Consider the following 72,089-nt stretch of genomic DNA (forward strand, 5'->3'; position numbering starts at 1 on the left):
CAATATATCAAGCCATACACAAAAGCTGAAAATATAAAAAGTTGTGCAATAGGTATTGTAATTGTTTAAAGCCAATGTAAACAAAAGAGACAATACTTCACAAAAAGTGGCATCTTTAACTTAGTGCCTTGCCACAAGCTTTACATTTTAGATTCTGGCACTTAGATTCCTGTGCCTCTTTCATTTTGTAAAGGATTGAATTGAGAGATTATAATAGAATATGGCCACACCATTTATTGTCAAGTGGTACCGAGAATGAAAAGAAATGAACACGTCATTCTTGTCCATGTTTTTTTTTTTTTTTTTTTTCTCTTGCCCCCTGTTTTCGCTTTTTTTCGTTTGATCTGTTGGGTTTTTTGTGTCATGGAATGGGCAACTGATTTCAAGTTCTAACTGACATTGTAGCAATTGATTACAATCAAACGAGGCAGACTTCTTCCCTGCAAGCCGTTGCCCAATGTTCAGAGACCATACTGTATCCCCCCCCCCCCTCCTAACCACCGAGGACAATCTTAACAATGTACCGTAGTGTTAGGCATTTCAACAAAGGAAGGAGACACATGAGAAACACAAATCTACTTCCTCTCTGTTCTCTCTGAACATCTGGCAAGGGAACAGCTGCTTGGGTATTTAGCAGATAATAAACTGAATATTTGTGGAGGGAAAAATAAGCTAACCCTCATACTGTAGCTGAATTGCACGTTCCTCAAACTCAAAATTGTATGAAATTGCCAATGGATCTTTTTTTTTTTTTACACTTGAGTTTTCTTGTATTTGTATCATCGATTGTGCACTTACAGTTTTATGTTAGTAAATACCAATTCCATCCGTGAAGTCCTGTCTATCTCTGTAGTTACCCTTAAGGGACTCCGCTAAAACGGCCTGAATCACTTTGGTAGGGACCTTTCCCACTTAAATGGTGCTTTTAGACTAGTCAGATTCTTTCTTTTCTTTTTTTTATTCATCAATCGAGTCCATGTAATCATCATAGGTGAATGGAGGGGAAATTGTTTAAATGCTTTTCCATAACTAATAATAGTTACTTAACGTGATACACACTTACAGAACCAACTGAACTTTGACACACACGAACACACTCGAATCGACTCTTCGTCAACTCTTAGTTCCACACACCTCTGAGAGGAACAGGAGATTGTGGGCCACAAGTAATCAAAAGGAAGTGTTTACAGGGAAGGCTGTCGGACTACTTTTTGAAATTGCAGCTCGTCCTATTCTTTTTATAATAAAACTCACTTCAGGTAGTTTACAAACACTGATACAGGCTTAGAAAAAAAAAGAAAATCTTAAGTCTTCCATAGCTTTTCTGTCAGTTTCTGTCCACTGTGTAATATAAGAAAAAAAAAAGCAATAACCTTTTTAAAAGTGTATTGGGATCATCAAGCCTATTGAAATATTGGCCTGTCATATCAAACAAACTGAATGTCAGGGAGCTGTTGAATTGAAGTAGGACCAGGACAATTTGATATTGATTTATTTTTTATATATTTTCTGAAACTTTGGACAGATTGACTCCTCTTCAGAAAGGAGATCTCTCTCTCTCTCTCTCTCTCTCTCTCTCTCTCTCTTCTCTCTCTCTCTCCAAAAGTAGTGTTGCTTGCTGGTGTTCTAAATGTTCATCAAACTCCAGTGGTAGTCAGTAAACTGCAACACAAGAACTGATTGCGTGGTCCAGTCATCAAACTCAGTGGCACTGTTCAGAGTTGCGCCTCCAGCTGTGTCAAATAATGAAAGGGATTTTGGGCTGTATAGCCACTTGTTTGGGAGCGGGCTGTCTGCTGTCATGTTGAGGTTCAGTGGTCTCCTTTTGGCTCCTCAGGCACTGAGACTGTAGTTGTATTTGTTCAGGACAAGGGGGGGACGTTTTCAGTCAAGCTAATTGTTTCTTCTCCTTTTACAACTCCCCTAACTCTGCACTACAATGTCTCTGGCTCATATGTAGTTGGTGACAAGGCAAAAAAAAAAAATTATCTTAGAACTCAGGGTATATAGTGTTTAAGATGGTCTCATTGGACATACTGCTTAAGTCCATAGTATAATTGTGCACTTCTTTTCAGGTGGGGAAACAAGTCCTCAGTCAGTGGTTCCCAAAACATTTTGTCTCAATGAGCCCATATTTTCCACCGAGCTGAAGCTCGAGGAGCACTGGAGACCGCAAACTCGAGCACGACAGCACAAAATGCCCCAACTCCTGTTTTGTCCACTCTACACACAACCTCACAACCCAACTGTGAACCTCAGAACTCTACTGTTTTGTACAACTATGAAGTAAATGAAGCTAGCTAGAGCTGATGTTGTATCTATTGCCATTTATGAATTTATTTTATAGCATGAAATTAAAAAAAATATATTTATTCAAATTATATATTTTACCCATAATCATTCTGTGCTGCTTTGTTTTGGTTCTTAAGCTTGTAAATTGCTTTTTTATTATATGAAAAATTGCCAATAGAATAATTTGCGTTTGTAAAATAAAGACGCTCGTTTGGCTCTGATTTGTCTTTTGTGTCTCAAATGAATTCATGTTTTTATACTGTATGTGCATACCAACTCAAATGACCCAGATCTCACACACCCACACAAAAAAAACGTACCGTAATCAAGGGGGTAAGCTTCGCTTCGGAACTTGAACCTCCTATGGCGCCATTTTGATGCTACCAAACGATCACCTCCGTTAGCATCCCGTTGATCCCATTGCCATTCATTTTGACGTCACTTTGACAGCGAATAACTTTACACACGACAATGTGTAAAAGGGAATGATTGAGATTTCTCTCGGCACAGCTACCAGAAGACTTACAACTTTCAGACAGGTTGCTCACGTCACATCTACATCGTCTCTCTCAGTTGTCATAGTAGGAAAAGCACAGCTGAAGTTGATAACCTTAACGATGGCTCAAGTCCATCAAGTGTCCCAGTAGCGATATTACGAATCCCACTATGGCCACGCCAAGACCCGCCCTTCAATAGCGTTTATTGGTCTGGCGTCCATGAGAACGCAAGGTAACGTAACCCCATTTGTTCAGGTCCTATCCCTTGACCAATCGGATATCCTAACTTTAACCACTCAAGGTGAAATGCCTAACCCCAACCAATCGAGCTGCTTCATAGGGCGGGTCTTGACGTGGCCATAGTGGGATTTGTAATTTTGCATCCCAGTGAGCTATTTCAGTGAGTCAGCATGCACAATACCAGGGCCTCTCCTAAGTGGAATGCAGCCATCATTACGACACTATGGCATGTCAACATGTCTGCCGTGAAAAAGGTCTATTGCGTTCTCTTGCAAAGTACAATTAGGCCTATATTAGATCCCAAATGTGTATGCCATGCTACCAAATTGTAGACACCACTTTTACCAACCTGGGCAGGCTGTTATTATAAGAATGTAATACCATTCAGGCATAGTCAGACAAAACCCTGAGAGCTCAGAAGACAATTACATTTATTTGGCCTTTATCTAAGTTTCACTTTCTTATGTAAACTAAGTCAAATCACATCTGGTCGCTACTCCACACGTCCCTTATAGCCCATAATACAGACACCAGACCGTGATCTAAATCTGATGTGATTAAACGGATTTGTCCCACACAGCCTACATAAATATAGACTATTACAGGTAGAAAATGAACATAGGCGACTGGAAGGGTTGTAGCCATAGTTGATTGTAACCACGGTGCAGGCTAGTATAGCCTATTTTCACGTTTTTGTCCCTGGACTATAACGTTCTCTCTTTGTAACACGTTGTTGCAGAATTCTCTGATAATTCAGTGTTTGTTCATCGCCACATCATGCCAATCTCTGACATTGCACATTCATTTTTTTACACATTTAATCGATTATACCCATAGACAGTATATAGGAATGGACCAACAGATCCCGTTGCTCTGGACGGAGTGAAGGATATTAGAAGCACTTTTCCGGTGAGCGCTGAGCGTTACTGCGCAGCCTCCAACTGACAGAGACGATGTAGATGTGACGTAAGCAACCTGTCTGAAAGTTGTAAGTCTTCTGGTAGCTGTGCCGACAGAAATCTCAATCATTCCCAATCTTACAGAGACGGAGGGCGTAGGTATATGTAAGGAGATAATATGGGCACAGGCTAATTATTGCTAACTAAAATGCTAGTTAACATTAGTAATTAAACTTAAACAGCTCATGTAAGTTGAAACTGCCTGCGAGCTTCTCCTGTACTATACGTTAATTCCTCTACTGTGCGACAGTAAGTCGCTTGGTTATGACCCAATCGTTAGCCTATTTTTTGCAAAAGCGTCTGCTACGGAGCCATAATGTGAGGTACAAGGTAATGGAGCCTTTTATACATTGTCGTGTTTCTTTAGAAATAAACAACGGACAAATAGAGTCTTTAAACGCTTCAGATGTAAAGTTATTTGCTGTCAAAGTGACGTCAAAATGAATGGGAGTCAATGGAATGCTAACAGACGTGATATTGTTGTAGCATCAAAATGGCGCCATAGGAGGTTCGAGTTCTGAAGCGAAGCTTACCCCCTTGATTATACCCTATATGAGATATGAATGTGCCCATTGAGCAGTAGCCTATATCAGCATAATTCCCAGTTCAAAGTAAAATGCAAAGAACTGGTTGATTGCGCTGGGAAACTGAGTGGAAACAGACACATGTATGGCTCAGAGGCAATGGAAGAAGAAACGTTTTGCCAGGTAACGCAAAACTTATTGCGTGGGAATGCAAAACACATTGCGAGGAAACGCAATAGCAGTCCCCTGAAAAAAGCTTGCTGTGCCCGTGACCCTTCCGAGGCTCCGTATGAACGGAATTAACATGGCTGCAGCAGTACTGAATATGAAAGCCATCTGGGGGAATAGCTGATGTATGTGCAGCTGTGATCCTCCAGAGGGAGCTAGAGCACAACAAATACACCTCAATAGGTCGCTCCTCTTTAGTGCCAGAAACTCTACAGTTCAACGTAAACGAGAATATATCTTAGAATAAATTAGCCATTGTGACTTAAAACACAAGGCTGTTAAATGTCACTATTAAAATGTTACACATACAAACAGCCCACCAGTGATAGGCCACTGGTTTGAAAATGAAGTTATACATGTTTTGTTATGATAATTAGCAAACCAGATGTCTGAAAAGACCTTTTCCTCTCGTAAGTTCTCTTTTTAATTCTTTTGCTTGTGGTTAAAAAAAAAAAGAACACAAAAGTAGTACATTCACAAAAGTCACAGAAGCCAAGTAGTAGAATAAAAACAAATTGCTTTAATCTCAGATGGCTGGTAATAAAATTAATTTATCACCCAACAGGCTCCTTTTCCTGCTGGACCTCCAGTCAGATTCTCTGCCCAGTCCTCAGCACTATTATTGCTCCTGTCCTTACTGTGTTCAAAAATGCACCCGAAGGGAGAAATATATTCATAAAGTGGCACAGCTGTGCTACAGCCTCCCATGGTGTTACCACTGTCTGTGGGTTTTTACATAACATAAGAGCACTAGGGAGCCAAATGACTAATAAACCAACAAATTGGCCAGCTATGTGCTTCACTGACACTTTCTTGAAATAGTTTACAACTGTTCTTTCAGGCTGCATGTTGCAGTTCGTCACCGACTTAATCCAGTATTTTATACCTAAATATTTTGTCAAATATATTGTCACTTACTGATCAGTAAATAACACAATACTTGGCTACATATCATGTGAAATTAGCATCACTCATCGCTGAAAATTCGAATAAACTGGATGAATTGTTTGAATGGCAGCATTATAGGGCTGCACAGACATCTGATCCTAAAATAATAGACTACATTGCCCTGTTCAGTGGAATATAAGAATAAAAAGAACCACAGAATACAAGGCCAGGAAACACGATGTAGTCGTATTTCCACAAGGAGTCTTTAACTGCATTCTATGGTTATGATGTATTGTGGCTCTCTGTAACATAAACTCTACCAGTTGGACTGGAGTGAATAATTGATAGGTATAGCTGTTTCACACATTTGTTAATATGTACCTTCAGGATGATCATTAGTTTTGTTATGGCAGTTTTGGGTAACACTTTACTTGAAGGTATCTACATAAGAGTGACATGACACTGTCATGAACACATGACACTGTCATGACACATGGACCCTAACCCTAACCATAACTTGTCATGACAAAAACCGAATGACACTTACTAAAAGAAGCATTATGTCATAAACATTTATGACTTGTTTATAATGTTTATGACACGCTCATGACAGTGTCATGTTACTTTTATGTAGATACCTTCAAGTAAAGTGTAACCCAGTTTAGCAACGAAAACATGAATTGCTGCCTTCTCATACATCTCAGTGTTCAGAAAGGGTCATGTATGCCCTACAGCAGGCAGGTACTCCTGCCTTATTTAAGTGCTGCTGGAGCTCAACAGTTTACGTGCCTTGGAGTTTGATCATGTTACCCCAAAACAATTTTAAATCCAAAAGGTAGCTAGATATTTGTCCTCATCTTACTGTCCCTATGGGGTCACTTTGAGTGCGGCTCTAGTGAAATAGATGGAGTTTTTAAATTTGTCTCTATGCTGCTGTGTTATTTGGCATTATTGTTAGAGGGCTGATGTGGAAGTGACTCAAACTATTTCTATTTCTATTCTATCAACATGGGTCTGAGTCTGACTATAAGGACTTACAATTGACCTTATTGATCAAATGGAAATAGAGAATATAATGGGCCATGTGGCCTGGCAGGCACTCAGCAAATGCTAGTCTTTGTAATGTTTTTACCTCTCTGCTCTCTGAATGAGATAATGCTGCCACGTTACAAGGGCTTTGGGAGTCAGGAGAGGAGTGCAGCTTGTGGGGAAGAAGAGGAAAACAGGTGAAGGGTTCCCACCTACACAGGATGACAATACAGTCATGTGGTTACCATGGTTCAGTTACTCCTGAAGGAATTCCTTCCAGGTAAAAAGCCACTGGAAACAGTCGGTCTACCTCAACCATAAGAGCGTTAAATGACCATAGGAAATACGTAAAGTGAGAATTTAGGAAGGGTCACTCCTAACCTGTGTGATGGCTGCAAGGCACAGGTGTGCTCCACATGTGAATGCTAACAACGCTGTGACAGAATGGAAAAAGAACAATGAAAATAAGTAGCCTATATTGGCACTGCTTTGTTCGTTTTAAGCAACTAACGAGACATAACGTAAAGTGTGCTGTCTGTGAATGTAGCTGCTTGTTAGCTAGCTGCTGTGGCTTGACACAAAATGGGTTTGTTTGATTTCTACTTCTACTGCAAATATGACACTGACTTTAACGAAACGTTAAGTAACTTCAGCTAACGCTCGAGTGAACGTACATCATACTGGACCTAAGTTATGTTCATGTTGTAACTTGAAACGGACATTGTCATTTCGCTGCTTGCAGTTTAACGAGTTTGAACACTTGTTGGTAGCTGTTTAAATGTGACTAAAAATATCAGGCTAGTATTGTGTTGCACAGGTGCATGATATTGTGTCCAGATAACCTGTGTATGTTTCCTAAACATGCCAGGCTCAGCTTGCTTACAATAAGGCCTTTGACATTTTGGACATGCAGTAGTAAAAAAAACAGGTGTCAATTATAAAATGAATGAGTTAGTTTTAGGTCCTGTGCATTCTGGCAATGTCATGGCTTACTTGAATACAACAGAGCCATTGTTAATGTGAGTAACACCTGTGCTTTTTCCTACTACGACAAGTCAAAATGTCTGCAGTAAAGTAGAATTTACCGTGTTGTGGTTGTATGCCTCAGCCAACCAGTCCGGTTGCAGTTTACATCCACATCTGTCCAGACTCATATAATATATGTTGTGAAGACTTTGAAGGTATTTAATAAAAGGTGTTAAGTGTGTTTTTTGGCGAAACGTGGATGCTTCACACGCATCTTTAACCCGGCAGTACAGAAGGTTTATTCATTCACCACAGTTTCAAGTTGGGCACCGAAGAATAGTGTCAAAAAATTCAGTTTCGGACCAAATGTAAAATATGCTCACAATTTTCCCCTTCTGTTCCTGAGTTATGCTGTTGAATAATGGCCGGAAAAGGCATTTTTGCAAAAAATGTATGATGTCACAGTGAAGTTGACCTTTGACCCTCTGGATATAAATTGTCATAATTTTATCTAAGTAGACATTTGTGTCAGATGTGAAGACAGTCGCTCAAGGCGTTTCTGAGATGTCGCGTTCATAAAAATGGGATGGACGTGAGACAACAAATATCTAATCAGCTCATCCTCGACTCCAAGTGGATGTTTGTGCCAAATTTGAAGAGATTCCCTCCATGGCGCCCCCCCCCCCCCCCCCCCCCCAGGGGGGCGGGCGGCCCCCCCCCCCCCGCCCGGGGGGCGGGGGGCGCTCGTCACCCCCCCCCCCAAAAGGGACCCCCAAGGCGCCCGCGCCCCCCCCACCCCAACCCCCCCCCCCCCCCCCCCCCCCCCGCCCGCGCGCTGCATAGAAAAATCTAAATCAGAATCAAAATCACAAAAGGATTTATTGCCAAGTAAGTAACACTTGCAAGTAGGGATGGGCGATATGGCCTAAAATCCATATTGCGATATACATTGCAGCCTAACGATATATATTGCGATATATAAATTATAATAGAACCATTTCAGACCAGGTTACATAGACCCTAAGGAAAACCAAACTGCTAAATGTATTTTTATTTTTTTTTAAAGAGAAAGAAACATAGTATGTAGTTTTGAGAACATTTATTGTTCAAAACTGTAATTATACAACATAATGTTGCAGATGAATAAAATTCAAGTACACTAGTTGCAGAGACTTTGACAAAGAAAAAGCTTCAAGTATTGGGTGTATTCTCTTTAGTGCAAACTATTCTAAAAGGCCCTACACTTGGTAAGCTTAAGTCCTTGGTTCTTAAATGCCACCCAAGATGCAGAGAACAGGAAAAACTGGTGTCTGTTTAGTTAAAGAACAGACACTGTACTGGAAATACTTTCAGTATTAGGCAAAGATGCACACATACTTTAAATAAAAACATATTTCAAACAAAGTTTCTTACCTGCAGCCTAATGTAACGCATTTGAGAGCGCGCGCACACACACACACACACACACACACACACACACACACACACACACACACACAAGAGTCGGGACTTTTCCCGGTGGGCCGGTCTGATAATAGTTATACATTGCAAGTTGTTAGCAACACCATCCGGCGGCCTGGCGCCGCTGCCTGCTGGTCAAACGGTGCAGCCTCTGCTCAACCCGTACGGCGGGGGCCGTAAACCATTTTTTGGTCCCACTCCGCCGCTGCACACACACGCACACGCACTCACGGCTGTATGTTCAGCGGGGAAGTACAACGTCTGCAAACACCGGCTGCCAAGATTCCAATCGTCCGTTATATAGACCCTTTGCATGTGACGTCACACTCTACTCCCGCGAATTATGAACGCCATGACGGACGGCGGAAGAGCTATTCTGTAGACGGACGGCAAGTCAAACGAGAACGTGTTCGCTGCTTATATACTGTGTATGGTTCGCTGTTCTTGTTCTCACGAGTCACATACACAATCTGCAGAGTAATCCTCACCAACACAAGCATGTGTATGTATTGCCTTTCTGTTTTAAATGACTGATAAATAATAATGATAATAAAACTTCCTCACCCAGCTAGCTGCCGTGCTAACCAGCTGTTCCTGCTAACAGGTCCCACATAACTAGGGTGACCAAACGTCCTCTTTTGCCCGGACATGTCCACTTTTTACCTACTGTCCGGGGCGTCCGGGGGGGGGGTTATAAATTCATGAAATTGTCCGGTTTTCACTGTTTTTCATGGGCCTATTACGCGTGTACTTAAATTGAGTGGCGCTTTGCACAGTGTACTACGGTACTTTGTTGTGTGACGTAATTTCCGAGCGGCTGCTTTGTGGGCGGCTCTGCGACGCGCACATACAGGGACCAGATCAGACAGGGGAGCAGCATTGCACACAAAATGCTGCAGCGTTTCCTGCAAAGTTTTCCCACCGTGGTCAGAAAACACAGAGGAGACACTTTGTTTCTCTCGCTATGACTCTAGAGTCGTACTCGCTCGCCGTCACTCTCCCTTAATTCTCCCTCGCTCTATCACCCACTCCCCACACACACAGACTGCCGGCTCGACACACACACCAGCGCACAAGTATTAACATCAGGCTACGGCGAAAGCTCTGCGTGGAGCCTGCGTACAACCATAAAACAAGACTTAGTGCAGCTTCACAGTTGAACTGCAAAAAAAAAAAATGTCCCACGTACCGTCCCGGTCGGGACCGGAATAGTGGGAGGCGGAGTGCACCGTGTGCAAAGCTGGCACATATGTTTTAGTGTCTTTATTATTTATCTTATTACATTGAAAAGGTATTAAGACATTTTGTTGTAGCTGGATTTTCTAACACAGAAGAGGTCATATTTAGAACATTATTTCATATTATTTATTTATTTTAAAAGAGAGATATTATTTTGTTACAGGTTGTTACAGATTTTATTTTATTACAGAAGTTATTTTTGCACCATCGAGGCATAATAAAGCATGTTCATTAACCATTAATTAAGCCTGTCTGAATTTTTGTCTTGAGGCCGGGCCAAGTGTCCTCTTTTTTGGAAATCAAAATATGGTCACCCTACACATAACTATCATCGGTTATTCACTGACCTACATATCCCAAAAAGTAAGCCGTTCCCTTGATCATTTAACTTAACACGCATACAAAAAATATTGGTTAAATTAAAGATGACATGGCACGGAAACTAGCTTCAAAAAGGCCAAACAACTGAATTAAATACGGGTCTGCGGAGCTCCTTCCCCGGTTAGCCGACCAGCTAGCTGTCGAAATATCCACCGATCAACAGCGAATAGAATCACAGATAAGACGATGGCTAGATGTTACATTATGTGTGGTTACTGATCATAGACACTCCGTGATTTACTGCATGGATTAATTAATTGTGATGAATTATTTCCCAGAGCTGGGATGCGTTCAGGCATCCATTAGAGAGTTGCATCGGCTCAGCCAGTGAACAACGGTAGCCTACGTGCCTGTAGCTAGCTTGCCCTGCTAGCTGATAGCCGTTAGCTGCTAGCTGCCGTCCTGTGAGTGTATTCAGACAGGCTTCTGTGATAATCATCCCAATAACAATCCACGGTGGTGTGGCTATGTCCTCCAGAGGACAGTTGTATCCGCGTATTGAAGTGTATTCCCCCTAAAAAACAAACAGTAGTGCGGTAGTAGCTGCTAGTTGTAGCAAGAAAAGGTAAACAGTAGTGTGCCGATCGGAGCGTAGTGTGTGAAGAGTGAAGAGCAGATTTGTTTACAAGGGCAGATGCAGCGTGAGTAACTATGGAGAATATAGCAGATATACAACACAGGGAAGAGCCTTTTGAGTTATATGGTCGTCCTTATTTATTCGAATCCGGTATACAGACGAAGAACTAGCCTCACAAGAGTTGGAATAAACGAAACAGAAGAGGGGCAACAGGCAGATGAACTTGCTGCTCCAAGCGCAACTAAAGCTAGCCTTCAGTAACTGGAAGACATAGCCACACCACCACCGCTCCATGGATTGTTATTGGGATGATTATCACAGAAGCCTGGCTGACTACACTCACCGGACGGCAGCTAACGGCTAACGGCGCAACAGGTACCGCGGATCGAGACAGGGACCAGGGTAGGTGAATTTAAACAATGTCTGAAGAAGCCATGAAGAAGAAGATAGTATAATTATTATTATTACATTTTATTTAGTGTTATTTATTTGAAACTAATGAAACTTTCCGCTCGTCTACTAGCTATGCTATTTAGCTTGTGCTTCCGGTGATTCTGCCGCCCGTCATGGCGTAGTCACATGGTCGTGGTCACAAGGGGTTTGTTTGTTTGCAAGGGGTCTATAGTGAATGGTCAGGCTGGTGAAAGGCTCCATGGTACGGTCGTCTGTTATATACATAGATATATACACTAGAATCTAGTGTATATATCTATGTATATAACAGACGACCGTACCATCTAGTGACTAGATGTCTCCTTGAGATTCTAAGCATACGTCAAAACCGCCGCCATCTTGGAACAGGGGTCCGAAGTTTTCCCGCATTCAGATCAACGCTAAAGATGCTGGACTTTAGTACTGCTTATTGATGGTTGATAGAGGAAATGAAAAGAACAAACTGCAAGGGATAACATTAACAGGTGACAATGTGTTTTATGATATATACAGTATATGCCGCCTTCGACCAGCAATCTGAGCTCTGAGGCGGAGAGCCCCGTGGCCGGCCGCAGCGTCTCTTCCCCCGGGCAAAAACACAGCTTCGCCTCGCTGCTGCGCCGGTCCCCGCTGATCCAGATCGGACCGGCCAAAGACAGAGTGGTGATCGGGAGGATCTTACACGTAGTCCAGGACGACCTGTATGTCGATATCGGCGGGAAGTTCCACTAAGTTTGCCGGCGGCAGGCGGACGGAGAGAAGCTACAGCGGGGCAACAGAGACCGTCTGCGGCTGCAGGATCTGGAGCTCAGTGCCCCTTAAAATTATATTTAACGCATAAATACATACAGAAATAAATAGTGGAGGAGTGAGCCTGGACATTTCAGTCTGTTTAAACTTCACTTTGAAGCAGAAACTCTTAGTTCAGAAGGGTGAAGTTTCCGTTTGGACTCAGATCTGTGAACCGATCATAATAAATATTCTTTGTATTAACACATTAATTAGTCTCTTTGTTTTGTAGTCGATAGTTCATCATATAGTTTACTTAAGTGGAAGCAGTATCAAGTGGAAGAATGGGACTATAAACATAGGCTTACAGGCACTAGGCATTACATTTTGAACAAAGTAGATTATATTAATATCAAAAGATTAATTTTTCTCTGGACTCGAAATACATGTCTGACCTTTGGAACGAACCACAAAAACTAGAAACTCGCATTCATGACGATTTATGTTAGACCTTTACCTACATTGACGTTAGACCTTTACCTACATTGACGCTGATGCATTAAAGAGGAGTGACTCCCCTGTTCCAAGATGGCGGCTCTGTTGACGCATTCCTTCCAATGAACTGCCGTAGTCAAGGCGACATCTAGTGTATATATCTATGTGTTATATAGTGAATGGTCAGGCTGGTGAAAGGCTCCATGGTACGGCTCGACCACAGCTCTGTTGTAGCGGCTTAAATCCAAACCAAGTCCAAATAATGGATGTTGCACGGGCCTTTTCACCAGCTCCTTGTTTCTCTTTTAGTCATGTTTACTCAAGATGACGATGACGCGTTGCAGCTCGTGGCTCTAAACTTCGCGGGTAGATTGCGTCATCAACATGATTTATCGCGATAGTGCAATATAATTAAAATCTCTATCGTAGGCCAATTTTGTTTATTTGTTTATATTGCATATCGTCTATATCACCCATCCATTGTTACCCCAGCAGCAGTGACGTGGGAAAAGTTAGGTGTTCAGCTTTCTAAATGAATGAATTACCTGTATGAATGCTTATGCCAGTGTTATGGGACATTTTTGGTAGAGAGGAGAGAGGGGCTGAAGGTAGGTTCTTAATTTTGTTTTTAATGTAGCATAATCAATGTTTTGGCACAGAACTTTTTTTTTACCTTTTTATTGCCCTTTTCTAAATATATGTACCTTTTTTATACTATATGACAGATTAAAGTGCCAATAAAAATCACTTTTTCTGGGATTTGGGGTATTGTTTTGTGTCTCTGGTGCTTCCACACGCATACAAACTTGGAAAAAAAAACATCCATGCTGTTGTGAGTGAGATACAGGTTTCTGAATGTCTTCTGCCTTCAGTCTCCGGGTGAGCTGTTCAAAATCTGCAGGGCTTTCTACGTCAGTAGCCGAGACAAAGTGGCTAACCGTAGCATGCTAGCGCTAGCATGCTAGCTTGTTCTCAATGGCAAAACACTGCTACAACACACACTAGTTCACCATAATCTACAAAAGAACTACTTACATGTCCCTGTTCTGCAGGTATTCCACGCAAAGTTGGACATGCACCCTCGTTTAGAGTCTTTAAAGTCTCCCGGCTAATCCTGCCTTGTACTAACTGAAGTTGTAGAAACAAGCAGCTAGCTGATGTGATCCTTACCTAGCTGCGACTCCCAACATAGATGGGATAGAAGTGTGATGCCTCACTGTGTAGCTAAAACAGAGACCTAAACACACACGGTGAAAAGAGGAGCTGCAGCAATGTGCAGTACAACAAAAATCTGGTGTTTTTTGAAAATTAAACCACGTAAACCTATTCTGGTACAACCTCAAAATACAATTATGAACCTGAAAATGAGCATAATATGGGCACTTTAAGTAACCAGAACACATACAGAAACAATCTCTTGATCTTGGAATAATTTGTGTTTTTCAACTAAAGTATATCTTTAATGAGTAACATTTGTTGTTTAGGAGGTTTGTACAATTTACTTACATGTAGAATAACACAAGTCTGTAAATCACCTGGATCATTTGTCTCCTCAAGAAGGAAAACACTGTGCAGTAATGGATGAATAAGCCGGGCTTACCTCAAATGATTCCAAAAACAAACATTTCTTCATCAATTTAAGTTAGTTTATAATGTTTTATTTAAAACTATAGTAGCAACTTCGAGCATAGTGTGGTGATGAATTCAATCTGTATTTTTAAAAGATTTGTTGAGTTGGGGTAAGTGTGCCTTGCTGAGTTGGCATGACATATTAACCACAACCCAGAGAAAAGAGGAACATCTGTCATATTCTGAGAAACCACTCCTTTTCCCCAATATAAGCCTTTTCATGTTGTTCATATTTTCCTTTATTAAAACTGAGTCAATCTGTTGTACTGGAGTTGATCCATGATCCAATCATTTTTGACTCACAGTCGAGTAATGGTAGGCTCTTGGTGCACGGCTGCTTCTGTGTTGAGCTGTTAGACCACAGCTTGTTTATTGTAGAGCATGCATTAACTGTAACTTTACACTACTATAACTATCTACACTGTAAGTAGAAACGATTCATTAGCAGCAAGAAGTCATTGGTATTTGAGAATTCGATAGATTCGACGGGAATATTTTTGTCTTATTCATTACAGTTGTCACCTTTCTACTTATTGTAAATGTAATTTTGATCTTTTAAGACAGACATGCATTAGCACATTTTTTCAGTTTTGATCTATCCTTTCCGTGTTTTCTAGGAGCTGATCTGGTCTTGTGTAGTAGTAGTTGAATATTTTGGCACACTCTTGTGATCATTTTTGGCCAAAATAGTTGTTTTTGAATTTGTCAAACAAATGCCAGATGACAATGAAGTTTGTATGTGACTCTTTGTGTCCTGCATCTGGGTGCAGCTATTGATAAAGACAGCTATGGGATGAAAATACAGAAAGAACAGAGTCTGGCTCTTAAAGGTCACAGGCTGAGTGAGATCTTTGTCTATTTATCTAACAGTAAGGATACCTCACTTACAATGTTTTGTTAAAGAAGTGAAATACTGCAACACTGGAATAGCCACAGTAATACCTTTTTACAACATACAATTTTCCATTGTGCTAAGGAAAATTCCTCTCGTCCATCCCTTTGAGATTTCCTGCAAGTTCCCTGCAGAGGACTCACAGACGTTTTGGAAGAACATGAAACAATGGTCATGGCATGTGGCCTTAAAGCTATAAGCAAATCTGCACATCTCCACAGTTGGAAATCAGTTCAAATCCTGAGCTTTTGGAAAATGGAAAAATCCTGAACTCAATAGTTTCACTATGTAAGTAATAAACAGTGAAGTGACTATTCTCCCAAAGAGAAGCCTCACCACATTATTATGCGTTTCTATTTTTTAAGCTTCTCGTAATAACTCCCATATGCATCACAATAATTTTACAGCAGTAGAGTAGTTTGAATAAATGGCTTGGAAAAAGATGTTGATTACCTTTTATTACTTTTAGTTTGATCTCACTATTTAGTATTCCATAGTGTTCAGAGTTGTGTTTTTGCTGACTTGCAGTGTGACAATGGCAGTGCTAGGTTGTGCTCAAGTCTGAGTTGTGTCACCTCAGTGGGATGATCCATTACATAGATGTGCCAGAGTAGGGAAGGTCAGGACACTGAAATAATAGCATAGCTGTAGTACCTCAGTATGTCTTCAGACTGTGGTAAGTTGGGAGTGACAGAAAGATGGAGTGATCACATTGAGCGGATCAAGTGGATGGATAGAGGAATAGGAGATGACAGAAAGATGGATGTGGAGTCACTTTGCAGACACCACATGGTTACTGTCGGTGGAAAATGAAGGGATTCTATTTAAAAGTTAGTGATGGTGGATTATAATTGTCCCACTTTGTTGATAACTATGTCGTTTGATTCAATGTTACAGTTGCATTGGCTTCTTGTATTGAAAGTTTGACCCTGGTTCACAACCATTGGAAAATGGGAAAAGAATACAGTGGAAAAGCCACCCTCCCACACACAGTTCTTTCATAGTGCTAGATAGGCCTGCACGATTCTGGGAAAAATATGAATCACACTTTTTTAGCTTAGAATTATCATTATTAGATATCACGATTCTCTGCCACAATTTTTTTCTCACAAAGCGTAATGTTTATTGCACACATGAATATGACACATGACAAAACTAAACAAATTGGCAGTACCAAACAGAGATTTTTTTATTTTGTAAATGGACTGTTTATATAGCGCTTTTCTAGTCTTAACGACTACTCAAATTCACCATTCAAATACATTGTGGCCTAGGCTGCCGTACAAGGTGCCACCTGCTCATCAGGTAAACATTCACACACATTTACACTCCGATGGCACAGCATTGGGGGCAACTCGGGGTTCAGTGTCTTGCCCAAGAACACTTAAGGCATGGAACTGCAGGGCCAGGGATCGAACCACCAACCTTCCGATTGGCAGGCGACCTCTCTACCACTTAGCTATTAGCACATTGCGCATCACCACAAGCCTGTAAACATAGAGGCTTCAATGAATGAAGAAAATAAAGTACATACTGGCCATTTAAGTACAGTAAGCTACCAAAAATAGTGACATAACACATTGAACTAAATATGGCCCTGATACAGGCTCTATCTGAACTCCTTGAACATGTCTTTACATAATTAAAACATGTTAATGTCAATGGCAAATGCTTTCAATTAGAGCTGGGCGATATGGAAAAAAATCTAATATCACAATATTGTTGACCAAATACCTCGATATCGATATTGTGGCGATATTGTAGGGTTGACAATTGGTGCTTACAAAAAAATATTTACACAATGAGATTTTGATAAATAATCATCATTAATGTGTATATAATAACTAAGTGGGTAAAGGCAAATAATAGAACACATATCGTTTTAAGTTACTTTGAATTGTTTTTAATGTAATGTCTACCCTGATTCATTTATCATATTTGGTAGGGCTTTAAATTGACAATAAATTATAAGTTATGTGGCGTGCCGATTCTCTTTGGGATGCCTGCATTTGGTCCTAGTAAGAGCATGAAATGTGAGTGGTTAAAGTCCCTGGTGAATAATTTGTGCAGTGGTTTCTGTTGGTATGACTACATTTACTCAAAAGGTGGGCTGAAAAGAATTTTTGGGAGCACAGTAAAGTTAAAAATGGTTCCATTACGAGTACAAGGACATGGACTTTTACAGATGTGAAACAACAATACAGGCCAGTTTGAAGGTTCAGGTTTGAAGGCCCAGGAAATGCGGTTCTTTTTGCGCTGAGTGAGCACTGTGTCAGCTCATGGTTTTCCATGTTGGTTGAGGAGTGGGGGCCGCACAGGCCACCCTCACTGAAGGTTTTCCATCGTGGTGAGTCCTCAGACGTAAACGGCATCCAAAGAGTCTGTCGTCTCTGTTTATGGAGACGATGAAACACCGTCCTCTGTTTTACCACAAGGTTAATTGACAAAGCAGACTTTAAACTGGTTTAAGATGTAATTGCTATAATAAAAAAAAAAAACGTGTCTACCCATCTGGGAAGACAGAAGGATTTGGTACAAAGTACTTTTTACTGTCCCGTCCCTCTTTAGTAAAAACACAGCTGACAGAGTGACAGTCGCAGTGATGAATGCCTTCCTTTGTCCCAACCAAAGCCTCTTTGTCACGGGGAAGAAAGCTTCTCCGTTTTTGACTTGAGCCAGTTTTAGCAGCCAGTGTTTGTCGGTTGAATGTAGGACAAGTGTTTTGGCTACTATCACATAAGCATCCATTTTTTTATTTGGCAGCACATAACGCTAACATGGGTAAGTTAGGTTTTATTCGGGGCGAGGGAGTTTTAAATACACACGTCATGCTGTGCTCTGTTGATATTTGGTCTCTTTAGGCAGTGTCAGATTGTCTTTAAAGTTGTCAGTCCCAGGAATTCATACTAAATTGATTTCAAATGCTCTCTGAACTGTCTAAACCTTCCTCAAATCAAATCTGGTCACAAAATATGACATTAATGAAGCTCGGTTCATTGCAGTGTAAAATCGGTTTTGCTCCATTTTCCAGCTGACTTTGGAAATGTCATTGACACATAGTAAAATAAAGGTGGTTTCTGCTGTCAGTGGAGGGGACTGCTGGATGCATTAGTTTTACAAGCCTGTCACATTTCATTTGTCATTCCCCGGTGTGCTGACTCCGTACACTAACACTGTGCTTAATAGTGTTTGAGACAACATGCTTTTATGCAACCAGTTCTCATAACTTAGTCTTTGTGATAAGATAAGCACTTAATGTAGTTTTCCACAGTGGTATGTTAATTGTTGCTCTACTTAAAGAATTCCATTATGTTTATTGAACCAAACTGTTGTGGTTGCTGCGTGGTGGTGCATGCTTTCAGTATGAACATAGCAGTAATCTTTGCAACTAGTATTTACAATACTCTAAACCTTCTAAAATCTAAAGAAAATCGTCTTAAAAATTGAAGTACTCCATTTACAATTCATACTATTAGTTTATTTATGATTCATATTTAAATGTTTTTCTTAAATCCCTTTACCATATTTTCCAGTTTGCTATTTCAAATAACTCCCAATAATATCCAAAATGGCAGTTCATTCTTTTAATCTCATCAGACTTAAAAACTCTTTCATTCATCAATCTATCCTATTGTTAAACCAGCTACATTAAATCCAGTGCAATACTTAGCTTAGGGATATACGTCTCCAAGACATTGTCTGTGTGTATGTTCATGTCATTTTCTGTTGTTATACATGTTTTCTTTGTTTTCCTACTTGGAAGTTTATGTCATTTGTGGTAATGTTTCATGTATGTCTGTTGGTGTTATTAATCTCATGTATGTTTGTATGTATGTGTATGTCCTCTTTTTTTATACGAGCTACCCAGGGATGCACAAAGAATTTCAGCCTTGGCTGACAATAAAGTTGTATCGTATTGTATCGTATATATGATATGGTCGACATAAATATTATCATGGGTTTACATTCTATAAGCTTTTTTCTTGCATACTTTCCATATTTTTTGGGGGGTTTAACCACAACAAGTTGAGCATTAAAATGAACAAATGAGGAAATTGCCTTCATGTGTATTTGACTGTACATGTTGAATACATTATGGAAATGCTATTGGCTAGCCCACTAAGTGTTAACAGTAACAGGCTAATAAAGCCCCAACGGGGATAATTGAGTGAAAAAAGAATCACAATAATAATGGCTTATAGTCTGTCCTTTTGTTCTCATGAGAGAGATACAGAGTAGTGAGAGAGAAAGTGTGATCTGCATTACAGAAAAACTCACTATCACCACAGGGTTCTAAATTCACCAAAATAGAAATCTAAAGTTTAAAACTTTCCTGTTTAGTTTATACTTTCCTATCAATGTTTATGACTGTTGTCATTAAGTCTCATTGGATAAACAATGTCACTTAAGTTAGATGGTAGATTTGAGAATCTTAAGGATACAATTAATACCTAATAAATTGGTATTACACCGATAGCACTAGCATGACGGATCTGTGACAAGTGACACTATTAGCCTAATTACACTAAATGAACCACACATTCAATTCATGTTCATGACGGTTGACGGGTGCTAAAGTTATAACCGTGTAATATGTCAAGACGAATGCACACTGATTCAAGTAATTTGTTTTGACTTTCACTTTTGGAAAATGGATAAATGTTACTTTAGTGGCAGCAGTTATGACTGCTTGTTAACTACGTTATACCAAGAGATGTCAAAAAAGAGAAACACAAGCTGTACATATTTTATTGCAATGTAATGGTGACATAACAGGGTTTAATACATTATATTACAAATATCTTATGTACAAACGCAATGTGTTGGATCTATTGACATCAACAAACCACTAAATTTATACAGTAAATACAGTGCTTGATTCATTCAAGCAAATTGGTGGATACCTGTTCAAGCAATTCAAGATTTCAAAACAAGTGTTTTTCTTCTTAGATCTATTAAATGTTTCATAAGCATACTGTTAATAACTTCAGGTATTGCTATTAACAGTTTGGGGTTCATGGTAAAAAATAAAATGGCACCTTTCTATAGTATTTTGTTGTAATTAACAAAACTGGCCAGAATATCAACCCTGTATAAATGTTACTGTTCCTTTAAATTATTATTATTTTTTTTAAATGTATTTAGAATGAAATTAAAAGTCACTGGATAGGTTTCCTGTGTCAACCTCATTTGCTTGTTACTGCAACAAACAACTTTTCATACATACTAAATATATATGGTAGGGTTCCTATCGCACTGCTACTTAACTGAATTATTGTAATCTGTGCTTTTAATGTCAAATTAGATTAATACAAACAATATATTCAATTGAGAGCACTGTCAACTAAGCAGGTTTTGGGTTTATCAAAGACAGTGTATCTAAAACAACTCCTGAGCAATGAGCACATGTCTGTTACTGAGTCATATGTAAAAAGGGAAATGGTACAGACAACAGAATAACTTTCCTTGAATGATGAGGAGGAACCGCTATATCAGCCTGATGTTTTGATATTGCACTTCATCTGTCTCTTTGTCATCGGTCTTGCTGTGGTGCCACTCCATTTAAGAAAAAAGATAAAGATTGCATGGATTTTAGAAGACGCAAAGGCTTTTGTTTAGTGAGAGATACAGTACAGTACAGTATGTATGTGTTCCTTGGATGTTTAGTGGAAGGTGTTTGGGTTTGGACGGATCATCATGACCACTTTCTTAAGTGAATAGGCTCCTCCTCTGAACTCAGCCCAGTAGACTCCATCTTGGTATCGGCTGCGGTAGTGTCCTCCTCTGTACCAAACGCCATTCAAATTGGAATGGGCACACGAGTTGTACCACCAGCCTCCCTTTTGGTAATGGGCACAGTTGCCTAGAAACATAGAAAAAAACTGTCAGGCTGCGTGCATGAACATACATTTTCATTGAACACATATTTTCTACCGTAGGTTTTAATAATAATAATAATAATAAATTGAATTTATATAAAGCTTTTCAAGACTCAAAGTACAGGGAAGCTATAGTGCGTAGTTTCTGCCGGACGACACAATCTTGTGAACATAGCATGCTGAGAAATACAGAGAGAGTTTTGTGGAGCTGATAGTCTTAATTAGCTTTGTAGCAACTCATTTGGATGTAACGGACGTCATTAATATCAAAAAGATGCGCACTAAAGCTTTAAGCTGCCATTGTTTGTAATACTTTCTACTTTTTACCTGTATATGCATCATGGTCTCTGTCCAGTGTTGTGAACTGTTTGCCATTATGCCAGGTGAGGGAGTCTCCAGCGTTGCCATGGTAACGGCCCACCCTTAGCTTGTAGAAGTCGGCCTCAGGCTCCACCCTAAAGCTGGCATACTCTGCGAACACCTTCCTACCAGACCAGTCCTCCAGCGTGACCAGCAGTTTGTAGTTTGCCTGGTTAGTCAGCCAGTAGATGTTCTCCAGACCCAGCCAGTACTCGCCATCGATATTGCCAAAACCTTGCTGTGAAGAGCAGCGATAAGAAAAACACTATTAGTAAGATTAGGAAATCCTTTCTGAATGCTGTTTGAAAAGCTTTGAACAGTTAGTTTGGATTTCTGGGGAATGATTCAGTGTCGTTGCAGATGTTCTGGAGGTAATTATGAGTTTACCTCTTCTACGGGGTTGTTTATCGTCAAGGAACATTATTATAAATGGACCCTCTGAGTCAAGTTTATGGCTACCATCGGGTGTCCAGATTTCCACTATTATTTTGTTATTGTAAGCACAGCAGGAAAAGTGTATATAATATGAAATCCAACATACTGGATGCTGTCTCACTGCTTTGTTCTGGCTCTGGTCATACTGTAAGATGGTTTGTGGTATCCCTGACCCTGCACATGATTTGAATCATGGAAACACCCCTTCTGATGAGTGTAAATGCAATTTCAGATCTCATGCGGTTTAAATGTTTTCATAAAAGTCTTGGAAATATCTCCATTGTTGCCTTTAGCTGAGATTTAATCAGGACACTTGTGAATCTCTGGCCAACAAACAAACGTTAACCAGTGAACCGTTCCTCCCTGTGTGAGGGGTTTCCCTTTCAAAAGAAAAAAGAAAATGAGTTCCCCTGAACAAAAAATAACTCCACAGACCTGTTTATCGGGTAACTTGTGATGCAATATTCAGGAAATATGTTTTTTTTTTTCAGAACGTCAGGGATGCTGACACAACTAAGTAATGTGACGTTCAAGTCCAATATTCCGACATTTTAATTTTACTGTGAACTCGTTCACAAAGACCAACTGATGTCGCTGGAATTAATGAGTCATGGCTATGGCAGTGGCTGAGGCTGTTACTTCATCAGACACTTTGAGAGCTCAACAATTACCTATTCATTACTGGTTCACATCTGGTTAGTGGCAAAACAACCTACATATGCCACCAGCTTCAGTCCAAACTATGAGGTCCTTGATTTGGTGTGAGGTTGCTGCACCTTGTATGTCTCCCAGTTCCTGAAAAAGTTGACGGAGCCGTCCACCCTCCTCTGGATCACGGTCCAGCCACCTGGGTCATGTCTCTGGTCACACCACACCTGCATAAGCCGGTTGGCATTCTCTGGCTTCACCAGGTACATGCCACTGGCAGTGTGGCCATCTTCCAGAGCCTGCAGACAATCCTTAAATGGCCCTAAACAAAACGGCGACAACGAGACATATATAGCAAGTCAAATCCAGTCAGGTATCACAGTATCTCAAACGTTAAGAAAGGGAAATGGAGAAAAAAAGCCGTAGTGACACAAAGAGTTTTTATACTCTGCCATAGGGAATCCCATCTTTCAGCAGAGGCTCTCATTTTAACAGCAGAATTGATTTTGGCTGCTCCTCTCACAAGGGAAATGGCTGCTGGCTGTGCGGCCAAAAGAAACACTGGCATGAGGGCAAAGGGAATCCTGAAATGATGAAACGCTAGCAAACACTTTCGGTCATCTGGGATACTATACTGTGCAGGATTATTATTATTATTATTTGACTTACTACTTTACTTTCTACTTTATAATATACAGACACATCATTTCCACTGAAGACATGACATATTAAGGCCTCACGTCATGTTTTGAAGTGAGGATTTCCGGGACTAAATTAATTTATGGACAGCTTGTAAATCCTTCTCTTAGCTGCACTTCTCTGCCAGTAAGTCCAGTAAGTCTGCTGAAGCTTTTTTCCAATATTACAACAGTTGTGTAAAGTAACAGGATAGCATCTACAACATGTCATGAAGATGCATTTTAATGTTGGGTGAAAAAAAACTCTGAATTAAAGAAAAGTAATGTTGGCAATAATTAGGCCTGTGCAGTATCAGCCCTGTGCTCTTTTGCAGAAATAGAATTCATGCTAAAAATGTTTTGTAGATTTTGTGCAAGGTCAATATTGTTTTATTGGATTTTATGGTGCAAATCTGTGAAACCTAATTAGCCTTTGTGATTTTACCTCAGAATTCCTAACCCGGTAGATAATGGAAAAACACTGGGGCAACTGGCTCCCCGGCTTCAATTGCTTGTGAAAGTGTTTAAGTTCTCAAGATTTCACACTTGTGTGGTTTGCCAACTGGCCCAGATTACACAGAGTTTAAATGCAATGGAAACAAATGAAAAGAGAATACGGGGTCACACAAAGGGGTAGAGGTGAGGGAAGGAGCGCCTCAACAGTTTGCAAGAGATATAAAGAAAGAGGAGGTGTATTAAAGAAGAAACAAAGCACTTCATTTATAATATGTCATGAAACACGCAAAAGTGTTCACATAAACGGAAGAGGCAGAAGTTTGTCTCTCAGTAACAAGGTTGTTTTTGGTTTTATAAAATCTCTGTGGATGATATCTGTCTCTGGGCTCACTCTGCCATCCATTTAGTCTCAGGAATGTCTGTTGAGCAGATACAAGCCAGAGAGCTGCCCTGCCCTGCCCTGCTCTGTTCTGCCTGATAAAGTCTGCTGCTTTGGTGGAACATATGACTGATTCTTGCCTAGTGCAAGTGGAACAAATGACATCACTGACTCTCGGTATCTCTTTCTGTTCGTACTTTACCCCCCTCACAGACTCCATCCCTCCAACTGTCTGTTGCTCTTTCATGTCTCTCTCTTCCTTCCTCTTTCCTGCATTGTGTGAAGCTCTCCGTTCGTGTTAAGGGTTTATGTAACTTTTTGGGGTGTTAGTTGCATGGCTATGGGCAGGAAAATACTTCCCTCCTTTTAAACATTCCATACAAAGGCTACTGTTCACATGCAGCCTAGTGAAAATGGCAAGCAGTAGCACAAAATGTCAATGGAAAATGCTTAGGTTTGTTCTTTTTTCCACCATTTTCAAACTGAAGTCTCCTAATGAAAGGGAATGGCAACAGACTTTTCACTGCAACTCATACCACAAAACACCCATCACATCAATTTTAAAGCTTTATCATCTACTAACATGTGTTCAAGAGTCTAATGGACTTGGATCCAGCTATCCATTTAGGCACATGTATTTATCCTGCTAATATGTTTTGTGTTTTTGTGTGGGTTGAATCACAGCAATTAGATATGCATCTCAAAAGGCTGTAGACAACAGCATTCTGTTCTCACTGAGAGCCCTTTGCCCTGGGAAAGTGTGGGAAGTATTTAAATTGGCTTTGACTGGAAGAATGGGTACTTGGTGTTGTCTTGTTATTAAGAGGTTCACAGCGTAGTTAGCTCAGAAACACAATCCTTTGTTTGTGACCACTGTGTTTGATGGCAACTGGTGTGTTTGGTAGGAATGTATCAGAAATAGAATGTCTATATTGAAATCTTCATATTGGGCTGTTAGACTCACCAGAGGGCTTGTCGGTGGTCGAGGGGCTGTGTGTGCCAGTGGGCATCGTTGGAAGAAGAGGCGGTAGAGATTTTTGGTCACTCTGGATCTCGTTGCTGATTGGCTTGGTAATTCGTGGAAGGACGGGTGGCTGGTAAGGCTTGTTGAGAGGTGGTGATGGTGGAGGTGGCTGAGGCCGTGGCTGGGGGACGGGCACATGACGAGGGGGAGGGCGACTCTGACAATGCTCCTCCAACAGCGCAATAAGAGTTGATTGGTTAGTGGCCAAAGAAGCCAAGTGCTGGTACTTGTGCTCAAGATCTTTGTATCGACTGGTGAGCTGTTGCATCTCAGAGGTTTGGTTCAGGATCTTGTTCTCCATCTGAGCCAATTCGAGGGCATTGTCTCTCTTCCTGATGATCTCATGGAGCAGCTGCATGTACAACTGAGTGACTCTGGAGTTCATGTTTCGGCTCTCCTTCCTGAGAAGCTTGACCTCATTGACAATACCCCCGTCCACCTCTACCAATTGCTGCAGGGTCTCAATCTGCCTCTTCTGTTTCTGTAGCTCCACGTTCAGCAGCTCTAACTCCTGTTTGTTGACCCGATTCTCCAGCATGGCCTCCGGCTCCTTGGAGTTGACACAGATGGCTCCGGTTACTTTTTGTTGAGGCACAATGAAAGTGTAGGAGCACTTGTCCTGCTGTTGGTCAGCTGGAGCACGCTTGCTTCTTCCAGCATAGAGAAACTCTCTCTCTACATCATCCTCGCTACTCTGAAATTCTTGGGTCCTGTCCCTGCCATGGCTGCTGTCCGACAGGCTCTCCTGAGTCTGCTGGGCCCCACAGGCTAGTCCATAAACAAGAAGGAGCCCCAGCAGGACCTTTGAAGGGGGCTCCATGTGTCCAACTCACCAAAACCTGAGGAAAATGGGGAAGAAAATGGAGAACATGATTGTATTGTAGTAAAGTAAGTAAGCAGCAGACTGTAAGAGCATACCTATTCTGAAACTGTTTTCCTTACTATTAGAACTGAAACCCCTCTTCACAGCTAGCTGATTAAGACCAGAAGAAGGCTGCCCATCAAGTTACACTGGTCCTATCCTCCATTACCTGCCAGGAGCAGACAGGCACAGAAGCGCTGTGCATTCAGATCTCACGCTAGACAGGGCTGGAGGTCATTACAGCTCCCAAAAATGTGGGCTACCGAAAAAGATTAGATCTGAAAGAAAATTGCCCACTTGCCCCGCAGAGCGCCCCAGTGGCTGCCGTGACATTCCATGACAGGAAACGCATTATATTCATGTGTAATATATAAATCAGGAATTGCATGGTTGCTACACCGTAGGTATCACAACTGGTGTGAGCCCACGCTGCCGTTTTCCCTATGGCTTTTAAAGTGTAATTCATTGAATAGGCCTACATCGGGCCTTGATCCTGGTTTGTTTAAATCAGCTTTCAGCTATCAAAAGTATGCAGTACTTGCTGTTTGAAATTTACAAATCCCTCTTACAAATTCTCACTGCCCCTAAGAAAAATATTTATTTTTTCTAATGATGTGCTTCTAATGATGATTTCTTTAGGCAGTTACATTGCCGTTAGGCGAGTTTGTTTAGCTTAGTTTGCTGTGCTGGCGCAAGTTCTCTCTGGGCGACTGCCACTGCTTGTCCTTGACATACACAAGCACTCCTATCTGCTCCCCTCTGCAGGCCTGGACATCTTTGCTTATGGAAAAGTTGAGACACTACCAGATGATGCTATTCATGGAACTGTTTTAAATATTGATTGTGTTGCATCAGTCCTGTCCATAGCCTTTACCAAAAGAGGGAAAAAAGTTGCGCTCAGTCACTGAAAAGCAATTAATCCTTATTTATGTATCTACTTACACACTACAGCATGTTTTTCTCTTTTAACTGTAACTCTAAATAGGGACATTACATAATGTTATCCTTATCTGTCTCAGAATTAATTTCTGATTAATTTCTGAGATACTATATCCCTGTCTAGATTACAGTCTCTCTTAAATGTTGTCCTTCATAACTGGACTTCGTGGCAAAAAACATTCCTCAAGACTATGGGAATGAGATACTTAGGCTAACTGTTAACCCCAGAATTCAAAATGTAGACATTTTTATTAGAAAAATAAGTGCAGGCAGTTTTTGGAGATGATGTGGCGTTATTAGGGGATGCCAATGAGTGCTGAGGAGAATGTAGCTCCTGTGTAAGAATAACAGGGCCTTGAACTCCTGGGGCACCTTAATTGAAAGCTGCTGCATATTGGATTACAGAGGGGTCCAGTGTAACACCTCCCCAGAATCAGAAGGGGCCTGTCTAATCAGAACGCATTATAGAGAGGGCTATATTGGCTTGGCTTTGAAGATCTGCGTCAGGATTGCCAGTCTTACCAGTAAGTCCTCACCCATTTGTTACAGCCTATCTCGGTGTGAAAGATAATCTAGCATACAATAGTCAGCACAAACATGGGAAGAGAGCAGAACTGTTTTTGTCTTGTTAATCCGGGCGTGCTGCCAGCACATTAGGTTGGAGACATGGAGAAGAGAAATGCAGCGCTCTCCACGAACATGACCCTTGGCACATTCGACCCTTTTGGCTTTATCTGTCTAGAGTAGAGTGTGTAAACACTTTTCCTTTTTTTTTTTGCACACTGTACTCTTATTTAGCCTCTCGGTCTTTCCGATATTAGAGTTTACCTGGCTCAGTAAAGCGGAATGTGAGCTTTGATTCTCCCATGAATTTTATAAAAAAAAGGTAACTAAAAGTAGCAATTCCTCAGTTAAAACATGACTGCAATGAATAAAAAAAAAAAGGTTTTTTTTTTTGCCATGAAACTGTCTTGTGTCAGCACAGTAGGAGGTCTTTCATTACTGATTCTGGCTGTATGATGTCAACTCAGCAAATGCTGATTGATTCAGTGTCATGAATAATTTTTGCCATATTATGCAAATTATCCGTTAGCGTTGATAGATCAAGCCCTAAAGAAATCACTAAAAATAGCTTACAAGTAAGCCCATACCAAGATAAAAGAGCAGCCCAGAGCCTGTCCCTTGTAATGTGCTGATGACTGTATTTGGCCAGTGGCCTGTGGTTTCTTCCTCTGGAACATGAGCTCTGTCTCTGAGAAATGGCGTGTGATTTGCCCCTGCTGCGGAGGAGTCCCAGGTTGGGACGTTGTTAGCCCGGAATCTCCTTCTCTAGGCTTCACTACACTTCAAAGCTGAGGGGAAAATGTTTGCAGCCTGTGATGAAATGTGTGTTTGTGTGTGACAGAGTGAATGCGGTATGTGTGTGCGTGTCTTCCAGTGTATTTCTTTTTTTTTTTTTTTTTTCGATAATGTGCATTTTCAAATAACAACACTTGCTGGGCTCAGAATCCCAGGGACCTGAGAGAGTCCCATCTGCCCCGACAGAGACAGCCTGTTATTAACCCATCCCCAGTCTGCCAGAGGGAGCAACAGAAAGCCTCCTTCTCCTCCTCCTTCGCTTTTAACAGGCCCCACAGCTAATCATTGTCCTAACATCAGTTCACTTTAACAGGCTGCTAGTGACTGGCAAGTAGCTGCAATTATTAACTGGTGTTGAAAAGGGTCATATACGTCTACTCTGCTCAGGGCCGAATGAGTGAATAATGCAGTGAATAACCACTCTCTTCGTAATTTGATTGGCAGCTCCTCTTGGGGGGATTTCTTTAAGTCGGCTTCACACCAAAATGTTTTGGTTTTACTGTCGTCAGGTGGTAAGTCTGTGTTTACACGACTCCTCCTTGTGGATTTTACTCAATGTTAAATCAAGTGTGATAGGTGAGTGCAGCGGGTAGGTCACTCTGACCAGCGCTGCGCTCCAGCCTTTTTGGTCATGCTCAGCACATATTAATTAGAAGGTGGGCAGCCTCGCTCAGACTGGCTGATGTCTCTCATTTCAGCGTGAGCATGGCATTCCTCGCATTCTTCGTCACCTCATTAGAGTGAGCTGCCATACACCCATGGAGAGTCAATGGTGGTGGCAGACAGAAAGAGCTAGACCCTCTAGACGCAGGACCAGTGCGCCCCTTAGCCCCACCGTACCTTTAAGACACGCTGTATCTACTGACCCAATTCATTCCCAGTGTCCTACTTTCGGTGTGAATGCCTCATAGTCCTATCATCATCATCCACAACAGGAGGTCGCAACACAACTACACAGCACCTAATTTGTCAGTAGCTGCAAAGGAGCAGACACTTTGTGGGACGGCTTTGTCCTGCAAGCTCAAATTAGCGCCAACTCCGCTGAGAACTGGCATTTTCCTGCATGACACCCAATATGTGTTGGATCAGAGTCAAATTCAATTTGCTCATGGTAATCTGCACTATTACATTACCTTGAGGGTGACCTCATTCTTTCCTCAAGCATGTAATCCTTGTAAGCGTGTAACATGACATTTTGGACATGATTAACCCCAACTAGCTGCTCGGTTTGATGGTGTAGGACAGTATTTGTTTTGACTCCATGGAGCAGGAGAGTTTAGGTGTTTGTTCAAATTTAGGTTTCGTTCTTTGTCTCGCGCTGCTTGGTGCGTTCTTGCCTCCCTCACTTGTGATCTGAGTCAGGCAGGGGGTCTCAGGAATTGTTCCGATAAGTTCCAGCATTCTACCTCAAAGCCCCCTTATCCAAACACTACCCTGGCAGCAGAAACAAAGACAGGATTCAACCGCCTGCTTCCCTCTTCTCCTGAGCCTAGGGGAACATCCTGAAGCTGCAGACTGCCCGACATAGGTTATCTTTTTCTTTTCTTTTTCAGTGAATGGCACTATTTAGATTTTGTAAAATAAATCAAATAAGTCAGCATGTATCATTCAAGGCTCCTGCTGCCTGTCGTCTTCTACACACTCTTCATTGCCCATTTCTTTTATCTTACCCCTTCAGGGTCCTGGGTTTCGACAAGAGTTTCATCAGTAGTGAAGAAGCACTTAGCCCAGAGAGTCCACTCCCCAGCATCCCCCTACGCTGACTTAACCCCCCCTTCCACCAAGTCCACCAGAGTCATCAGTCCGGGTTAGTCATCAGAAAGAAATTACCCTTTTGGCGCCAAACAGGGAGTCCGATAACTGATGCTGCACGACATCTACTGAATTTAAGGTCAAACCAAATCATTATGTAAAGTGCAACAGGTTGGGAGAGTAGCAGTCAAAGTCTGAATTCAATCAATTTCACGAAATTACAAAAAAAAAGAATTGCTTCACCATGGTGTTGGAAATGTCACTAGGCTGAGAGATTCTGGGCTCCCTAAAGTCTGTCACATCAAGAAAGGTCACCATGTGCTCTGTGAGTGACAATGTGTCAATGCAGTGAATTAAAGTAATGTTTGACATGAAGTAATGTAAATGTGCACTGTCCCTGTAAAAAAATGTATAAACTGATAAATATACAAACACGTGAAAGGTTACACAATGCTTACGAGATCACTGTACAGTATTGATGAGGCTCCCTCAGTTGCCTTGCCCTCCTGGCAGAGCTGATTGAAGTTTCTCCCGGTAGAAAGTCATCCCGAGTGTGAAAGCTGTTTCCCCTGTGTCCTCCTCTCCCTCTTTCTGCGCTCTGCCTTTAATAGTTACTCACTCTTTGTCACCTCAGTCCATTCCAGCCGTGGAGGGTGGTGGTGTTTTAAAGCCTATTATTAAAACACCGTCATTAGCCCAACAGAAGCTTCACTTGCCAGAAACTCCTCAGCAAATGTTGAGTAGATTGTTCCAAAAAAATCCACTTGAAAAAGTTACAGCACTTTTCAAGAAACAACTTTAGTTGGATGGTGGAGGTAGTTTCCTGATAAATGGTGAGAGTCCAGGGCAGGTTGTGTACTGCCTGTGGCCCGTTAGGAGAAGACTGTCACTTTTCTGTGGGCTGAATCCATCACTTCTGCCTCACAGCTCTAAGAGGCTGTCTCTCTCAACTGCACCTCTCTCTCTCTCTCTCTCTCTTTCTCCCTCTCTCTCTCTCTCTCCCTCTCTCTCTATCTCCCCCCTCCTTGGTGCTTTTAAATGATAAAAAAAATCCTCTTGCAGTGTTTCAGTAGGCAGACCAATTGAGCTCAGAGTCTCCCCCTCTCCCTTTTAAAAATGAACACATTCTTGTTGAAAGCAACAGCTTTTCTTTCACCACCCCTCTTCCCCATGGCACAAAAGAGATCCACAAGCATGCACAACACAACACAAGCTACACACACACACACACACACACACACACTACTCAAATTTCCAACCCCCTGCCCCCTGGCCGGCTGGTTCAACACCACCACTATTTCTGGCTAGGACTGCATGGTTCTTTTGGTGGTGGGCGGACAGCCGCATTGTCACACTGATCAGATCCTAATTGGCCGTGATTGATAGCTTGCCCCAAGAGAGATGGGAAGAGGCTGACAGATAGGAAGCAGATCCAGGTGTCTGACCTAGACCAGGTCTGGGTGAGCGACTGCTGTCCCTGGTTTATAGCCTGGAAGGGGGGGGGGGATGTCTGAAATCTGCTAGCTCCGCGTACAAGGCAGCACACTTGAACTACATCTTGCTGGGGGACAACTACGTAATGCCTTCAAAAGCAGAGCTGTGCTTACTTGTCCATGTGTGTCGGTAGACAAAAGAATATGAAACACGTTGTCATGTCAGAGTGTGGACAATCCTGCCAATGCTCTCTAAATTCCTCAAGCAAAGACTTGGCTTTGGGTACTGTTGCCTTGGCTGTCGTCTGTTGTTTTTGTGTTGTCTTCCTGTTTTCAATAACATTTGCAAGTTTTTGCCCAAGCCAATAATGTTGTCATTGGGTTTCCTGTTTCAACTAAGATTAATAGTTTTCTATTCAGTGCACATAGAAACTTCAGAGTAGTGTTTTCCTAAGAGCGTAATTACATAGTGCTTCAGACTTTTCTAGCAGCTACTGAACTTATTTCTTAATCCAGTATTAACTGCTTTGTCAGCTGTTGAAATGAAATTGTTTGAACCCAACTTGTAGTAACACCAGATGGGCAACTATGTTTATCAGTTAAGTTTTTCTCAGCCTTGAGCTACTTCAGTGTTTTATTGTAGCTTTGTGTTAAATACAAATTCTCAGTTTGACTGTGAAGTTTGTTTTACAATGTATAATATGGGCGATTGTCTCTTTTGGAGTATAGACATTTAATATTTTACAGATGGTGACTAACTTTTTATGTGTCAACTTTAAACTCTGAAAGTGTTGGGATGCGTATAAAATGGGAACGGGAAGGGTAAAAACTACCAATGAATGAGGAAAAAGTTGCATGTACACTCATGTGCCAAAGCTTCAGCTACATTACTTTAATTTAGGTGTTAAATACCAAGCAGTTACATGAGTAGTACTACCTTTTTTAAAGGGCAAGTCACAAAGTATAAATGAAGTTTAGAGCACGGTGCACGAGTCAATAGCTGAGGCCTTGCATTTATAGTATGAATGTGTTATTCAAACTTGTTTCCACTATGTGTGCAACTATTTAGGTGCTCCTACTGATTGTATAGGGTACAATCAGCGTTTTCCATTGTATTGTTTTTACATTTACATTTACCATTCCCTTTAAGCCGATAGATTTAAATATTGGCCTCAGTGCATCTCTGAAATCAGGCTCTTGTACAGTTTGGATTCATGTGTTTTCTATCAAGGACTGTCATAAAACAGTCATACTTCAGCTATGGGGAAATGTTCCCATGCACTATTGACTAAATGTAGTAAGACTGGAAAAGCTATTTGCAACAGGTAGCATTTAACCCTTCTGAGGTCAGTTGCGGTATAACATCCTCGGGGCATAATTTAGTAGCAAGTGGAATAAAATATTGTAAACTAGCAACAGCTTACTGTTGTTTAAAGATTGCATTTTCTGTAATGAACAACCTCATCGGTGAAACGAGCGTTGTCCTTGTATATATTACATGAAGCATTATGTAATAGTTTGACATTTGTGTATAATTTCCTTATTCCGATCCTGTGTGGCTCAGTATTTAAAGCCAGGCGGCCGTTGATTTAGTCCACAGTCGATTCAGTTTCTTCCTTAAATGAATATAAATGTTTCCCCCGATGACACAGTGAGAATGTGCAACTGGCTTTATGAGACGAAGTTCCTGGCAAAGGATATTGGACCAGAAAGAAGTGGACAAAATTATTTTGTAACATCCAAGACTAAGCCAGACGGAAGGACCGGTCACACGTATGACAAGCTAATCCCTTCAAGAGACTTTTGATCAAAGAAAATGTGATTCATCTTTAGCTCTCATGCGTCACATGTTATGCTGGCTATTATTACAATTGTTTATACCCATCTTCTTCTCTTTCCTCTCCTAAATGACAACTGCAGCTGACTTTGCGGTTAACTGGTGAATGGCACTTTTACTCAGCGGTTGGGAAGCTGAGCTGCTTTTCAATGTTGAGTGCTTCGAGTGACTCATTGGATCTCATCCAAAACCACGGTGTTGGTGCAGTGATTAGTTCTCTTTCCATCTCTAATCCTCAGCAGGTGGAGGAACAACGGATCATAAAAATGTCAGGGGGAAAATGTTAGTCCCGTATTGAAATAGTAACCCAATCAATGCATTTTAAAGCTGCAAGCACCACATGGGAGGGGATCACGGAAAGTGGCTTCACGTTGGAAATGTTTCACAGATGGGCTGCTATGTTGGCGAAGGAATGAGCATGTCGAGGGAGTTCTCTGGTTGCTTACCAGTTCATCTGGGATGAGCAGGAGGAAAGCTTCTGTTATGAGTACAATTTGTGGCCAGTTAAATAAAAATGTAGAGTTTAAGCCAGGATAATAGGTTATTATTGGTATAAATTGTCAAGTGAATGTCAGGGTCAATAAGAATGTATATTCGACTAAAGTATAATAATAATAATAATAATAATAATAATAATAATAGTCACATTGTATAATCTATCTTCCTACAGCGATTTGCATGGGAGTTTAAACAGAATAAGCTCACACAGATATGAGGAAGTGAAGAAAGAGCAGGGAGCCCGCAGCGTGTTTGAATGGCAAACAGCTTCTTTAGAGCAGTACATCTTTTATCATTTGAATTCAAGTGTTTTAAATATTAAAAAACATGAAAAAGGCAGTGTAGCCCGTAGCCTTATGATCTGTCCAGATGTTGATGTTGTTCATTATGAAGAGAATTATATCGAGAAAGTACTTGCATTGCCCTACTCAAGTTGAAATACTACTGGGTAGAAAACAAATGTAATAGCTTGCAAAGAAAGTAGCAGCACTTCAGAATGACAGATATACATCATAACAGGCTTTTCCCATGAGCTGATGTTTTGGCAACAACGCTTTCGAGGCAACTGGATGTAATGGAATCTTTATAAAACAAAAAAAACATCTGTTGAATAAAAACTATTTATATACTGTATTTATGCAAAATATTTAGTAAGGCCGTTTCTTAAAACCTTCAAATCTGCAGTAGGATTCATTACCTTTTTTAAGGCTAGAAACCAAAATCAAGGGTCAATAAAGTAGCACAAGTAGAGTAATTATGGGCAATCTACTAAAAGTAAAATTCCACTACCTCTGTAAAATTGTAAGCTGAGGTTAAAGGGTAGGGAAGACATACAATTACTTATATCTCATCTCGTTAATAAAGACAGTAATCACTGTGAGTAACTCACTTACTCCATCTCCATCTCCGTCCGGCCGGTTAATCATCCCCCATGCACATAATCTAAACCAGCGCGAACCAAGACGGCCCACACACTTATGGCGCTTTTTCCATTACATGGTACCTGCTCAACTCCCCTCGCCTCACCTCGACTCGACACACTGTGCGTCCATTTTCCATTGCAGATTTTAGTACCGCCTCAGCGTGGCTGATCCTCATAGCGGCGCCGCAGTAAACTGCCGTGACCTAACGCGACACACACACAGAACGTCGAAGATGTGTTGTTGTTGCCACAGCCAGAAGACACATTTAGTTTCAAATGAAGCTGGAGGCAGCAAAAAAAAAAAACACAGCTGGCTAAACTATTTAAAAATGGCGGGTTTGTTCAGGACACCTCCCCTCTGTCGCTTTCACGTCACCTTTTGGTATCGCCTCAGCTCGCTTGGAACCTCAACTGAGGTGGTACTAAAGAAAGTACCTGTTAGCAGGTACCAGGTACTTTTTTTTTGTAATGGAAAATCAAAAAAGGCGAGTTGAGCAGGTACCATGTAATGGAAAAGCGCCATTATATTAACTTCCATAGTGACAACAACAGCGCATAGCACTAGCTTTAGGATACTTCTTCTGTTTCTACCCTTCACGACAAAAGCCCAACTTAGAGCATTTCGCTGAGAGGAAATTCAAAAACGAATAGCTTACACGATGCCAACACTAGATATCAACCAAAAGCCAGAGGCCAAATTATATTCAGTTGCTGTGAGCTGTAAATTCACCACTTCTAAGCAGAAGGCAAAAGATAATGTGATCTTGGAGCCTGACTGGGCAAAGCCTCTCTTCCTCCGGGCAGCTGCCTCCGTCTCACTCAGACTCACCCTGGCTCCAGTTGCGCAGCTGTCTGTACCATGGATGTATAATAAGAATGGCCTGTACCCCGTCGCTGACATGTTCACCAAGCGGACAGGACGAATTATTGTACTCTGGAGAGCAGTGTGAACCATAGAGTGTATGCATGTGAACGCGAGGAGTGCTTACTCTGACGAAAAAAAAACATGACTCCTCGACTTGGGTCCCAGGCAAACACCGTCTTCCTTTACTTTTCACCCTTTCTCCAACTGGGAATGTTGGTATAGGCAGTCGTAGAAGAAGCAGGTCTTATTAAAAATGTATTTTCTGAAGTCATATTTTAATATCGCACAGTAAACATCACAATATATCAATTGCTGTTTGGGGCCCATATTATATTTTTCACGAGTGGGAGCACATGTGATGAGGTTGTGTTTTGCTCAGTATATTTACCCACTATAAGTGGCCACCATGGTGAGCTTTGTTTAAACATGGGTATGTACAAGGCCAGCATGTGTCCCTGTCTGCCAGCCATGATGGATGGTGCTCTGGTGACCTGTATCGACCCTGTCACCCCCGGTCTACTGTTGCTCGCTGTTTGTTGTGCATTTTTGATTGACAAGCCTATTACAACTGTGAATTCACTTTAGTAAATTCTTGTTGTAGTCGTGGTAGGCCTTTTTTGCCATTTTTATTCTGTGCGGCTATGAATCGGATGGTAATGTAATGCATTTATCAAAATAGAAATGATATTTTCCTCTGTGATGTGGCATGGAAAGAGAAGGCTTAATTATTCCATGGCCTTGCTGTGTAGGACTCACTGTGCTCAGCTAGACCTACAAGGATCGTTGTGTTGGGAGGAAAATTTTGAGTTTTATGATCTGAGTGGAAAGAATGGGACTGGCTCAGGATTTTGTCAAGCTCACCCCAACTCTTGCAGAAAACACCAAATGAGACCAGTAAATATGGAACGTGTGAGAATTCAGAGGAACAGGATTTCATTCAGACTTCATTAGTCTGATGTTGAAAGCATGGGCAGCATGTGTGGCCTTCACTCGACATAACTCATGCAGGGATTTAACAATATATGGCTAACAATTCGGGGTGGGGCGAGACACCCAGCTCACGAGACGAGACACGAGACTGGGTTCACGAGATCGAGACAAGACGAGATTTTAACACTATTTTACAGAAAACTTCAATGAAAAAATAAGACCTTTATTCAGTTGAAAGTCACAAAATGAAAAATCGAGCACTGAATGGTTTTGCCACGAACTCAAATGACTGGCGTCTCTCCTGTATAACAGTTACACTGTTACTTATTCCATATTTATGGTGGAGAGAGAGTCCCTTCACTCAGAGAACCAAGGTTACAACATAACTAAGCGTTTTCTGGCAGTAGTTGAGACCGTTGAGACCAAATGTTTTGTACTTTAATTTGGCATTGCACAGTTAGTCTATATCCTTCACGTTCCACTTCCGGGATTGCTCCGGTGCTGCAGGAAATCCCACCCGATGCATGTATTTTACATTTCCTTTCCTTCTTTGTGTTGGAATTTTAAATTTTCTGGATTTATGAGGACTATTGTTGACTGCTCCTCAGATCTCTGCATGGTAAATTGAGACAGCTAGACTAGACTATCTGTCCAATCTGAGTTTTGTCTCTCACGACTATTTTGTAGTGGCTCTGTGCCATTAAAGCAGAACACGTTCGCGGCCGGGTTAGCTCAGTGGGTAGAGCAGGCGCACATATACTGAGAGGTTTATTCCTCGACGCAGAGGTCCAGGGTTCGAATCTGACCTGTGATGATTTCCTGATTCTCCTGTCTTCCCCCTTCTCTCTCCCCTTTCTCACCTACCTGTCCTATCAAATAAAGGCAGAAAAGCCCAAAAAATTATCTCAAAAAAAAAACAGAGCACGTTTTCCTCCCATCCCCGAATGCTATGTGGAGTAGCCAGACCCTTCTTCAGCGCGCTTTGGAGGAGGGTCTGGCAAAGCGAAACTATTGTACAGTAGACAGAGAGAAATAAAGCTTATTTTACTATTGTTTCACGTTGATTACGTTCTAAAGCACAATTATATTACCATCAAACACTCAACAGATGATTTTTGTGAACACAGATGCTCTTTTCTCCTCCTCTGCATTTTATCAATCGCAGCATTAAACAAGGAAGTAGGCTACTCTAGTATCCATTTATGACCATTATAGGACGAACAGAGAACATTTCTCTTTGTTTAATATCATTAAAAGTAAAAAAAACAGAGGAAGAGAGTGGTCTTCGCGACACAGCGCCACAGTGAACTGCACGCTGCGGACGCTTGTGTGCCGAGAGAGAGAGAGAGAGAGAGAGAGAGAGAGAGAGAGAGAGAGAGAGAGAGAGAGAGGTGGTACTCTCTAACGTTCTAACGCTGGGTTTTACAGGCATCTTTTTTCTTTAGCTATCACTCTGCAGAAGTAAACACGGAGTCCACTTTGGAGAACAGGCGGGGGATTTTCTATGCTAATTTCAAGGCTGCTGCTGATATCGCGAGACACTTTTTACCTCGACGAGAAATCTCGTCACGTTTAATCTCGCGGGGGTGAGATCTCGTCACACCTCTACTAACAACGCTGAAGCTGAAAATATCATTTCTAGATCTGGCGCAAGTGAACAATTTTACTATTTGTGTTAGATTCAATTCAGAATCAGAATTTTCCTGTTCATCCCTTTGCGGCCTGTTTCTTAACACACATTAAACCCCAAAGCAGCTCAGGAGCCTACATATATCAAGTTTGACACCATGCCTTGTAGCATGGAATTTAAAAATCAAGATTACAACACCTATTTGTCATGAGGTCTTAAGCTTTAGCGTATGGTTTCCTGATATGTTTTACAAATGGGCCGTCTTTACATCATTTGGAAAGAATCCAAAGGAACACACTCAGTAGGTAAAGGCTTCTTTTTTTAAAAAAAAACAGGTGTTGTGATTTGGGATCCATGGAAACAGGACAAAACAACAAATAAAGCCCTGTGCCATAAAAGAGCAACTTGAAATGATGTGTGACCTTATGTGCTGGTGAAAGGCAATGGCAGTTCGTCTGTATGGGTGGTACATGTGAGTAAGTTTCAAGGGGAGCTGTCTGAGGGCCTGACTCATGAGGACAGAGTTGAAATATAGTGTAGGAGAGTCCTGAAGTTTTCATGGTAAACATGGTAGTTCTGTCATCAGGGGAGGCTGTCAGTAGTAGGGTTGGGTACCGAAACGTGGTGCCAGTCAGAGGTGTCAAAAGTATTCACATTCATTAAAATCATTAATCAAGTAGAAGTATGGATACTAGGGTTTGAAAAGACTCCTGTAGGTAGTAGTAAGTATCAACTCAAGCATTTTACTCAAGCCCACAGGGGTCTATAGTGCACTACCCCACCTCCGCAAAAAACATTGTTCTAAAGGCCATAATGACTATAATGTTATATTAAAATCATACCTGCAAACTCAAAAGGTGACACATCTCAGCAGGTACAGTCTGGTGTTAGAATCTTCTACAGTGAAATATGGACAAACTTTTACACCGTTAAGCTGTCAGCATTTTAACCATGTTGAGTGCAGTGTTAACTAGCGTCACGTGCGGCGATGTTTCAGTTCCCTCTAACGTCCGTTTTCAGAGCATCAGAGAGAATAGCGGTCGTTAAGGCACTGGTGCCGTATTAGCACCGGGTCTGTGCAGCTGCGATGGATCGTGTACAAACCAATAGGGTGTCGGAATGGTATATGTTTCACATATACCATTCTATCCAGATGGCGAGATTCATCTGGATAGTTTTTTTTTTGTGTGTGTGTGTGTGTGTTTTTTTGAACGATGACGAGCCGGAATGAAAACAAGCCAAACTGAAATAGGAGTAGCAACGCTATTTTTAAAATGTAAGGAGTAGAAAGTACAGATAATTTCGTGAAAATGTAAGGAGTAGAAGTTAAAAAGTCTGTTGTAAAATAATTACTCCAATAAAGGTAACGAAGTATTTGTACTTCGTTACTTGACACCTCTGGTGCCAAAGGGCACCGGTGCCAACGTAAACGGTAGTAACGAGACCGAATAAGAATGAACATTTTGGTGCCTCATTTACACTACACTCGACAGCAGGTAACGTTAGCCTACCTTTAGCTAGCAGCTGGATTAAACACAGTTAAAATGCTGACAGCTAACGTTAAACAGTGTAAAGTGTGACTGTGTTTCACTGTGGAGGATTCCAACACCAGGATGGAACAGTCAGCTCTGTCAGAAAAACAGCACAGAAGTTGCGTTCACTTGAAACAGGATGCCTTGTGGTGCATCTTTTTGTCGTTCAACAGCAATTGACTGGTGAAATAAGTTATTGTTATTTTTTTTTAATTTAACCTTTATGTAACCAGTTAGTACCCTTCTTTTTTCTTTTTTTTTACTTTATTAAAACGTATCGGTTCAGGCACCGTTTAGGCACCGGCACCATTTTTAAAGTATCGCTTTAGCACCGGTATCGGAAAAAACCTAATACCTAACCCTAGTCAGTAGTAGAGTTTAGGTTTTAAAAAACATGGCTCTCAGTTAAGTGTATGACTGTGTGGATTATGTCAGTAGAATATTTGCCCTACTTTCTCAGCCCAATGAACATTGCTTTTGCAAATACAAAGACTTCCTAACAAAACTGTCTCAGTGTAGAAAATACAGTATATTACACATTCAATATAATGTGTATGTACTAGCTACTAAGAGTCTACTGTTTTTAAACACACACTATGTTTTGCAATTGTGACAGGCATGTAGTACATTTATAACAGTAAAAGTTAGCATCATCAGGTCACACTGTGAGCAAATCATGAATCTTGGATACCTGTTACTTTAATATGGCCATTCCACATCTTTATGTGACAGGTTTGTTTTATAGCAGCAGTGATAACTCTTCAAATGACATCTTCTTGGCTCTGCCAATTGTATTGGACATTTGTTTGGCAACAGTATCATATTTGAACAAGCCAGCCTCCCAGCCAGGTGAGACGTGGAGTAAAGCCATGTTAACATAGGAATCCTAGCTTGTTTGTCTCCGGTTTAAGCCGCTGAACTGTGGAGAACACAAAGTATTCTGTAGCTGTGTATTTAGGTTCAGGTCTACTAGCTTTAATGACTGATGTCCTGGGGAAAGGAAAGCCTGGGGAATGATTGGAACGGCGTCCTGGCTTAAGGTAGACCATAGCTCATTCCCCTGCTGTTTATGGAATTACTGAGGGCAGCAGTGACACCCAAAACCCCCAGCTCGGCCCGACTTTAAACAGTGTTACTACATTGCCTGACACTAACCTAAGTAGCATTAGAGAAGCATTAAGTGGAATAAATAATGAATAGCCTGTAAACGTGGAATAATTTTTATGGGGGTGTCCCAAATTGAGACATGTTGGTGCAAATAATCTCATCATACTGTAGAACAGGGGTCGGCAACTTTAGGCACGTGTGCCACCATGGGCACGCGGGACCTTAACCAATGGCACGCTGGCAATATGTGTTCAAGAGAGTTATTGATGTGTTGAAATCATGGTTGAAATGCTGAAGCACTCTCTCATCCGCATGCCAAATTACAACGTTCACAGTTGCGCGACCTGTTATTTACGGTAGTTTGATTGACTCCTATCTCTGACTGGGAACATTACAGAGAGGATTACCAACGGCCGCGGGGGCAGGTGAACTAACGCTGGTCTTGTTACTGTAAGGAGGCTACATTAAAACCTTCGTGAGTTAAAAACCAGTACTTATTAATGCACTCACCTGTGTAGACCGGCATAAACATGTAGAAAGCCATTTTCAATCTGCTCTGTCTGCTCAGTCCACTCTTGTCCACCGCGCTGTTTTACGCAAACACAGCTCTACTCTAGCTAATAGCAAATTTTTACAAAACAAGCTAAAACAAAAGCTGTCGGTTTGTAGACTGTTTATCTTAGTTTGCAGGGAATCTTGAAATTTGGAAAAATTCTTATAAACTTAAGCTGGCTGAAGAAACCATCCTCTCCGCTGGAGAGGTAAATATGGATGCATTATAAGACCAAAACAAATAAATGTGGCTACTTAATATGCACGTGAATGATGCAATCGTTATGTTCGTGTTCTTCATTCTTGATAATGATGCTGGTTGTGTTATTATTATTTTGCCACAGCATTGTTTCATTGAAAATGAGGCATACAGGACCTGCTTCTCAGTCCATTCATCATTAAAGCTGGGCTTTGTGTGTGTGTGTGTGTGTGCGTGTGCCTGTGCGTGTGCGTGTGTGTGTGTGTGTGTGTCCGTCATGGCAGAATGTGGTCCTGGACCCACCTACTGTAGCGGAAACTACCAGAGGCAATTTAAGTACTTTGCCAGGTGTTTATATGTCCGTCTGTCTGTGAACAGATTTTGTCACTGTAATAGCGTTGACAACCGTGCATGATGCAGTCACGGAACTTTACAGGTGTGTGTTTGAGATCAAAATGAAGGCTCAGTTCGAAGATGGGTGTGGTCTGAGCAAGGGCCCCAAATATACAGGGGTAGGAAGCTGGGAAAGGGCCATTGCCATCGCAAGATGGTCTCTAGTTTCTGAGAGTATTTTATGAAATGAACAAGCAAAACAGCCATTTCAAAACTGGTCCGTGAACTGTGTCTTTTGTTTTCGGGGTTATCCATCTTTGCATTTTATTACAAAATTCTCACTTAATGAGCACGTTTCCAACCTGAAACTCCCAGAAAAGAATTTAAATTCATTAGGCTAACGAGTTACTCTGCTAATGGGCTCTAAAAAACTTGGAAATTAAAGTTACAATACACTTTTATATTGATTTTATTCCTAGGCTTATAAGTGCGTTGACATCAGGTGACAAATAAAAGGAAATATCAGCATTCAGTATCTTAATAAGGTATTGAGCCTCCAAAACAGCTGTTAATTTTCACAAAACTATCTTTGTGAAGGCTTCAGAGGATTGAAAGCTAGTGAGCTGTCGTGTCCCCAAATAGTACGGCCTACAGAGAATTCACCATCATTGTGAGTTCCTTCCTCCACACAGACCAGTGCTGCATTTCATTTGTAGTTCCACTTCCACTCATTCACTCGCTCTCAGCCCTTATTATTATTAGAGCCAGACTGATTTATCGGCAGGCCGATACTATCGGCCGATATTAGGCATTTTCCAAATTATCGGTATTGGCATTTATAATGGACGATAAATGAATATTTAAAAAATAAAATAAAAACGGATGAAACACCCTTCAACCATGTTATGAGTGTTGGTGTTGCATAGTTTGTCCACCAGAGGGGACTCTACAACATCCCTGTTGGCAACACTCGTGTTTAGAACGCCACAAACCCTACAACCAGCTGATCCAGCCAGAGTCGGGCATAGTGAACAAGTTATCCACGACTGAGATCATTGGTGAAGTGTGTTTATGGTAAGTTGGCAACTGTCACGAGACATACATTGCTTGAATAACAATTAAAAGAACATTCCCATCAGTTCACTTAACTCAAATAAGCATGACAAAATTCGTCACTCCCATGTCCAGTTTTGCTGCTGTTACATGTAAGCCGAGAGTGAAAGCTAGTAATTATGTTACGTTGTCACAGTATAGTTGACTGACTGTCGGTTTAACTCTTGAAAAAGATGTATTTCTTTAGTAGCGTGACAGTAATAGCAATGGGACGTATCATCTCTCCTCGGCCAGTTATTTTGAAAAAGTATGTTTTACAATAATTTGCAGTATGATGTTATCCATTGCTAAATTATGGCTTATCATAGACTTTAGCTAACCACAAAGCTAGCTAATGCCATGGCTATCAGTGGAAGACCGCTAACATTAATGACCTTGGAAACCACAACAAACTCATTCTGCCTAAATAGAGTAATGATTACTGTATTCATAACTAGCATATCTGTAGTTACAGTCCCTGCGTTGTAAAACGTAAGTTAGGCATGCAAGGAGTGAATATTTAGACATAGAGAAAAAGTATGAAACATAGCTTGTGCATAAAAGTTAGCTTTTCTTTTCGTTCAGCCGCAGCATTAACAAGTCACATAATGGATTTAGTGCATCACTAAGTAGTAGATTTTAAAAGGCAGGCAGCAAATGATGATTGAAAATGGTTTGTTGTAGCTTGATAGATAGAATTAAAAGAGTGCAGGTAAAGGGATAAGCAAGTTGGCATTGTAATTATAAGGCAGCTTATAAGGCAATAGGGACTATTACACACAAAAAAAACATTAGGAGTGACCTTTGTCTTGTTTAATAATAATACAAATGATAATGATAATAATAATATCATCATCATTGATTTTATTTATCATTACAGTCAATAATAATAGTAGTAGTAATAGTTGTGGCAGTAGCAGCAATAATTTTGTTTTTATTTTGTATGTCTCACCTGGCTTGTTTACTTTATATTTTGACAGATGGCAAGTGGTGGACGAAGTCAAGTATGGGAGTATTTCACAAAAGGCCCGTCAGGTACAGTCACATGCAACATCTGTACAGCCTCTGTGAGCCAGGGATCTGGCAGCCTCAAATTTAAAAATACAACCAACTTGTGGGCACACCTTAAGTCAAAACACAAAGATATCTATGAGAAGGCGCAGAAAGATGCACAGCCTCAAGTTCCAACCACATCATTGACACAACCAACCCTAAAACAAGTGCTAGAGAAAACCACAAAATGGAATCTAAATGATCTAAGAACTGAAGAAATGGACAAACTCCTGATGCAGGTTCAAGTGAAGCACTCATGAGCTTGACTGCTCATTTCATTGATAAGAATTGGAAAAAGGTCCAACTTGTCTTGAATGTTAAATCCTTATCACAGTCCCACACAGGACAGTACATTGGAGAGACATTTCTGTCCATGCTTGAGTAATGGGAAATTGATGAGGAGTGGGTCATGCTTGTGCTCAGGGACAGTGGGGCAAATATGGTGAAAGGCACGCGCCTTGTTGAGATGCCAGACCTGAGCTGCAGTGCTCACATACTGCACCTTGTTATAAATGATGGCCTTAGTTCTCAGAGAGTGGTGGTGAACATTCTGGCAAAGCTCAAGAAAATTGCTACACACTTCAACCACTCTGTTACAGGACGGCAAAGCCTGTCTAAAATCCAGGAGGAGCTAGGTGTCTCACAGCATTCTATCATTCAGGCAGTACAGACGAGGTGGAACTCTACACTACACATGTTGGTGAGGCTGATTGGACAAAAAAGAGCCATCACTGCATATGCTAGCGACCATGGACATTTCTCATGTCTGTCAGCAGAGGAATGGTCCATTGTGTCGAACATGGCAGAGACCCTCGGACCACTGGAAGAGGTGACGCTGGAATTCAGCAGAGCAGACTCATCCACATCCTGCATTTTACCATGCACAGAAGTGTTACGCCGTTTACTTGAGTCAGAGGGACCAACCACCAATTCAAACCAAGAGAAAAACCATGCTGGATAGCTTGCAAAAGTTAAAGACTCTAAAGAGGTGGTGCTTGCCTGTGTCCTTGGCCCACGAAAAAGACGGCAAAGAGCGTCCTTTGGTACCAGAAATTCTGACAAAAGTGAAAACCTGGCTGGAAGAGGCTTATGGAGAAGAGTCCACCAGATTCTGCCACTGAAACTCCATCTGAGGAGAGCGATCCCAACAGGCCGAGAACAGAGGACCAATTACCCAGTCTCTTAGACTCGCTTTACGACACTGTGCTCCTTCCATCCCCCGGTGAGGCAGTGGAACCAGAGGGGATTATCGAAGAGCTAGAACGGTACTTCAGAGAGCCTGTCATTGACAGAAAGAGTGGAAATCCATATGATTGGTGGAAACACAACACCAACCGTTTCACCAGACTGTCAGCTTTGGCAAGGAAGTACCTCTCCTGTCCACCCTCCTCTGTGGCGAGCGAAAGGGGAGTATTTATGAGGATAGGCGAAGCTCTTTGAAAGGAGAGAATGCAGAGAACCTTTGCTTCTTGTACTACAACCTGCCTCTGCTGGACTGGAACTATTGAGGAATGGCTGATTCAGTAACATACCCCATATACTGTATATAGTTTATATTTTGCTGTTGTTGTTATTTATCAGAACTTATATATATATTAAATATTTTTTTTCCAGTCTTGTTCAAAGTCATATTTATGAAGCTTACCAAGTCTATTAATACTGGTAGTTTCATATCTTAAGTTTGTATTTTTATACATATCTTATATTTTGACAATAAAACAAACTAGTTTATTTTTAAATTGCATTATCATATTATTTTAGTGAGGACTCATGAATAACTAAAAATAACTAATGTTAGGGAAATCTGTTTATGTTTTGTTACGCGTTTCTGGATATTTTTTTAAAATATATATCGGCCGATATATCAGAATATCAGATTTTTAAATCACCAAATATTTGTATCGATATCGGCCTTAAAAATCCTTTATTGGTCGTGCTCTAGTTATTAGGTTAACAGCATTTGTCACACAGTGGACACTTGGACAGCAGAGCACAGTGGGTGGGGTAGGAGTGGAGAATTTAAATGGAACACACCTGTCCTTGTACACTTTCAGCCCAAAATATCTACCATCAGTTGTACGCTTAGCGCTATACTGCTTTTTAAGTTTCAAGTTCACTTCAGTTTTTTTAGGCAAATGGAACAATACTTTTGATGGTGGCAGGGATTCCCCCGAGGGAAAGTGCAGAGGGGGGGATTCGTGGGCATGTTGAACGACTATTGAAATGCAGCCCAGCACTAATGTTGCATCTGGTGGTTAACAACTCGTCAAAGTAGAAATTTCCAAGTTTCCGGAACTGTGGATAGTTGACCTCGAACAGCTGGAAAAAGGCTGAACACCAGTGGTAAATGTGGGCAAATTCCATGATACCCAACTTAATATGATACTGTGATAATATTGTATTAGGAATTGTATAAGGAAAATAATACATTACACATTTAAATAAAAAAATTGTAAATTAGTATTTGCATGTGTGTTAAATAACAGACATGCCCAGGCTGCAAATACAATGCATTTGTATTTTATGCCTGGCCTTCATCATTTACACCTTGCTGTGCTTTTTATTGGTCCATTTCATCTCATCTATTTGCCAGTGATTGCTGACCACCTGAATGCAAGCACCTGATTTTTCCAGATTTAACAGGTTGATGGGGATCACATAAACACACCATTAAAAAAAGTGACTGGCAAGCTGTGGATTTTGCATTAGTAAGTGCTGCACAGGATACACTGGTCATGTCTGCACAGTCTGAGCAACAGAAGGCCACATTTGTACAACATCTATTGTAACCTGACTTCTTGGTTGACCTAAGTACAGAAGTCATGCTTGAGAGATAATGAATTGCCTGCAAAATCTGAATGGTGTTCATGGGGACATCCCAAACTGGGTAATTGGTGCAAATAATCTCTTCATAGAGTGTCTTTGTTCCTATAGAGCCTTGAGTCTGTCAGAGAAGCTTTGTTTGATCATTTTCTGTGTGAGGAAACCGAAAAGAAGTACAATACAGCAGTGCTAAAAGAATACCCCTTACATGCCAAGGACTTGTGTTGGACAAGACTGTTTGGTATGATTCTTTGAAACTATTTTTGTGCAAGTACATTTTGATATAGAACTACTGTCTTTTGTGAAGTTGCACTTGCTACGTGTTTGATAAGGCCTACCTGATAAGTAACTGATAACCCACAGTGTTTCTGATTATTAATCAATTATCAATTAGTGTGATTTGTATAGGCTAGTTGTACCAGTAATATCTAGGCATGTTTGTTGACTTGTTGGCCTTTGTGTTCAGTGTACATTAGAAACTTGATGTGAGAGTTAGGGTTGGGTACTGTTCACTTGGAATTCGGTCACGGTACCCAATGGTACCTTTTTTCTGTACTTTTCCTCTGTAATAACAAAAAAATAATTTAAGTTGTAAAAATTATGCCAAATCCTATTTACTTAGAACATTTTGTTATTTATTTAGAACATTTTACACTCCACACAAAATTAAAACACCTCCCTCTCCCATCCCAAACCCGTCCCTAAATTATCAAATAATTATTCATTTCTAACACTGCACTGTATCTTTTATTCTTATATTTGTTATAACCTACGCTCCGTAATTTTGACGGACGGGCAGGACGGCGGAGCCGGATGAGATCTGCCTCAGGTGCGCTGGGAGGAGTCTTCAGTTCTGTGCCAGCCAAACCAAAACACCACACTATATACAACATAAAACACCCGAAACACCACACTATATACAACATAAAACACCCGAAACACCACACTATATACAACATAAGAAAACTCTGGCTGCCTGGCTTCACTTTGTGACATATATACGTGTAAAAAGTATAAATATAGGCTATAAAATATGAAGAAGAATTATAAAGGACTATGGATATGCAGCCTACAAGATTTACATTACTGTATTAACAGAATTGTGATGAACAGTACTAGTAAATAAATAGAAGCAGAACTGCAGCAAACTATATTGCACACTGAATATTAAAACAGAGAATATTGCACAGAATATGAAGTATTGCACTACACTACATCTCTACACTATCTTGTGGCCTCGAGATAGTATCTTGAGGCCACGAGATAGTATCTTGAGGCCAGGAGATACTATCTTGAGGCCACGAGATAGTATCTTGAGGCCACAAGTTAGTTATAAATAATTCTTTTGACAAAGTGGGACCAGGGGGGCTCCGTTAACCCGTCCCTAAATTATCAAATAATTATTCATTTCTAACACTGCACTGTATCTTTTATTCTTATATTTGTTATGTTTGCATTTTCTATCTCTCTTTAAACTGCTCTTTAATGTTTTATGTAAAGCATTTTGAATTGCCTTGTTAAAATGTGCTTTGGAAATTAAGTTGCCTTGCCTTGCCCTACATCCCCAGCCTGTCAGTCAGTCAACAGGGCATAGTGAACAAAGTGGTGCCTGCCTGTCACAGAGGAAGTCTAACGTTATCCATACCGCGACCTCTTTCGCCTCGCCATTATATACGCTGTCTGCATGGAGTTTAGAAAAGTGTAACCACACTTGTGACTCAGTGTGACCGCACGGGTACCTAAACTTGGACCGTTTGATTTAACGTGAATCTATCCTCGGTGGTACCGACGTAATTCGGTCGGTACCAATAAAAAAGTACAGAGTTTGGTACCCAACCCTAGGGAGAGTCTTTATGAGTACGATATGGTCCCATATGGAAACGGACCACACAGGCAGCATAACTATACTTTGAAGCTGCAGATTGTTTAGATCTTAGATCATTCTAGGTCAAATAAGCAGTCGCAGTTTGTGTTTGAGGACTTTTCTGCCACCTTTCAGTATACAGTGGCTTCTCAAAACAGGCCAGCCAAAACCAGACCGTCATGAGTATTATCACTTCCCTTACATGCAGATTGGCAGCAAAAATCACCTCCATTAATTCCTGCATCGACCTTAAAGAGTGCACCACATCTACAATCCCCCAGCTATAAATTAACAGTCAAAAGTGTACCTGTTTTTGCATTTGTTTAGATTTTTATCTGCTTTGTGTTACATAGTTCTTCTCTCAGTAGCCTTAACTTTTTATGAGGTATTTTCCACAACTCATCCCAGCAGGATCCAAATGTAGATTAGATTTTCCGTTTACTGTCCCTGTGGTGATTTTTTGTTAGACAACAGCTTACAAATCATTAGTTATGGTATCCTCTGTGAAAACAGTAGTTAATCAGTTGCCGGAAGGCTTTGACTGTCTTGATGTCAAAAACAGAAGTGAGTCATTCTGCTTTGAAGGAAGACCTACTTGCTCTATTTGCCTCCATGTTTTGATTACTTCTCCATGTGTGAAGAGGAAGTCTTTGACTGAACACGGGAAGGCTTCCATGCAGAGCAGCGAGACCTCATTACACACTAGTGTCATTTATTACGACTCTGGCAGGAGGATGGTAGAGTCACCTGAAAGCTCTTTAAAAAAAACAGAACAGCTGAAGACATGAAAGGGGAGAGAGGGGGGAATGACACGCACTTAAGGGCCACAGGTCAGAATCGAACCTGGGCCCGCTGCATCGCAGAGTAAACCTCTATACGTGGGCGCCCGTTCTACCACCTGATCTACCTGGGCGCCCTCAATGTACATCTTTTAAATGATCTGGATCGAGGCCAACTTATTGTAGTGCAGACTAGGGTTGCATGATATTGACAAAATGTGATATTGCGATATCGATTATGAATATTGAGATATAGATATTAATTTTGATATTTTTAAACATATGTAAAATTACAAAAGTTACGGGAAAAATCAAAATACATTCATAACAAATTAAACAAGTTTATTTCAACTGACAGTCATATTGGACTGGTCCAACATGAATAAATGAATAAGGACCATGTCTAGAGAACAGGACATGTTTTACTGGTTGGACAGTATAAAATAAATAAATAAAGAGAACAGGACACAACTTTTCTTTTGCTTCTCTGATTCGTTCCGTTTAGTTGTCTCTATCTATTTCTCAGTCCCTCCAGAAAAATGTGATTATGCGATCGCATAATTCAATGCATAATCAGCCAAAGTCCGCATATTTATGCGGGGGCCGCATTTTTTCAAATACGCCGTACTTTCGCCGCATAAATTGCCGATTTCCGCGCAAAATATGCGGGGCTTTCATGATTTTGTAATCCCCGCATTCAAATCGATATCGAATCGTGACATTTCGTGAAATCGTGCACCCCTATAACAAAGCCAGACAGCCAACGGACAGGACGCAGCGCTCCACAAAATAAACAAAATATTGCACACTTTTGATATATTGCGATAACGACATTGAGTCGATATATCTTGCACCCCTAGTGCAGACTTACTACCCAAACTGTCACCTGAGAGATTTCTTCTCTTCCTGAGCTGCTCTCCAGCCATTCTACTTCATAGACAGGCCAAGACAAAAGCCCACTTTAAAGGAAGGTGGAAAAAGAGTAGCAGAGGACTGGGGCCAAGCGGGTTGTTGTGGTTTGCTAAAATTGCAGACTAAAGCATATCTTCAAATCACAGAGCCCAGAGGATGGAAGAGGAATCCTCCTAGTGTTATTGTTTCCCATGTTCTTCCACCCCCAGTAATATTTTCCAGATTAAAGCATGCTCCTTGCCCTCACTCCAAAGACCCCAATTTCACAGGAGAAAACCAGAGGAACCACAGAACAGGAATTGCTTTTTCCACTGCACATGAGATAATGTGTTGCGAATCGTGTTGTGCCTGGGTTCAGCTGCCAAACTAGGCCATTGTTTCCATTTTTTAGGTCTGTTGTTAAGAGAACCGATTTCAGTTTGAGACTTAAATAATAGTTTCACATCATGAAGCTGTCAGAAATGAGCTATTGAGGGAGGGACATCCTCCTTTAGTTTATTAGATTCAACAGCTTGTAGTGACGTAATGTGAAAGTTTTATAGCTAGTAGTGATTGCATGCTCCGGACCCTTTATAAAGGTCTTATACCTTGAGTCTTATAACGTGGAGAAATGTGGCTACAAAATGTTTACTGCTATAACCTAAATATGGCTTAATTTGAGTAGTGAGCCATTTCCTGAACCACATCAGAAAACGAGACAAGCTTAATAACCCCACACTTCTCAACAAACATATGTATACACTTAGTATCCTCTGAGCGCTGGCTGCTTTCAGAGGCCAGTGTTGAGCTCATGATTTGGCCGGGTGTCGGTTAGCTCTTTGTACTGTACGGTCAGACTACAACAGACAACCAGTCCTGCGCTCCTTCCATGGACACCAGCAATCTTTGTGTGTTTAGTTTGGAAACTTACCTTGGAAACGTTTTCTGAACATGTAAGCTCAGTCTTTTAGTTCTTCCGCTTCTTCGGCTGTAGCTATGAAAGACATGATCCTCAGATTTTGTTTTGGTTAGAGCATTCGAACTGCACAGACATGACGCATGGACAAAGTTTTGTGTCATTTCTGTAATTTTCTACACTAGTAATTGATCATTGGGCCCCACTTGAACTTAAGGCCTGGGAAACCTATACTGATTGTCCCCCACCCTCCCTGTGGCAGCCCCAGGCCAATGCACGTTCATCAGAGTGAGACATAATGTGAAACTGGGGTCACTGTTCACTGTTGAAATGCTACCCCTGTGCCACTGGCTCCCTGCTGATGAATATGTACAATGCACACTTTATAGTGCCAAGTGTTTAATTTCCTCCAAGCGGCAGAGCACACAGTCATAATTATTGTCCATTTGACAGATCGTTGGAAATGTCACATGTCATTGCAGTGGACTTGATGTAGGGACATAAAATGTGAAACTATTTAAAAGTTACATTCATCCGGCAACAGCAATCAAATTAAATGTTTTATTAGATTCCCTTCCCAAAACTGTAAGCCAGTTTATCTTTGGAACAATTGGGTGCCTGTCAATTGAATTGTCTAATGAGTAAAACTTTATAACATTAGCTGTTTCTCCAGAGCAATGCGGCAGGTTTCTGTTCCAAGAGCCCTGTTCTTGTACCCCTGCCTGGATAATAAAGGTAGCAGTTTGCTTAGTATTCACTCAAAAGCTTTATTGTTCTGCACAGGTATAGCGCACTGCTCTAGTCAGACAGTTAATCAACCCTAAGCTCTCATTTTCACCGCTGTTTATGGTAGATGGCATACTTGATTACAGCCCTATTTGTAGATAAGAAGATCACCGCATATTATTACTGGGTTACTCCATTACAGAAAAATAAGCTGGTGAGCTGTTGCCTTTAAGATTATTTTAAATGCTGAGAATTATGCTTGTATTATGTTACCTCTCCGTCTAAATACCTTCAATTGAAAAAGAAGAACCCCAGTTGCCTAATGTTTGTCGGTCATAGCTTCCATGTACTTTATGCCAATATTTAAAGTCAGCTATTTCCACTGGCCAGGCGAAGCATTGCCATTAAAAGACCAGAGCCCCAGACAGACATTATTACACTAGTCTGTCCAGACAACGTTCCCAGATGATGTAAACTCTGTGTGTTCGCAGTGTGAGTGTTGTGTCAACATATAACCTTGAATGTTCATCATCAGTGCGATTAGGCTTAGGGCTAGTTTTGCTAATTTACTGACTCTGGATGAATTCCAAAGTCTGCATCCTCTCTGCTTATGTCTATATATAACACAGGTAATGTTGGACATTAAACTTTACAGCAAGGTCCTACTCTGACTGAATATCCCCATTGACAAATGAATTATTATCCACTGTATGTATTATAGCTGCCTCACAAAACCGCTGTCGGTGTATTTAAAGGCCCTTAAATAACGTGCTATTGCCAGCTTTCTGCGGTAACCTGATTTTACTAAACATTCTTAAACATAGTTTTCTGTTTTTTTCTTCCTTTATGGTAAGGACCCAGGCTCACCAAGCTGACAGTGAGGCCTAGGTATGCTAACCATCACTTGTAGTTTTTCCAGTGTGTGCAGCACCGTTGGCTTTAGATGGCCAGCGTCAGTGGCTGTTTAACCAGTTCAGCATGTTGAGTTGGAGTCTGTAGCTGAGGGAGAACTGTTTGAACTGCTGTTCATCCAAATTATTCTGTAATTCCATCCCTGTAGTTGAATGTTTCCTTTATATTTTGCATGCACCTCTTCTTCCTCCACGAGCAAACTACCATGTGCTGACACCACCAGCGCAAAGCAAAGCAAATCTTGGTAAGGAAGCTTTGTGGACCCACTCGGGGCAGAAGAAAAACAGTGCTCGTGGTGGAAAAGAAACTACTGTTCCCTAACACTACATGTTTTGTTAAAAAAACATAATTAAATCTATCTTTCGATTTACGAGTGACAGTGTCTAAATTAAATTTATTCATAAAAAAGATTGAATGTCAATTTAAGTCAGTAAAGGTAAGTGAAGGACAGTGTTCTCTATACAAGTAGGGTTCCACAAGTTGTGCTCCATGCTTTGTGGCTACCCTTGCAGTCGGTTGCAATGATATATAGAAATTCTTTTTGTCAAAGAAAGTATGAAAAATGCTTAAAAATGCTCAAAGAAGTGTAAAGTTTTTAAAATTATAAAAGGCTGATCCCAGAAATGTTGTTCTGTGCAATGGGGATTTTAGTTCTCGCTTTATTTTTAATGTTTTCAGACCAGCTCACTTTCCTGTGCACCAAAACTGTTGAGTCTGCAGTTGCTAAACTTTTAGCTACTGATGGCTATAAAGTTAGCCCTTGGGATTATAATGGAGAGTTTAGGTTTAAGATGTGAGAGTTTATACCTGAGCAGTATAAGTTGTTACAACCTATTCCCCCTATCCTTGAAGCTGCCACAGGGGATCCCAGACGGCAGGTTTGAGCCACAGCACTGAACAATGAAAGCCAGAGAGCTGATGGAAAAGCCATCTCCACTGAGACAGATTTTATTGCTTTCCAAGCCTGCTGTCCCCCTATGAGGTCATTTTGGAGGAATGTCCCAGAGAGTAAAGTAAAAGTCAGGTCAGAGTACTTGACCTGTTTGTTTTGAGTCTTACACCGACCTAAAACTTTCCATTTCTATAAACATAGAGAAAAGCAGCTTGGATTTCTTCAGTTTCAGCCTTACTGGATCTGATGCTCAGTACTAACTAGCAAGGAGCTTGTAAAAGAACAGAGGCTTGTGTCAGCACCCACGGTGAATATTACAGTTTTTTCCAACTGCTTACACACGTTTTCAAAACTATGTCTCCTTTTTTCAAAACTCTACACACAATTCCCAAAACTGCACACACAAAATGCAAAATGCCTCACATCTCCTTCAAAATGAAACACTGCATTCAAAATACCATAAACACATCTCAAAATGAAGCATTTGCATCAAATGGCAAACACTTTTTTCATAATAGTAAATTTTTGGATATACCATGTACATACTCTGTTGTTCTAAATCTAAAGCTCTTTTGGCCTCTCGTAGGTTTATATCTACAATGTTCTAGAGAGAAAGTAGTCTGCTGAAAGTGGTTGAAAAGTGCACTGTAAAAAACAATGTAATGTTACAGTAAAACAGAAAATATTTATTGGGCAAAACATTACGTTTGTAAGAGTAGCCCAGTGTTGTATACAGTAGCATGAAACAAGAAAAAAAAAGTATAAACATATGTAAACCAAAGGTATCATTTTTAGAATAAAGTGTGTGTGTGTGTGTGTGTGTGTGTGTGTTGTGAGTGTTTGTGCGTGCTTGTGTGTGGGGGGGGGGCAGAATTGTATGCACTTTGTGCACAACAAAGTCTGATTGATTTGTAATGCTGAAATAGTTATTAGATAGTTGCATGCAGTATGGACGCCACTGTAAAGCTACTCAAGATGGGCTTCTCTCCCTGATCTCATCAGAAATGGCTCTCCTTCCTCTTCTTCCCTCCTCCTCCTCCTCCTCGTTGTTATCCCCTGTCTCTTCCTCCTACTCCCCTTACTCTCTGTCTATTGTTGGCATCCATTGTTCCAAACAGGTAATCTGACCTTTGGCCTCTGTATAGGCCTATACTAAAGCAATGATTGGTTAGTGTTCAGTTATGACATAATGTGTTTGCACATGTGAGGAGTGTGTGTGTGTGCCCTGGTAAATAAGTGTAGCATTTTGATTGGTTGTGTTTAGAAATGGATAGCAAGTCATTTCTTGTTAGATTTTTGTGTCTTAGGTAGAGAATTGTGTTTAATGTTTTGAAAAAAGTGTTTTATGCAATTGAAAGCTGAGTGAAAGGCTGAGAAATAGCTTATGGTTTTGGAGATTTGCTGTGTAGTTTTGCACTTTGAGTGAGAGGTTTCAAAAATCGTGTGACATGAAAAGATTTTGTGTGTAAGCAGTTGGAAAAAACTGTAAATGACGGTAAAAGACCTAGCTTCAGGGAAGCCTTCATTGCAAAAGTGAATAGCAATTAGTGTAGTAAAATTGAGTCATAGACATGTAGGGGATAGTACAGTCAGCCTTGGCTTGACTATTCTGTATCAGGTTTTACTGACAGAACTTTGTCGGACAGTTTTCATGATTCTTTGTGAAATATAACAGTTTGGCTTTGGGCTAATTTGGCTGTGATGTTTAGTTTACACGTCAGTTTTGTTCTCAGTAATGAGTAAAATGGTAAACTGTGTTGCTCTGGGGCCCTACAAGTGTCCTCATTAGAAGAGTGGGCCGCTTTTACTGAACTGGCTGAACGTACATAGGTGAGGTTTGCGGTGGAGTGCACTAGAGCTGAAATGATTAGTGAAATAATTGATATATTTATACCAAAAAAGAATCAGCTATGATTTTGATAATCACTTAATTGTTTAAGTGACTTTCTAAGCAAAAATGCCCCAAATTCAATGGTTCTCGCTTCTCAAATTTGAATTATTGCTGGTTTATTTACAGTTTTCCTGAATTGCTAAGACACTAAACCGCATTCTCTGAACCAAATGCTCAGTGGCCTAAACCCATTTGTCGAATCAGTCACTCTTCTTGCACAACTCTAACCACATTCTCACTCGCTAAAACACATTTCACACTGTAATGCACTTGTCTTGCAAAATGGTTAACACAGGCAGCAAAAGTTAAACACAACGGCAACACAGTTGTCATCGTTTACACACAAAATTGTTCACACATGTTTTGACTGAGGTGATCGTACCAATCGTAGAGAATATAAACCAGTTCAGAGTGCACAGGTGGCACAGGGTCAGATTCTGCGGTTTCTAGGGTTGCACGATATTGACAAAATGTGATATTGCGATATCGATTATGAATATTGCGATATCGATATTAATTTCGATATTTTTACAGTTTTTTCCAACTGCTTACACACAAAATCTTTTCATGTCACACGGTTTTTGAAACCTCTCACTCAAAGTGCAAAACTACACAGCAAATCTCCAAAACCATAAACTATTTCTCAGCCTTTCACTCAGTTTTCAATTGCATAAAACACTTTTTTTCAAAACATTACACACAATTCTCTACCTAAGACACAAAAATCTAACAGGAAGTGACTTGCTTTCTTTTTCTAAACACAACCAATCAAAATGCTTCACTTATTTACCAGGGCACACACACACTCCTCACATTTGCAAACACATTATGTCATAACTGAACACTAACCAATCACTGCTTTAGTATAGGCCTATACATATTGTAGGTCAAAGGTCAGATTACTTGTTTTGAACAATGGATGCCAACAATAGACAGAGAGCAAGGGGAGGAGGACAACAACGAGGAGGAGGAGGAGGAAGAGGAGGAGGAGGAGGGAAGAAGAGAAAGGAGAGCCATCTCTGATGAGATCAGAGCCACCCTTATTCATCATGGGATCAACCACGGATTGACCAATGAGAGAAGCCCATCTTGAGTAGCTTTACAGTGGCGTCCATACTGCATGCAACTATCTAATGACTATTTCAGCATTACAAATCAGTCAGAATTTTTTTTTGCATACAATCCGTCAGAGTTTTACATTTAGAACAACAGTATGTACATGGTATATCCAAACATTTACTATTATGAAAAAAGTGTTTGCCATTTGATGCAAATGCTTCATTTTGAGATGTGTTTATGGTATTTTGAATGCAGTGTTTCATTTTGAAGGAGATGTGAGGCATTTTGCATTTCGTGTGTGCAGTTTTGGGAATTGTGTGTAGAGTTTTGAAAATAGTGTGTAAGCAGTTGGAAAAAACTGTAAACACGTAAATTTCAAAAGTTACGGGAAAGCGCATCAAAATAGATTAATAACAAACCCAAGGTTTATTTCAACTGACAGTCATATTGGACTGGTCCAACATGAATAAATGAATAAGGACCATGTCTAGAGAACAGGACATGTTTTACTGGTTGGACAGTATAAAATAAATAAATAAAGAGAACAGGACACAACTTTTCTTTCGCTTCTCTGATTCGTTCCGTTTTGTTGTCTCTATCTATTTCTTCACTTACACCGTCACTCTGTCCAAATATGCACACACGTGGTACGCTCCATAGGGTTTGTCACGTAGTGGACCCGTGCACTAACGTGTGCAAGTGGCACGGTAACTGGCCAATGAAAAGATGATCATTATAGCGTTTCAAGCGGGCTCTAAATCAAACACAACTAAGCCACACAGCCAACGGACGGGACGCAGCGCTCCACAAAATATTGCATACTTATTCTTTCGATATAATATTGCGCAACGTGATATTGCAATAACGATATTGAGTCGATATATCTTGCACCCCTAGCGGTTTCACAATATGTTTTAGTGTAATGTCGTGCTTTCCATTTCGTTTTCTTTGTTCTTTGTTCTTTGGCCTTTTGCAATTGGATTACTGTATTGTTCTACAAGTGCCTACAGTAATATACAGACATTCAATAATGTAGTCCTTGCACTACTTGCGGTGTACAAGATATTCACTGTACAAGTTGTGATATACTTTTTGTTTTCATTGCAAAATGTGTTTACTGTATGAAATAAAACAAAGAAATTCTGTAACTACATGCCATGGACACGGTGTTTTTGAATTTTTGAGGTAATGTCTAATGAATGCTCTGTAGTGTTTTCTTATCGACCGGCTGTGTGTATGATCTGGAAGCATTGTTTGATTTTGCCAGCAGAGTCAGGTGTTTTGTGAATATGGTTTAAGAATTTGGTTTTGTGTTTACAGTTTTGAGAAAATGGGTGAGCGTTTCAAGAAATGTGTCTTAGCGATCGAGAAAAACTGTAATCTTGTGTAATTGTAAACTGAATATCTTTGGGTTTTGGACTGTTGGTCAGACAAACCAAGACTTTTGAAGATGTCACCTTGGGCTTTAGGAAATCGTAACAGGCATTGTTTTTTTTTTACTTTTTGTACCTAAATTTGTCAAGATTTCCTAATCCGGTTATTTTTAGCTAAGCCACTTGCAAATCATTTCCATAAACGTTTCCAGGTTTGGATGTATTTTCAGAATTCTTTTTTCTATGACGTCAAGTACAAATATACAGTATGTCCCCACAAAGCATCAGCAGCTGGATTTTCTAACCAATCTAGGAGATGTTATTAGTTAAATATAACTCTCATCAGGCCATTTGTTATTCTTCACAGTTTTTCTGACACAATATATTCACCAATAGTAAATACAAGTTACTGTAAAAAGGAAAAGCATGTTCATGAATCAGCTTTCTGTTGTAGTGCTCTGTAAGTGGCAATACTTCTTAGCGCTGTTGGAGTGGTGAGATGTAATCATAAAAATATCTTAAAGGTGAATAATACATATTTAATTATACCAAGTACTGTAGATATTAAGTATCAAAGCTACAACGCAAAATAACTAAACCTAAAATCCAAACACACCAAACAGCCGGGAGGAGGGAGAGAGAATGACTGGCCAAGCACTCCTACTTATAGACAGGTGAGCAATCAGTTGCTCCAGGTGTCAATCATCAGTCCTCATTAGCCAATCCCCAGAGCCCAGCAACCAAAGGGACTTAATAGGCCTAGGAGCCGTCACATTATCAATGTAGTTTGTATTATTACAAAGGAGGAGGTGGTTTGCAGTTTAGGGCGTTACATTTTCCTTCCAGCCTGTGTCTGCCAGGTGGCTGAATGAAGCTTACAGACTCTCAATGTGCTAGTGCTTCATGTTTCCCTAAACCGGAGGTGCCCAAGTTCTTTCATATAAAGGGCCAAAATGTATCTGGATGGAAGGCCACAGGCCAAAAATAAATGTTGATGTTGAAGAATTCCGTAATTCTTGAAATTCTTCGTAGATAAAACTTAGGGGTGTAATTTAATAGGGAAGTTTAACAGCACTGTGCTTTACATTGCCGTACAATTTAGATTAAGTACTTTTTACCAGTACAGGATGGACGTTTCATAGTCGTTACGGTTAGGATTTTACAGCATTTTCGAAATAAGAGGAAAATAAGCTTAAGCATGTCAAATGCCATGGCGGGTCAAAACAAAGGGAGCACACGGGCCAAGTGTGGCCGGTAGCCTCGCCCTAAACCTACCACTATATTGCCCTCAGTAATTGACTGTATGCCCTAAACATACACTGCAGCTCATTTGTGTTGCTGTTTTTGAGGAATGCTGCTGAACCAAATATTTGATTTTATCAGTAGACATGAACAGTCTGGTAGATCAAACACTAGTCATGCCAAATGTTCCATTATCGTTGAGGTGTGAGTCACTTCAGTGTTTGATCAATGAGCAAAGGGGTGGTCATACTGGGATTGTGCAAAGTCTTGATATGCGTTAAGAGGGTAAATGCTTTGTGTCTGGCTGTAAAAAAGCATGCATACACTACATTGTCCAACAGAGAGCTTCTCTGTTTTCAATAGATGCTCTGGTGCTTACAACTGGTGAGCTGACTTTGATATATGATAGTTGATGAAAGGTTCTAGGCACGAGCTATATTAACTGGTTCTTTAAAGTATAAAATTCCAACATCATTACCCACTTGTTTTGATTTATTACCGACAGCTGACTTTCTTCTATTTTCTTTTATCTATTCTTTTTTTAGTTGGTTCATCTCTGTGGTCACTAAGCGTGCCAGTACGAGATATTAGCAAGAACAAAGAAATGGCAAGGCAGTTACAGTGTGCTGCTATGGACTGTAGTATTTCACAAACACACTTTAATGTCTCATACTAAAGTCGGGGGCATTTTGTTGGCCCCGTCCGTGTTGTAAATTGTGGAGAGGACAAGCTAAATATAAGTGTGGATTGGATTTCAAGATGTGTAAAATGGTCAGTACTGTTAGTCGTGCTCAACCGTGTGTCCCGGGGCTCTGGCTGTGATGGATGGCTGTCGGCCCCCTCCAGTACCACCCCATTTCCTGGGGGGGTCACGCCGCTGGAGGTCAGGTCTCTCTGGAAGTCAGCCACCAGCTCGCTCAGTTCCAGGAAGAAAAACTCTGATCCAATACATCCTAGACACTCATAAACTGTCAAAGCAGAAAATCTTGGACTGGCGATAAAACGTAGGTCCTGCCAAGACAAACAGTGCTCGTAGCGTGGGATGGTGTCTTTTAGGAAACCAAATGTCTTCTGCTAAAAACTATACCGCACTGACTGACTCTTAGAAGTGGCAGAACATGCCTTTATTGGAGTATTTTAGTTTCATTGTAAAGACCCATTCTATTCTTGTGAGGTAATCCTGTGTTTGCAATTATAAGGGGGGTATTCAGTGATGTCACCCTGCAATTAACTCTATGTTCACTTCTCAGATTTGTTTGATGATCTGTGTAGTGTCTGACTTCTTATCAGAGGCAGGAAATCAGTTACAGCTACAACTTTTGCTGCTCAAGTAGAGTTCTTGAAGAGTTCTTGGGTCAGCTACAATTACTGCAAGATGTTTTATCAGTTGTTTCTTTTGGAAATAAGAATACCTGCCATAAATGATTTAAAAGTGCTGTTGAAATTGTCTAAAACGTAGCATTCCAATGGTGAGAGTGGATTTGTTTTTTTCCTCTACAGAGTCAAATCATTACGATACAGGTCATTCAGTGTCCTGACCTCACAGTTACTCCATAGCCGCTGTGTGGGAGGATCAACACACTTGCAGGGCTGTTTTTGGCTTTCCATTTTACCTCTGCGTTGCAAAACTATTTATGACCATGATATTTCCATCTCATCCCATTCCAGGCATGTGAATGAAGCACCGTGAGTGTTGCACTCTGCCAGTTGTGACTTGCTGGTTTGGATGTACCAAAGGTATTTGTGTATTAAGTCATATCTTGAAGTTGAGGAACACAAGTCCCGTAAATGTCTGCAGATCGGAGAACAGCTGTTGAAAAACACTCAAAATGAACAACTTGAACTTTAAAAAGTCATTTTACAACCGTGTGATTACAGACAGGGACTAGCGGGGCATCTGGTTGAAAACAGGAAACACAAGTGTGGTTTGGTGTCCCTGTTTTTAAGTTTCGAGCATGGCTTCCACCATTGTTTCCCTGTTTTACAGACTTGGTCTATGCTAATTTATATGAGAATCCAAAATATATTTGTATAGTATTTACAAAACGTTAGTAATCCTTGATTTGTATTCTTAATTCTTAGATATTACATTTCTGCAACACAGAACCCACCAAATAGTTTCGATAGGGGGGGAAATGATATACAGAGGCAACCTAAGATGAAACATTATTTTAACTTGCGGCATAGTAATTTGCCACATTGGTATTTTTGTAGATAGCCTAAGGCCCTCTAGCTTTGGCGTGAGAAAGTACTTCTTTACCACCAATCCTACACAGCATGGGTTGTGTCTGAGAGTAATCACTGGAGCAGGATTGACAATTACCTGTCCAACAGGGCAGTAAATCTCAGCAGAGTTATTAGTGAACAACTGTGGCTCTGGAAAATGGGAGGCTTTGACCCCACTAATGGAGCGGACATAAAACATCCTGAGGGGGCAGCAAACGTGCATGCTCAGTCAAATGTTCAGCACGGTCGTGGAGGGGAAAGTTGCAGATTTGCTGATGCAATAGTATTTGGGTCCGTGTTTTTTGGCCAGACCGAATATTCACTTTCCATTTAGCTCTTTGGTGTTCTCTACCACCTCCTATGGGATACATCTGGCGCTTTAGCTGCTAAATGCTCCACTGTGTGTGTAGTTTGGTAATGAGCAGGTAGCATACAGTAGGTTTTTTAAGACCCTTTTTGCTGAAAACAGCTGCCTGCTGCTGTTGAACGAACCAATTATTGATTATAGAGTCTTTAACTGCTTTAGCTCTATTTAGCATCATGTCCTAATGTATTTTTCAGTTTGCAGTTTTATTAACAAATTATGCATGCTTTGTTTGCATTTACCTACTGCTTCCAGTATGCTATGATTGACTTTTGTAAAAGACATCATAGTTTTTCTTCATTTGAGCCTGGAAAGTAACTTTTCTTGGGAGAAATGTGTGTGAGGAACAAGCAAATCTGGCGTCTGTAGTCGTGCCTGGGCTGACGTGAATGATATTAACCGCAGAATCGAACCCAAAACAGTAGCTTTGAGACTTTGTATGGAATGCAACCAAAGAACTGTGCGGGCTCTCTCTTTTTCAGCATGTGGTAGTCCTTTTACCTCTTTCCATCCGTAGCTACAAAATGGTAGGATTTGAAACAAGTCCCTTTTTCCCCCCATATGCAGCACCAGGGAGTAATGGCAGGAAGCAGGGCTTGGCTGGAGGATTGGGAAGCAGGATGGATGGAACTACTGTGGTAAGCGTTGTGGCGATGAAGTCAGCGTCTGCCCACATTAAAAGTGTAGCAGACGCATGCACTCACACAACAGCTCCGTCACAGCCAACATGTTTAGAACACATGCAAGTGTTACCCCAGATATCAACAGGCTGGTGTCTTCCGGCATTTCCTGAAGGCATTTATTAGAACGAGGAAGCATTGTGGGTGGTTGGCAGAGCTTGATTGTCCCGGCAACAGTTAGCGATGATATCATTGGCTGCATATTCTACAGACATGTGCCATATGAAGTCCTCTACAGGGCTGTAAAAGGTAAACACTGGTCCAAAAGCTCATTGATGTTCTTGGCAAGCTGTTCCCTTACGTGTGCAGGAAATATCGTCAAGCTGGCTGAAAAAATGATGTCAAGAAGTTTACCACACAGTGTGTGTTTTTTTATTGCCCCACTGCGAGAGGCGATCGCTTTGAGGGCAGTCCTTCTTTGAAGCAGTATTTTATGTTGGTAATGCATATATCTCCATGAGCTCATGCACACTCTGAAACATCTATCAGCCTCTATCAAAACAAAGATCAACATTTCTCCTTTGGGGGAAGACAGGCGTATCAACACAGATGCAATATTGCAACACACACACACACACACACAGACACAGACACACACACACAAAAACAAAGGTGAAAATCAGTGCACATGCATCAGCAATAACCTCCCAGGTTTATAACAGACATATCACCTCAAATGATCGTTTATGTGCCATGTCTGCATTATTCCACACTTAAGTTTTTATTTATTTATTTTTTTTATCACTGGCCTACTTTTTTATTTTTATTGTATATTTCAATGCTGCCATGGCGACAAGTAAATATTACGATTGCATCCTTTTCATCTGTGCACACGTTATTTCCAGCAAGGCATAGAGGTAAATGCTCTGGGTAAGAACATGCTGCATATGTATGCTGATTATCACGTTTATTGGCACTGCAACCACATGAAGCGAGAAACTTAATATGTCATCTGGAAAATGTACTTCAGTTTTATAAAACTCGAGTGCTATGTTGACAAAGTGTGTGCTAGTGCAATTCTATTAATAATGGTTTTAAAACATGTTGCCAACATCTTTACATTCAAACACAAGTCGCTGCAGTGTGCAGGCTGATTACATTAGCATTTTTGGCGTTAGGCGACCGTCGGCCGGTGTGAGTTAATAAGGAGGCAGGGTTCAGGCATGCACAAGCACACACAGAGGAGACAAAGGACTGTTGAAGGACTTGGACCTGTGATTGTTCCTTAATGGGACAGTCAGTTTTACAAGTACTTAAAGCTCACTTAAACTTTCAAAGAACCACTTCTAAACTTGATGCAGACATTTCTTTTTACATCTGGCAATGAAGTAAAACCTCTGACAAACTCAATAATGCAAACACACGTGGACTCACTATTTTGTCCGCAGCTGATGGAGTCTTGACAGACTCTCCACATCCTCCACTACACTTTTAGCATTAGTTCTCAGTCACCACATCATAGTATTACTCAATCGCCCCACACTTAGTTACAGACAGTCTGAAGCTGGGGCATTACTCATGCTCATTACTAGTTTGGATTCCAGATGAACAAAAAAAAAACCTTGTCAGGCTTTTTAAGTGACAGCCATTTGTGCAGTGTCAAAGAAATGTATTTAAGAAATTGAATCAAACTTCTTGGGTGAACAAAAACTTTTTGTCATGTTTAAATTGTAACTTGGCATATCTTGGAATCTGCAATCTGGTTGATAGAATAAACTTTTGCCATCCGGTCGGCAAAACTCCGAACACATCTTCCTTTTTTAAGAATGACTTCAGTGCCGTTCTTTGTTCTTTTCTCAAAGAAAAGCTGAACTCCAAGTCTTCCGGAGTCGCGGCCAAATCCAATTCGAAAGACTGCTGTTCGCCAGCAGCAGCAGCCACAAGCCCGCCCACCGACTCTATACACGATGTGATTGGCCCGGCCAGAGTTTGGTTTTTCCAGCTCGCAAGCCAACGGAGAGTTGCTAGACTAACCCTGGCTGCAAATTACATTTGCTGCCGCTAGGGTGCGTCTAGATTTCTAGGCTACCGCAACACTCATTTACAACACATTTACTTTCCTATTACCGTTGTTTTGGTTTTCACTTATTCCAGAAGGAAATTCATGGCTCCTTAATAGCTAAATGCTTTATGTTCACCAGCTAGTCACTTTCTTTGTCTCTGTGCTGTTCGGTGCTGGACACGCAGTGTATAGTATGTTTCGTATCAGAGCTTTTTTTTTGTTGTTGCTGAAAACAGCTCCCTGCATCTGGATACAATGCTAATGAGAGCAGAGACCGAACCAAAACAGTAAATTGCCAAAACAATGCGGTGAAAGGCGCTAACATTAGGCCTGCCGCGGCTGCCGCGTTACAGCGGTGACATGATCGTGTCAAGGTGACCGCAGAGTAAAACTTATCACCGCTTCACACACAGAACATTTGATTAAAACGTGAGCGATGCTTGTCAAAAATGCTTATTTTGTTATTGCTGTCACTGCGAAAATGCAATACTGCGCCAACTCTAGCTAATATGCCCCATAAGAGTTCAACTTCAGATTTGAGTGATAATTTGTCACCACCGCTTTTCGTTTCACACATCGCCATTTGACCGATTGCTCATGTAAAAAAAAAAGTATCAGTAAGTGCAGCTTTAAGGTTTGTGTTGCTCTGAATAAACACTATGGGGGTCAAACAATTCCTGATTTGGAAAATAAGACAGGGGGCATTAGATCTCAGACAGAATATAGGACACAGTGAAATGTTTCACAGGACTTTAACTTTAACAGTTCTTCTGTGAAAAGGTTTAATTTGGTAATGCTGTAATGGTCATGCTCTGAGCTCCATCGCTTATACCTACTAATAAGCAGCAGTGTTGTGCTCATTAGTGAGTGGAGCACAGTAAGTCCCCATTTCTCCTGACATCCTGACTGTGTAAAGCAGTAGGGGAGATGGTACTTGTAGCCATCTCTCAGCCCTAAGCATTCATTTCCACTAATACCTTGTGTTTAATAGAAAAGTGGAAAAGGCCTCCGGTCTGCCTCTCGGCTTATTTACATGTGTTCCAGGGGATTTGTGAAGCTTTATGAAAACCTTAATGAATGACTAGCTTCCAGTTTGTTGTGCAGTCCCGCTGCTTTTCTAAGAAAGTAATGCTATCTTTTTTTTTTGTCCTTTTTTCTTTTCTTTTTAATGCTATTTCTAATTATTTGCAACGTCTGCTTGTTCTATTTACACGTACCTGTTAAAGTTATATTGGTGCTGCTGCTTTAGTTATTGCCCATGGTTCAGAGATGTTAAATGTGTAGCACAGATTGTTTTAATTAACGTATAACATTGTCAAAAAGAATTACGTTTAATGGCTCTTTATTTAGAAACACACTTATGAGGAAGTGGCTTAGAAATCTGTTTACTTGCGTGGAAAATACGGAACACGTATTGAATTTAAGGGCCCAGCTGGACAGCAACAGTGATTTGATCTGCTTTAAACAGATCTATATTCTTAATATATGTTTTTCTTGCTAATAATTTTGTCGTGATATTTTTGTATGATGGACATTTTTTTTTTTACTTTTGGAAAGCGACTGAAAACTAGGTTCTACTACTTAAAGTAGTAGCTTAATAGGAGCAAGTATAAAAGCTACACACAGTATTTAAACATTTCTTTCACAATCACTTGTTATAACATCCAGGCTAAGCTAATGACCACATCATAGAAACAGCAAAAATCTAAACAACTTGAGGCTACCGCCGCCCACACAAGCACACACACACAAGCACACACACACACACACACACACACACACACACAGAAACACACTGAACCATCAACAAACACACCCCCTTCAGCTCAGCTCAGGTCAGCTTTCCATGACCTGCTCTAATAGTCATTTCAGGGAAATGAAAAGCAAAGCATGTGTTCTGTATTAAAGATGCCAAATTGTACAAGCTCTCCAAGCTCGTCAGTTACATGACACTGGTGTCAAAAATAACCTCATCCCGCATAACCGTGTTTACATAGGCGAACAAGTTTGTCCGGTAACTCCGAGGGTTTCCATTAGTGGGGTAATGTTGAAATTCCCTCCTGTTAGAGATTAACGTGCTCCGTGCTATTACAAGCAGTAGCCTCACATACGACAGTGATGACAGCTAAGAGAGCAACAATGCAGCCAGAGTGCAGAGGGCCCAACAGTTCTTATTGATCTTACAGTCACTTTCAACATTTTGAGAACAAACCTGCTCCATCTACTGAGCAGCTGAGGTATTGAGGCATTGATCACTTCCTATGTATGAATGTAAAAGAGTCTTGATTTAAAACACATTATAAGATCAGAAGTTAGTCCAATCTAATCTAGTCTAATCATTTGTGAGATAATAGAAATGTGAGAAAATTTTGCATAGATTTGTCTTTAAACACCCCACTCCTCCCAAAAAAAAATACAAAGCTAATTTAGGCTTTGGTGCTAAACGGTCAGTGTAACGCATATCAGTTCAATTTTCTAAGCACAAACGGACATTTGGAAAAACAGAAAAATGCATTCAAATATCCAATTTTACATTTTTTTCCACCTTGACAAATAAAAAAACTGGATCTTTAACCTGTTTTTCCAATTTTCTGTTTTTTATTCAGAGGATCAAAAATTGAGAAAATTACAAAATTGCGTCTGAGCTCCAATTATTCAATACTGCAATGGTATTCTCTTCCTCTACTTTGCGGAATATGCAGGTCATTAACTGCATATGGACCAAAAAAAAACAAAAAACTGATAGTCTTTGGGGTCAGAGGTGCTTGCAACTGATGGTTTTGAGTGGGGGGGTGGGGCGTAGCTAGGCGGATTGAGGGAGAGAATACCATGGCAGTATTGAATAATTGGAGCCCAGACATAATTTTGTAATTTTCAAAATTTCTGATCCTCTAAATAAAAACAGAAAACTGGAAAAACATTTTAAAGATCCAATTTTTTAATTTGTCAAGGCGGAAAAAAATGAAAAATTGGATATTGGAACCCATTTTTCTGTTTTTCCAAATGTCTATTTGTGCTTAGAAAATTGAACTGATAAGCGTTACACTGACCCTTTTAAAGACTGAACATTTTGTATATTTTTCTTCAAAGACTCCAGTCAGAGATAAATCCCCATGGTCCCCTTTACTGCATTTTCAGAGGAGTCATGACAGAGTAGGAAAGATATTATTTTAGGTTTTCTGAAGGCTTTGGTCATTCTTACTGTTGTGGCCAAATGGCTTTTCCTGAGTAGGTTGTGTGTAAGCTCTCCCTCTCTGGTTAATAGTACATGTTTACAGCAATATTGTTAGTCAGCTGCAAATTGCGGTTTGTAAAATGCTAGTCTAGGATTTACAATGGGGTATAACCAAGTCTGACTGAGACTATGTTATGTTGTTGTTGGGTTGTTTTTAGGCCAAGATCCCGTAGCTGAAAGAGAGCCAGAGCAGGGACCCCCTACTGCATACTGTATATTGTATGAAATTGAGTTGCATATTAAACTGGGCCGAATGGATGGATATTCATATATTATTTATACATCATGTTTCAATGTTAAACATGCAGGAAGGCACAGTGAACCCTTAAGCTCACAGTAACTCTATCTGTGGATACAGATTCATGTTAATGCGTAGAAAAAAAAAAAAAAAAAAATCAATAATTAGGCCGCCCCCCCCTGCTGTAAGTGTTAGGGGTTGCGGACGCCCTGTTGAAGATCTCTGACGTAGACAATAACAAAAGTGTTGTCCATTTTATTTCTACAAATATTTGACACTCATTTACAGCAACAGGGAAATCTTTCTTTAATCTGCAGGAGTAGAGCACACATTTTTACTGCAACTGTTAGCATTTTATGGCTTTTCAGATAACCTCCCTTCTCAGATTTGTTCATGGATGGCACACGTTTGATTACTCAACGCCAACTATTTGTAATGTTGAATTGAGTATTAAAATGTGTATAGCGTCATGAATGCAGGAAAGCCATGTCATTTTGTAGCTAATGCCACCACTGCAGACAGTAAGTGCAGTCCAACTCTGTGGTGAGTATTTTAAACACTCAAGTATATTCAGATTAGCACCTTTAAACCTCATCCACGTGATACATTTTTTTTGTATAAAAGAGTATAAAAAAAAACCTACAATAGATGAAACAATGTTGCTTGCTAGATAGCTACAAGCCAATTCTACAGTGTGCCATTAAAGGTCTGTCATCACGATTGCTAGTAGATCCTGATTAATTCAAACCTTCTGGGACTAGGGGTTGTTTAAACCAGTGATGCGTTCAAATGACTTCAATAAATTAAAGTAGTAGGGGAAAAAAGTGTACAATTTCTTAACTGTTGAAGGGCTTGTATTTTCGTGTAAGAATAAATCTGTCCCAGAATTAGATAACATTGTAAAGTAAGCGGGGAAACAAATTATAGATTGCAGAACATAAAAAAGTGGTAGTTCCTGATGGATACTAAATAACTTCAGTGCTTGGTTGACATTACATTTTTTTTTTTGCATTCTGCATTTTCAGATATTGGTTAGAAAGATATTTCCCCAAATAGGGCGTATAGTGAATATGAACAAAATTACAAACTATTTTGTTCATCCAGCATGTTTATCAGTTCAGATTTCTACTACAGCGTAGGTTCTGCTCTATCATTAATTCAACAGAGCCTAATGAACATTTACTGTAAAACTTTTTTCCACCATCCACCTTCGTGAGCTCCACTAACTAACCATGTCCACCTTCTCCTGTATGTTAGAGCTTCTTTGCATGGCCTAATGTGTCCGAGGCAAAGGGTCTGTGGGGAGGCTTGTGGGTAAAGAGCCTCCAGAGGCCACTGGGAGGCAGAGTCATCTGTAAAGGAGCACAGAGGCTCAGTAGGGGTACGTTGAGATGGAGATGTAGATGATGAAGATGCTCTGGTAGGTGATGCGGCCCTGCGGCGAGATGGTGGTGGCCTGCACCTTGAGGCGCACTAGTCCCGGACTGTTGAGAGCCCGCAGGGTGAAAATGATCCCCCGGCCCACCTCGTCTCTGATGCCAAACGCCCGGCCCGTCCCACCTGACACTGACTCCTGTTCGAGGACGGTAAAAGACGTACGCTCTTGCAGGATGCCCGACTCTGAGAAAGCCGACAGTCGTACCACATTGTGATTAGCCGGAATGCCGGAGGGGAGAGTGAGCAGCTTGTACTGCAGGAGCAGAGGAGAGCCTCCCGTGGCACAGTCCAGAGAACAGGGCCTGTAGCACGTCCTTTAAAAGGCCAACGCAAAAGAGGAAAGCGTCAGTATCTACAGCCTAATTATTGCAATTACACTTTTCAAAACTTTTTTAGTCATGCGATTTACCCGGGGCTTCGTCCACTCTGATAGGACGCAGGGCAGGGTGTGTCCATGCACTGGTATCCCCCTCGGGTATTAAAACACATCTGATTGTGTCCGCATTGGATTCCTTGTTCTACGCATTCATCGATGTCTAGAGGTGGAGAAAGCGGATTAGCTGTGATCATTTTAAAAGGGAGGAGGGAGGAAGGAGGTTACGGTTTAATGAAACTCTTACCTTTACAGCTCCTGCCGTTGGGTAAGAGCTGGTAGCCAGGGGGACACAGGCACTGGAAACTGCCAATGGTGTTTCGGCACTCGTGTTGACATGGCTTCCTGAGCAGACACTCATCTACATCTGTACAGAGATTAACGTGAAGAGTGTTAGAATCTAGAGTCGACCAGACAGGTGTGATGTAGGTATATATTTTTGAATAGTTTTGAATGCTGTATTTGATGGTTTCGATGCACACTCACCAACACACGTGCCGTCTCTGTTGGCGTAGCCCACAGGACAGCTCTGCCTGGTGATGCGAGTCACTCCAGGAGATCGCGAGAGGATTGGCCGGCCGAGAGACGACACCAGCTGTGGGCGGAGTCTTGCCCTGACTCTGGTGCCATTGGTGAAGGTCTGCCCTCTCTCCAGGCCCGCACAGGAGCGCCCGTCTCCAAGCAGCACAGTACCAGGAGGGCACAGGCACCTAAAGCTGCCAGGCACGTTGCGGCACTGGTAGGCACAAGGGTTTGGTGTCTGCTGGCACTCGTCAATGTCTGAAAAGGTAGAACAAGGTTCAAGTAAATTCTCACGCGTGAGTGTTATTGGTGAGCTGTAGTGTAAAACAGACACAGCAGATGTGGTACCCAGACATGGCAGGCCTACTCCCTGGGATCGGTAACCTCTGGGACACACACAACCGTAACCTCCGATTGTGTTCTGACAGATCTGAGTGTAGCGACACATGTGACTTCCATCCTGGCATTCGTCAACATCTGGAAAATATGCAGTTAACAATATATCAGCACAAACATCAGCATTACATTTCCATCTCCTATAACTCTTGTGATGATCTTTATCCACATTTTAAAATGCTACATATAACTGTGTTACCTTTTAGTAGAATTCCAATAATTTAGACCATAGTGGAAAAAACTGGAAGCCTCTATCTCACCGTTGGTGCTATTAGGACTCTACAGTTTCTTAAAACGAAGACTACACTTTCATAAACTTTGTTGCACTCTGTTATAAAGAGGATCTTTGTTTCTTCGGTCAAAGGTTTTCTTTGAGTGTCAATTAATAGATTTCTTTAAACGCTTTAGCTTTTAAAGAGCAGCGACCTCTTGCTGTTTTGTGCCCTAAAGCAATCCTGTGAAATCTGACCTGGTGTTAAAAAATGCAGTGTAGAGGTCTGTACAGTCCTGTTGGATTCGACTGGTTATACTAATGCAGACACAACCAGGTTATTTGTCCAACTGTCACGTCAACGTCCATTGATAAATGAATCCGTGAAATGGCAGGTGTTCTAGTCATCTACAGTACTTTTACCGGTACCGACCGAATCACGACGGTACTACCGAGTATTGGTTCACGTAAAATCAAACAGTGCCAAATGTTGGTACCTGAGAGCACGTAAGCGCAAGCTTATCGGTCCTCTCTGAATGTTGACAGAGAGCGGAGCTCCGACACGCGCGTGCGCAGAGTAGGGCTGGGGCGATTCGTCGACATAGTCGACGTCGTCAATTACGTAAATGACACAAATAATTTGCGTCGATGCGTCTTTGACTGTCTACGCGTAGAAATCAAATAAATAACATGGCTGCCTCCAGCAACAGCGAAAGCATGGATACCTCGCAAGTTCAACAACACGTTGAAAAAAAGGCTCGCACACGGTCTTCTAAAGTGTGGGAGTATTTTATTCTTAATGCCAACAACAACAACAACAACAACA

The 72,089-nt window shown here is 40.9% G+C and overlaps 2 protein-coding genes and 1 pseudogene across 2 annotated transcripts in view; 1 reads left to right on the forward strand and 2 right to left on the reverse strand.

Annotated features, from left to right (window-relative positions):
• Positions 1 to 20,191: 20,191 nt before the first annotated feature.
• On the reverse strand, positions 20,192 to 31,164 carry angptl2b (angiopoietin-like 2b). Its single transcript, XM_039804268.1, has 5 exons — positions 30,687 to 31,164; positions 25,257 to 26,155; positions 22,909 to 23,102; positions 21,665 to 21,935; positions 20,192 to 21,321 (listed from the first exon to the last, which is right to left on the reverse strand). Exons 2-5 carry the CDS (start codon positions 26,134 to 26,136, stop codon positions 21,122 to 21,124), a joined length of 1,545 nt encoding a protein of 514 aa, XP_039660202.1. The 5' UTR covers positions 26,137 to 26,155; positions 30,687 to 31,164; the 3' UTR covers positions 20,192 to 21,121.
• On the forward strand, positions 29,182 to 45,172 carry LOC120560444 (annotated as a pseudogene).
• A 24,455-nt stretch (positions 45,173 to 69,627) lies between these two features.
• hmcn2 (hemicentin 2) overlaps positions 69,628 to 72,089 on the reverse strand; it is a 54,323-nt gene continuing 51,861 nt past the window's right edge. Inside the window, exons 77-81 of the mRNA XM_039803283.1 lie at positions 71,005 to 71,133; positions 70,621 to 70,914; positions 70,382 to 70,501; positions 70,171 to 70,297; positions 69,628 to 70,075 (exon numbers count right to left, since the gene is read on the reverse strand). Of these exons, the coding sequence (XP_039659217.1) occupies positions 69,697 to 70,075; positions 70,171 to 70,297; positions 70,382 to 70,501; positions 70,621 to 70,914; positions 71,005 to 71,133 (1,049 nt within the window). The 3' untranslated portion in view covers positions 69,628 to 69,696. The remainder of the gene's footprint in view (positions 70,076 to 70,170; positions 70,298 to 70,381; positions 70,502 to 70,620; positions 70,915 to 71,004; positions 71,134 to 72,089) is intronic.

The sequence above is a fragment of the Perca fluviatilis genome, chromosome 6 (assembly GCF_010015445.1).
Source record: "Perca fluviatilis chromosome 6, GENO_Pfluv_1.0, whole genome shotgun sequence".
In the NCBI taxonomy this organism is placed as follows: domain Eukaryota; kingdom Metazoa; phylum Chordata; class Actinopteri; order Perciformes; family Percidae; genus Perca; species Perca fluviatilis.

Coding starts and splice junctions, on each gene's coding strand:
- angptl2b (XM_039804268.1), bottom strand. CDS start 26,136: ATGGAGCCCCCTTCAAAGGTCCTGCTGGGGCTCCTTCTTGTTTATGGA. Junction 21,936..22,908: donor GGAACTGGGAGACATACAAG/GTGCAGCAACCT, acceptor TGCTCTTCACAG/CAAGGTTTTGGCAATATCGA. Junction 21,322..21,664: donor AGACCATGATGCATATACAG/GTAAAAAGTAGA, acceptor CTATGTTTCTAG/GCAACTGTGCCCATTACCAA.